Source organism: Carya illinoinensis, chromosome 3 (assembly GCF_018687715.1).
Source record: "Carya illinoinensis cultivar Pawnee chromosome 3, C.illinoinensisPawnee_v1, whole genome shotgun sequence".
NCBI lineage: Eukaryota > Viridiplantae > Streptophyta > Magnoliopsida > Fagales > Juglandaceae > Carya > Carya illinoinensis.
This window is the reverse complement of record NC_056754.1, coordinates 50204684-50276772: the sequence shown is the minus strand read 5'-3', so window position 1 is coordinate 50276772 and position 72089 is coordinate 50204684. Positions and strand designations below refer to the sequence as shown.

Below are 72089 nucleotides of genomic sequence, written 5' to 3'. Positions count from 1 at the left end.
CATTTTAGCTGTTGCAATCCAAATCAAGCCATGTAGAGAGATAACTTTAGCACATGGACCAACAACTATTCAAGAAATATATGTTATCGATCAAGGGTAAAAATATTTTTTAAATAGTTCACTCTTTTTGAATTATGTTCCAATTTTTATTTCTTGCATATTTTGCTAATTCTTTTTTTTTTTATTCCAATTTTGTAGCTTAACCTCGTATGTTTAACTATGTGGGGTCGATTCGTGCAAGATAAATGCAAAAAAATTTCAGAAATGATTGAGACAAAGCCAATTATACTTGGAATCAAAATAAGAGTTGGTTCTTATAATGATATTTTTAATAATTAACAATCTTATATTTTCTTTTACATTGTATATGCTTGCATTAATTATGATGCCTATTTCTAATGAAGGATTATCTCTATTATCACGTCCGAAAAGTAAATTTATGATCAATCCTGTTATTCCTGAGGCAACTTCATTGCAAGAGTGGTAATCATTACAAATAAGTCATTATTTGTTTCATACAATTTGAATATTGAAATTTTCATATTTTTATTTCTTATTTTATATTTGTTTTTATGAATTTTAAGGGCAGCGATTAATGATTTATTACTCAAGAGTATTATTGCAAAAAACTTTACACACCCATCTGCATCTCTATCTTTTGTTGACATTCGAGAAATAATCAAGAATTGTGATGTTGCTGAATTCATCAAAAGTTTGCAACCCATGGCAGTAAAATCATATTCTTAGTAACAGATTCAAATATTTATACAATCAATTCTTCTAAAAAATTGTCTCTAATGTGATGCAGAAAACAAAATTTTGGATAAAGGCGAAGATAATTGTGGTTGATTTGCGCAAGATATTTTTTTACATGTCATGTATTGGCTGTAATAAAGGAACTGGATATGATTACAATGATGCATTCCTTTGTTACCATTGCAAACACGAAAGCATTTCCCAACCATGGTATGTATCTTTCAAATCTTTTGTTTGATAATTTATGTATTAGATTTAATGTATAGTTTTTATTGATTCTAACTTAAAATGATATTTCCAACAAATTTATAGCTGCCGAGCATATGTTGAACTCGACGATAGTACAGGAAGACTATCTGCTGTTATGTTTGGTGAAGTTGTAGAAGAAGTATTCGGTTGTTCAGCAGTTGAGCTTATGAATCATACTGGAGATGTACATCTTCTTATTTTCCATTTGCTTTATTGTTGCGAGTAAAAAAATCTATCTCAAAATTTTTAACATATTTAATACATTATCTATAAATACATTGAGGTTTATATTAAAAAAACTTTTAAAAGTAAATTATAACAAAAATCGTTAAAATTGATTTTTATATACTTGTCTATTATGTCAATTTTATTTTTATTTATAACATGCATAGTAATTTAATTAAAAACATTGCATTCAAAAATTTGTGTTAATTTAGAAGACATAAATTTTCAGCATATAAGTTATTTAAATTTTTATTAATTATGCAATTATAATTAAAAATTCCCTTTGCAGGAAAATTTGTCATATATAGAAAATCTTGTGGCACAAGTTTCACAGAAAAAGTGGAAGATTGAACTTTTTGTATACCTTGATCGACTCAACTAAAAGCAGTTCAAGAATTTCAATGTCGTCTCTATTGATGCTGTACAGGATGACACAAAATGATGGATCAGAATAAAAACATCAAATTACTCATATATATATATATTTTTTTATCATTTTGTGTTGATTTAGTAGTGAAGGTTGTACATCAGGCTTTCGACCATGGTCCATGTCTTTGGGTGCCACAATCTATTATTGTTGTAGAAGACAACTTGTTATGTTCCAATTTCTTAGACATACAGTTATTTTAATACAATTGCTATATTTTTCTTTTATACTATTATTTACTTTTATGGAAAAGTTTTACATTTATAATTTGTCTCCACTGGGCAAACGTCCCTTGGACGTTTTAATTCTACTAGTATATATATATATATATATATATATATATATGTATGTATATAATCTTTTTTAGGCCGAACCATGCCAAGCCCCTGTGATTATATTTATTTATTTACGATTTTCATTTACTTATCCGTCATTATATATATATATATATATATAGTTCGACCATCATTAGTTCTCCTAGTTATCCAGGGAATCATTTGGTATGATTCACAACGTTGCCATGATCATCTCAGTCAATTGGAAAAGTTAAAATATAGGCTAGCAAGTATTATAATCACTATAAGAAAAATAAATTTTTACGTCATTTAAATTTGTCGCAAAAAATATAAAATATGTTGATAACAAATAATAATTTCAATTATGCAAAAAACATTTTTTCTCGTAGTGATCATGTGTTTAAAAATGGACTCATGCACTGAAAGTTCCTTGTTTTTTCCTAGTTAATTGAGAACCCCGGTTGTTTCCGTCTGCTTTTCAACGTTGGAACTTGTTCATACGGTCAAATGATGGATTAGCATTAAAACTCCAATAATGGAACTCAAAATTCCTGTATCCCTACTTTCCTTGCACCTGGCCGGGGTAACAACAGTACTGAAGCCCACTCAACGTTTTAAGGTAATCAGAACCAAAGATTTCTTCCTTCGCATCTCTCTCTCTCTCTCTCTCTCTCTCTCTCTCTCTCTCCCCCACAAGTGGTTACAAGATACTTTTCCTCCATATTCCCTCTCCACGTTTCCCTTACATGTCCATATACCCTCGTTTTATATTTATTTTCCCACCATCCACTTCCATACATCTTCCACCAATCTCCCCTATCTACCCACTACTTCCATTACCAGTACCATTATCACTATCAATCTCCAGATATGTTGATCTATGACTCCTGATCAATAGATATTATCCGGAGAGGTCCTTCATATCCAAGCTTTATACTCTTTTAGATTTAGATCTGACCGAATCCGTGCACACTATTGATGGCAGTCCTAAAACTATAGGAAGGTCAAATCTCCTTTTGATATGTACTATGATGAAGTGGAGACTTTCTCAAGTAGTTCAATGAGATCGAAAATTGACTCTATCACATTCTCATGACTCATGAGATCTTAACTAGATAGAGATAGGAAACCCTTCATTTCATTGTCAAATAATAATTCCAGCTGCTTCAAAACTCTTTAAATATAAATAAAACATAGAAGTTCAGTGTCTCCCTGACTCTTGACTCATTTTAAAAATTATTTTAAGAGTCACTCTCAAATATAAAAGTTGTCAAATAATAATAGAGAAGTCTCTAAGTCGTTTCTTCAAGTAATGACTAGTTTAAAATGCAAATTTATTCACTATCGAAAATAAAATAAAATGATTAACTAAAGCTATCTACAATAATATTCATAATGAGAATTGATTTTTGGATATTATCAAAAATACCCTCATTTCCTTTTGCATAAGATGGTGAATGAGTGCTAAAAATATGCAAGAAAAGTGAATAAAATATTGTGTTAAACACGAGTGGGGAATAAGAAATATTTAGCTAACATGCAAGAAATTTCCGCTCTAATGCACCTTGACACTATTTTAATCGCTTCCATATATTAAGTGGATTCGTGAACGTGCGTTGATTAAATTATGATTATCCTCACTTAAAAAGCTAAACCACATTCATCAATGTCATCTAATCCAATATTTTCAAACAATAAAAGGAAGTTCATGAAACTTACATTCTAAGGGACATTTCATCAAACACCATGTGTGCTAATCAAAAAGTCACCATTTTCCATTCAATAAAGTTTAATCTAACCCTAAAAAAATTACACTGCTCAGATTAATCATCACCAATGGAAATAATCCAATGTAAAGGTCCAAACAATCCCAAGCAATCAATGTAAATCAACCAAGAGTGGGCGTGAAGATGACTGAAAATTACTAGAAAAAAAATCACATACTATCAAAAATAAATGCAAATGTAATAACTACTGAAAGTATTCGGCTGAACTGAAAACAAATTGAATGAGAATAATTTAATGTAGGTGAAATGTAAATAAAAGCTTGAATCAAACACAAAGCAAAGGAACTGTAAAAACTAAAAACATAGAAAAGAAAAAATGGGTTTTTGGAGTCTGATTAATTCTCTAGCAAAAACCACTAAATGAAGACTCTCTCCTTCCATTTTCTCTCACTTTTCTGGTAACCAAAATATTGCATTTCTATGACTTGGATCAACAAAGTTTAAAAATGGAGCTGGCGTGAAGTGTGTTGGCAAGCTGAAGCCAATGCAGCGTGATTCCAAATAAAATTTCTCATGACTCTCATGCCCCGTCTTGTCAATCCCAATAGAGCAAAACTGCTCTTTGCCTTTCATTTTTTCAAGACCCAAAGAGACCTAATACAAGTATGAAATTTGCAACACTTCTGTGTTCTACAGGCTGGAGCTGGCGTGCTTTCCGTTTGACACAGGGGGCTTGCATGAAGTGCTTCCCTTTTGACGCAAGAGTTGAATGTGAAGGAGCTACTATTCTGCAATTTGCTTTTGACATAGGCTACTTTGAATTGAAAGTGATGCAACTTCCGTTTAGGTTGAAGAGAGGCCGTGGGGTCCACTTGAAGAAAATTTCGTGATTTACATGTTATATTTTTAGGAGAAGAAGAGTCAAGCGGGTCCCCACTTTGAAGATAAGCATGCATGTAGTCAACTGCTCTTTGCCTTTTTGTGTGATTTATTACATATAGTGCTTTAGTTGAGGAAGAGTCAAATGGCAGGTCCCCACTTTGAAGATAAGCATGCATCCATTTTCACACAAAAAGCTGTGCTGCGTGCCAATAAAACTGTCCACATTGAGGGCTGCTTGACTGCATGTATGAGAGAATTGTTGTTTTTGTTTAGTGCTTCGGTGTGGTGAGTTGCAGGGGCTGAAGCATGAGATAGTGCAACGTACTTGAAGTCTTGAAAATTTCTGCATGGCTCACCTGCATATTTGCACCATAATTAACATCCTCAATTTTACGTAATAAATTAAAAATTAAGATCATAAAATTAGACTATTATAAATTGAATTAGAATTGATTTATTGAAACTTAACCCATTTAATTATTAAAAAAATAATTAACTCAAATTTAAATATAAAATAACCACAATATTATAATTTCTTGTCAGTTTTGGTAAAAATGAAAGCACATGGTCCAAAGGCAAATGTCAAATATAGGTGCCTATATAGCTAGCTAGCTTCTAGGAGTGCAGTTAGACTTGGAGGCCTACTCATGTTTGGGACTTGAGAGGTTGACTGAAATCGCTATAATTTGGAGAGTTGACAAAAGTCACCGACATTGGCCCATCTGCTCTGGACGTGCCTTCATTGGTTCTTGTACTTCTCACGTGTGTAGACAAATTATGCATTACCATGCAATGCACCAGCAAGCATACCAACTGACAGCACTAATCTCTGTCACTTCCCACACCTCCCACCTCCACCGGCCATTAGGCATCAAAGCAACATCTAACATGGAAAAGCTAACCCACTCAACAGCAGAAAAAGGGCCAAACAACACACCCATAACCAGACATTCCCTTTGTGGGTCCAACTCTTTCCCCTTCCTTCCACTCATGACCCCAGTATCTGCAATCAAGGATTTGTCTAATTCCTTTGACTCTTCCTCAATCATCACACGAATCTCAACCACTGCTGGGGCCTATCTACAGGAGCATTTTGGCCTACCCTTCTCTCTTTGAGTGTAAATATCTGTGTGTTGTACATGAATGTTATGCTCCAAGTGCATGTGAAGGAGCTCCAAGTGTAAAGAAGGGGATGGCATTTATTTTATTTTATCATGCTAACTAATTGGTATTCTTCTTGTTTTTCCTTTTCATCTAGCACCACATGACATGCATATCTCCCTTAGGATTTGTAGAGGAAATCTCTTCATTACAATCAGATAATTGGCACGACTTGGTTGGATACTTTCTGCCGATTCAGACATTCTGCATGATATCCATTAATGTTAGTTTTATCTGGGCCAGGTGATAGAACCACTATTTGAATATCTTTTTCGGGATATTACCAAAATATATAACCACATACCATCTTTCCTCGTTTGTGTGCACTCCCTTTTTCAGTCATCTCGACCACGTTCCATGCTTTTACATATCCTAACTTCCCAATATTAAATTTCTTATGGGGTTTTCGCAATATATGCAACTAAAAACCCGAGTGCGCACAAACAAGCTCTTGGGATTTGTGATAATCTATGAGGAGAAATGAAGATCAATATGCTTGGTTTAGAAGTCAAATCCAAGCTCAATGGCCAAAATTAATGGACAAAACTAACATTATAGTGGTTCTATAATGTTTGATTTTGGCAAAACTAACACTATAACATTATAGTGGATAAATCAATATGCTTGATTTATATGTACAATTTTGGCAAAACTAACATTATACTTGATATCCATTAATGTTGTTTTACCAAAATTGTACATATAAATCTCAAATAATTGGATCCATTTGCCAATTGTGGGTATAATCATGTTGATTCTGAATAAGGATATTATATTCATCCCCAGCTAGCTAGCTCGCTCTCTATATTAAAGATACAGACATTTTGCCACTGATGATGATTGCTTCGGCTGTGGCGTTTATCCCAAATTATGTGCATTTCCTTGCATCAAGACTAGTCATGTCATGTTTAATGAGACTTGCAAGTTTGTGCCATGCAGACCAAGAAAACAGTTCTTTAATGCTATCTACTTTATGTGCAATCAGAGGATCAGATCATGCCATAACGCGCAACTAGCTAGTCCGCTTACTCATTATTTGTTTGATAATTGTGACGTGTAAGAGAATTGAATTTTATTTCAAAAAATTTAAATTTCGTCTTTAGAAATTTTTAAAGATAAAAAATTTTTATCTCTATTTTATCTTAAAAAGACCATCTCAAAAAATATTTGGAGATAAAAATTGTTTCTAAAAAAATACTTTTAGGGATGAAATTAGACGAAACCAGTCGAAATTATTCGAATGGGTATTTTTTTTAGACAACAAAATGTCGTCTCAGAATCAAGTTCGAATGAAAATTTTTTACTCAAACTTACACTTTTATTCGAATAATATGAAATGTTTATTCGAACCAATAACGATATTTGATCATGTTCGTTTGAACCAACACATTTTTCAAGTGACTTTTGTTCGAAAATAAATATTAACCATTCGAACAGACAATCTATTTTCAGAAATCTTTTGTTTGAACAGAGTTTTGAAAAATAATATTATTCGAATAAATATTTAATTGTTCAAATGAACGTACGAAATGTATTTCTCAATATTGTTCAAATGGGTTTTTTTTGTTCGAATTTGTCTATTTTTGTTCAAATAGATGCATAAATGGTAATTCACCATTCGAATGAGTTATTTAACATTCGAACGCTATTGGTCAAACATATCAAAATTTAATTAAAAAAATACTAATATTACACAAATTGTAATCATATATATATCAATTGTTCAAATGTTTACGAATATCATAAATAAAGGCAATTAAAAAATTAAATGAATTATGATTGTGGTGGTGGTGGCGGCATAGAGTTTTGGGACATCAAACATTTTTTGGTTATTTAATTGTAACATATCTTCTAATTTTGCCTCTAAATCTCTGCTTGATCTAATCAGATCAGCGACTCTTTTTCCTTTGACCTCAATCGTTCTATCTCAAGTGTAGCTTCCACTAATTCCTCAGTCTTGTCGTCATTCGATCTGACTTTAGAAGAGGATGATGATGTTGATGATGACTTCATGCACCTTCTTAAGCCTCTCAAATATCCAGAATGTGATCAAGAACTTGAGAAAAAATTTGAGCATTGTTGACAGATGATTCATCAATAGATCCGCAACAGTTCCCTTAAGAGATATCATCTTGTCCTACAAAAAAAAAAAAAAAACATTGAAATTAGTATATGTAACAAAAATATCTTTAGACAACAGAATTAAAAAAACTTAAACTTACATAATTTGCCTATACCTCAAGATTACTCCAAATACCATCACGAGTTTTATGCACTTTAGCATACAATGAGGTCAGATCATAGTCAGCAGGACTTTCTTTTTTCTACAAAATAAAAATCTATATCAGAATTTAAATCAGAAAAGTGTATATATTAATAGTTAATGGGGACTAGAATAACTTAATATTTTTTTTGACAAGCGATGAAAAGATCGAGAACCAGTATTATGGTGTATCATTAAATTTGATCTATTTACTTTGTTCACAGTACTCTGTTGCTAAAAGAAAGTATTAGAAGTTTATGTTTAATACATCTATCATATATTAATAAAAAAATACAGAAGCGAAATTATCTGATAAGTAGGATCTTCAAATAGATCACAAACTTTTTCCCATTTATTTGGTGGCATTGCTTGGAATGGACTTTGACGCGCCTTTGTCGTATTACTGAACTTCTGATAGTGTGCATGGCATCGACCTTTGTATCTTTGGAATGCATTCGACATCAGTTCCTCAATCGTTAGTCGATTCTCTCACCGGCCAAAATTTAGTTCAAAATCATGCTTCAAAAAATTATAAACAATTAGTATAAATACAAAAAGTTATTTAAATTAACATGTTATACAAAGTAACTTATTACTAGACAACGATTTTTGATATGATCTTTCATATTTTGGAGAACTTTAACTCAAGAGGATGTAGCTATCGGTGCCTACGTGCGAGTAAGGGTACCAACATAAGAAGCAAGCCAAGCTGCCGAATCCCGGAGCCGCCGGTGTGATCATCAGGTATATCAACTTTAATTTTACCCACTTTCTTTACTTTCTCTATGCAGACACCCCTCGTAATGCCTCTAACTTGGCGCTAGTTTACAACAGCTATATATACAATAATTAAAACATATATTTTAATTAAATTATTTTATTTGAAAGATATACAGTGATTAAATACCTTATTCTGGTTCTGTTGATGTTGATCCACCATTGTTGGCAGGTGAACCACACGGAGAGTTAGTAAGGGGTGGGGATGGCTCACGTATTCTTTTGCATTTAGGAGGTATATCTGTTTGAAATTATAATAAACTATTATTCGAACAAGATATATTATGGATTTTTATAAGAATTATACCTACACAACAATCAGTTTGAAAATTATTCAGTATCAATTTTGTTGGATCAGTCACTCTCATCCTTAGTAGACACGTTAGTTGATTCATATTCTTCTAACATTTTACCTTCAATTACTTCAGGTTGAACATCTTCTTTGCACAATGGGACCATGTCATATTGGCTTAGATCAACAAATAGATTAATGTCTGATTCATTTTCTTGAAATGCTTCTTCATGGTCTGGACTATCAACTTCTTCATGTGGTTTGTCTGCCTCTGGAATATAATCATATACATTTCTTGGTGCAAACTTCTCGACTGCCCATCATGGATTTCCGTACTCCGGATCATCTAAATAAAAAATTTTATTTGTTTGGCAAGTGAGAACAAAAAGATCGTCCTCATACCATTTGCGAGATGTGTTGACACTTACAAAATATTCATCTTTACGCATTCTCAACCTAGGATTCAAGACATCCCACCAATTACATTTAAATAACCAGACTATATATCCCTCCACATACTTTAACACTATGATATCTTCTACAATTTCAAAAAAATCGATATTATCATCCACATGGCTTCCTTCGACTACGACCCCACAATTTTGAGGTTTCCTATATCATTCTCTGTCTGTTGTGTGAAATCTATATCTACACATCAAACATCATGAATATTGGATGGCCCGCTTAGACGGACCACATTCCAAAGCATACACTTCTGTCTGTTGTGTGAAATCTATATCTACACACCAAACATCATGAATATTGGATGGCCCGCTTAGACGGACCACATTCCAAAGCATACACTTCTGGTGAGATTTCATCTGAATTTTCACTATATTTCGATACAACCTACATCAATAAATATTATTCCACTTATATAAATATCATATATAAATATGGTGACATTCAAGGTATAAAGTTCAAAGAAATTTTGCATTTTTTTTAGTAATACCGTATGTTCAAACCATGAGGTAAATTCTTTTTCGTGCGTCTGTTCTACATCAATCACATCATTCGTGCGAAGTAGTTATATATGTTTGCTGCGTATGTTAATGTGAACTATTAATTTGTATCAATATATACTATATTATTATAAATGCACTTAAAAATACTATTGATTTAGATGATCATTACTAACCTCAAATAGTGATCAATCTCTTCACAGTTATTCAAGACATACCATCGAACTCTTTCAAACTCTCGTCCACATAGGTCATAGCCCCCTTATGCACCTATGGGACATACTTTATGGAAAAATACGGTAAATGCTAACAAAACTCTCATTCGTCCACCTTCATAATTTCAATCCGGTCTCGTAAATCTAGTATCAACCCCATGAAAATATATTGAACAAAATGTATACCACTCATGATTAATGTATGACTCTGCGATCGATCATTCTGAACAAGCCTTAGTCCCCACAGATCGTTTAAGTTTTTCTAAAAATCGTTCAATAGGATACATCCATCTATACTGAACGGGGCCAGCAACTAAAGCCTCATGAGGTAGATGCACAGCCAAATGAGCCATTACATCAAAGAATGAAGGCGGGTATAAACTCTCCAACTTGCACAATATCAATGCAATGTCAGCTTCCATTTTTAATAAGGCATCAACTTTCAGCGTTCTACTACAAATACTCATGAAAAATTGCCATAATTTTGTGAGAGCTGTACGAACATCTCGAGTAAGCTTTCCTCATGTACCAACTGGCAACAATCGTTGTAGAAATATATGGTAGTTGTGACTTTTGAGACCAGTTATCTTCCAATCATGAGTTCAGACACATCTTGACATGTTAGAAGCATAACCATCGGGTAATTTGATTGTCATGAACCAGTCACATAATTTCTTTCTCTTATCACTGGAAAGTGTATACCATCCAAGGGGCATATAGGCTGACGATCCAATATCTTGCAAATGCAACTCCAATCTCATCCCAAACTCTTTCAAATCTTTACGAGAGTTGATTGTATCTTTTGTCTTCCCTTGTATTGACACCCTGTTCCCACAACTCTTTCAACTCTACCATCATTGGCTGCAAATATATGTCTATTTCATTTTCTGGAGACCTTGGCCCTAGGATCAATAGAGTCATCATAAAATAAGCATCCTCCATACACTTCCATGGTGGTAAATTATAGGGCATTAATATATCAGGCCATGTGCTATGAGAAGTGCTCATGTTGCCAAATGGATTAAAGCCATCATATGCTAAACCAAGACGTACATTGTGAGGTTCTCCGGCAAACCATGGATACTCGTCATCAAATTTTTTCAATTGTAAGGAATCTGTAGGATGCGTGAGGAATTGATCATTTTGGACTCTTTCTATGTTATGCCAAGTCATATCTGTCATAGCCATTCGGAAAGTAAACAATCTCTGAAGTCGAGGAATCAACGGAAACTGTCTTAGCACTTTATGGGGTACATTACGCTTATCTGATGTCCATATTGACTCATGACACACTGGACATGAATCAAATTCTGCATATTGCATCCAGAAGAGATAACAATCGTAGTAAATATAACAATCATTATAATCACATTTCAAATCACAAATACATTACCAAATTACATTACAAATGGTTTTAATTAGAGTGCTTAAATATTTTTAATTATACATTATAGTTTTATAATTAAATATTTTATAAGTATATTTTAAGTATTAATCACTTTAATTAGAGTGCTTAAAGGTAGGGTTGTTCGCCGACCCAAACCGACCCGAAAATACCAATGTCCGGCCCTACCTGAATACGGTTCATACCGATTATTGGTTAACCGATTACCCGAATATGATTCAATGCACATTTCACAGAAAAACCTAGAAAGATCCAGAAACTAGAGTCTTATCCAAGGACATCGACATTTCACAGGACCCCCCAACCTCTACTCATCTCTACCTCCCAAATCTCGACCAAACCTATCACCAGAAGCTCCTCATCTTGGTCTACTTCCACGGCGGAGGCTTCTACACTAAATCTGCCTTCACCTCTGACCACCAGCAGTACCTCAATAGTTTGGTCGCACAAGCTCGAGTTGTGGCTATGTCTGTGGAGTACAGGCTCGGTCCTGAATCCCTCATCAGAAACTCCCACTCCTCAACCGCACTACTCTCTCTTTCCTTGTCTTCTTCAACGTCCCCATTTACTTTTTGTTGTACTACTTCTTCTAGATTCCTATTTCCTTTTCTTCATCTTTCTATTCTTCCTTTTCTACTAATACTGCTTTTTCCTTTTCTTATTCTTCTTTATCTTGTTATCCCTCTATTTCTTCATCTACTACATTCTCTTCCTCCTCCTCTTCTAACGAGTCTTGAATATCGTCATCTCTAATGAGGTGAATTCTCAAGCGTCCGTCTTCTCTTGAAGCCCAAAGAATCTCAGTTCTATCGATCCTCACCTCGGTGAGCTCAAGCCGTCCATCCTTCCTTACCGCACGGAGAAAGAAATTTCACTGGTTGTTCGGGCTCAACGATAAAGAGGCGGTGGAAACTTCTTCACTTCCCCACCATCTTTCTTCTATTTCATTTTCTTCCTTGTACTCCTTTGAAATTGGGTAACGGGTAATACCCATTCTTGATTTTAACCGAAAACGGGCCGGGTTTTCGTGTTGGGTTAATTTGGGTTTTCGGGTCGGGTTTTCGACCTTTTTGTTCAGCCCTACTTAAAGGGTTTGATTATGTTCGAACAGAATTTTGTTGGAGTAAGATTTCGTTCGAACTGGGTAAATTCAATTAGAACAGGATTCAAAGTATTCGAATGGGACCAACCCAAAAACCAGTCATAAAACAAAACAAAAAGCTAAACCACAAAACCCAATTTTCAAATACATAATGAAATATTTCAATACAATACATTGAAAACTATATGATTATACCTAAATATGATTATTAAATAATTTAGAAAACTATAAAAACTTACCTCTAATTTTTGCAATCCAATAAAAATATCAATCTACAATACTTATATATGCATAAAACACATTAAACATCTGGTCTATCTCAATAGGAGTTGCAACAAATATCAATAAATGTGTAAACAAAAATCAGAATGAAAAATAACAAATAAAAACATATTACCTCTTGGTGGACCTCTTTTCTCTCTCACTTCTTTCAAGCTCTCTTTCTCCCTACAACACTCTCTCAAAGTCATTTGCCACACACACACACACACACACACACACACTCTCTCTCTCTCTCTCTCTCTCTCTCTCTCTCTCTCTCTGTGTGACAAACTTTAATCTGAGTAAAAATGAAATAAAAAGACTAGGTTAATAATATGTGAATTTCCGTTCGAACGAATTTTTTAGAAGTTCAAACGCGAAAATAAAAAAACTGTGAATTTTTTCCACAATATTTTCCCGTTTGAATGGATAATATTAGCATTCAAACAAAATAAAATAAAATATTCTCCAGAATATACCGATAATTTGGCACGAAATTTCCCTCCAAACAAAAAATAAAATGCATTCGAACAGACTTTATCTCTATTTGAACTTATTTGAAATTAGTTCGAACAGATAATTATAGAAATATATAAGTATACATAATATACCCAATATTATTATTAGTATATATTAAAACTATATACACTATATAATACTAAGTATCACTAATAGTATAATACTAAGTTGCTTATAAATCTATAATATTATATATCACTAATAGTGTTATACTTATTAGTATCACTATAAGTATAATACTAAGTGATATTATAGTACAAATAGCATAAATATATGAAAACTAATAGTACTATAATACTTTATAATATATTCTAAGTGCTTAGTATATAACTAATATACAATATAAGTATATTAAATATAAGTATACTAAGTATCACTATAGAATACACTTCTAAGTATATTATATATATACTAGTTAAGTATAATATATATATATAAGTATATTATATATATACTAGTTAAGTATAAAATATATATATAAGTATATTATACTAGTTAAGTATAATATACTTATATATATATATATATATATATTATACTCATCTAATGCATAATATATATACTCTATTATATATATACTAGTTACTTATAATATATATATCGGATATATATAATACTCTATACTCTATACTATATATAGTTATCTAATATGTATTATATATCCTATATTATATATACTAGTCCAGAAATTTTTTATTAATACTAATATTAGTATTATATACTAGTATTAGTAATATAAAACGTATTTTTTTTACTTGTTATGCATGTACTTATATATATTTTTTTAATTCTCATTATTATATATTTCATTCGAATGCATACCCTTACCGTTTGAACTGATACCCTTTCCATTCAAACGAAATAACATTATATAAGTTGCGATACAGTTTCTTCTCCGTTCATTTTGTGCTCTCTCATTCAAATCAAATGATCGTCTCCTCCACCATTCGCAGCCACAACGCCGCCACCAACTCCGACCAAGTCCTCAAATCTCCAAGAACAAGAAGTATGGGTCCTCATCTTATCCATTGTTTTGTTATTTTTTGAAAATAAACAAAGGTTTTGAGAGGGTCAGATTTTGAATCAATCCGACTCCATTTTGTTGTTGTGGGGCCAAATGACCCAAAAGTAATTGATAGAAATGATGGGGTTTCACTCCTAAATCATTTCTACCGATTAAAACCAAAGATTATCAAGAATCATTGATTTTTAAATTTGGGATTGAGTAGACTCAGCCACGTCTATTTGGCTCAGTTTCGTTCGAATGGAATTTTATAAGGTCATTCGAATGGAATTTAAGGTCATTCGAACTAAAAATAATGTATGTCAGCGTTTATTCAAACGGATTGGAATCCAATCAAATAAGCAGTTGCCAAACACTTGACAAACAGCATCAAACTTCTTCACTTTAATTATATTACATAATTATTTTGTAGATCAACAATATACTAATGGAAAGCAACAGCGGAAGAAAACGTTCCCGACCCCAGACAGGCCAAAGTAGCGGAGTAGCTCATTCTCAGCAGGCCATAAGGCCTATACTAGTTGAGCGGGAAATCATTCTGGATGACTTCTGCGATCTTACTTGAGATGGAGGAGCATACATGACATCATCACCGATCGTGGATGGACACTGATCTGTCAATAGAGGGGCACAGTATATCCTGAGATGGTCGATGAGTTTTACCGTGCCATGGGAGAGCAGTCTGGTGAGGTTCTGTGCTACAACTTAATAGTCTGGGCGGTGAGTATTATCTTCTCTCCCCGCGTTATTGCTAAGTTTCTTGATCTACGGTGGTAGCCCAGTGCATATCCCGCAGCAGCAGCAACTGCACTATCTAATGAGGACACACTAGCCGTATCCTCATCACCAGCACTGGGTGTAGAGACCGCTGAGCTGGATGCTGGCTCCAATGATAGTGAGAGCGGCAACGAGGTACCTGATGATAGTCTCACAGATGATCAGGTTCGTGAGCTGGTGCGAGACCCTTCGGTGCCTCCATATGATGGCAGTAAAGTGATCCGACAGGCCGACTATATACCATTTTTCAGAATGCTTAATCTGATTTTCGGGTATAACATTGATCCGAAAAAATACAAGATTGATTTCTGGGTCGAGCGAGCCTGATTTTTGTTACATATAGCACAAGGGTAGCTGATTGATCTGGCATTGTATTTATTCATCTACATTCGAATCATAGTCATGCTATTTAGGTGGAGGTAGTCTACCATTCATCCCTAACAAATTTTGTCCCTAAAAATCAAATTTGTTGTAGTGATGCATTATGTATTTCTCACTTATATATAAAAGAAAGGATTAGTGTAGATGTGGTCAAAACAATCTGAATAAAATAAGCAGCTACCATCCAATATTAAATGTAGGGTTTGAAAATGGGACATGAGAGAGACACCCACCAATGGTCCCTACGTCCCAAACCTATAACCTTCCTTGATGTTTTTGGCATATAGGTCCACTTTTCCACCTCCGTAAAATAATTACATTACTTAACCTAAGTATGAATTAAGAAACAGGTGCATCAACTCAGTCTCATCTCACCCCAATAATATTAAAAGCTAAATCTCATCGATCAAATAAAAAATAAAAAATAAAAAAATTTAAAAAAAAAAACTACAAATTTATACATTAAAAAAACTTAATTTTATCGATAAGAATAGTGGCTCAATGGTCTTTGGGTCACACCCAAATGGCAAATAGGTTGTATGTACTAAGTCTTGGTATGGATTCAAATCCAAATATGGATTCACCTTACATTATCGATATTAGCTGCCTAGTAGGGTTCGGGTCTAAGTTATGATTCAAACCTAACTTGTGGGAACGTTTACAGCCTCTTTCCGTTTAGGCTCTTCCTATATGATCAAATTGCCAACGGATATGGTGTTACTATGGTTACATCTAAGTAGAGAAGTCACATCCAATTTGCTTCCTCTTACTTTTTTTCTACAGCAAAAAAGAAAAAAAAAACATAATTTAATAATAACAAATTTCCTCCAACAATGAAACCAAGATTGATGAAAGTGTAATGTTTAGGACGTGTTCCACATACCCCCAACCACAAGCATCACTTGCAACAAAGAAGATGGCGGCATGGCGTGCCTAGTGGACCTCTAATGCCTAAGTTAGGAAAGTGATAATAAATTGTGTATCTGAAGCCATCCTATACATTACCTTTGGGTGTTATTTATAAGCACATGAATTCAATGAAGAGTACATGGAATAAACTAACCACCAAGTTGATCATTTACTATCTCAAATGAACCGATAAGATAACCTTCCTAAAAAGGTGAAGGTATTTTCTACTTATCACATCATCTATGCATCTATTGCTTGGATACTTGACTTTGCATCCCTACTAGATGATTAGGCTTCATTTGTGAGGCCTCAGGCTTGGCCCTTCTAACATACGAGCTTACTTCCTTTATGACATGAATTACCCTTCCAGTTACCCTATTAAATTGTTAATTTCTTTTGTGCCAGCACATGGAAAATTTATTGATTCATTTTCTCTTCACCCCTGCAGTTTGGAAGCATGTGAAGGACTCTTGGGATCATTCTTCTCTTTACTCTGCTGGGTATTTATACTGACCAAGGTGTAGGATTTTAAAAATGTCCAATCATGTGGCCCATGTTGCCTGTAACTGTTCCCGCCTTCTTCACTCTTTTGTTTTGAAAACGGATGCTGACGGCGCTGTTACATTTTTCATCTCCCCAAGAAACCTTTCATCATTACTTTCCTTTTCCCCCTACATATTTTTTTTTTCTTGCATCATTTTTCATTTGCCTTCCATTTCTACCAAGCTTGCTCTCTCCAAATTCCTTTCCAGCGACCATTCTCAATTTCCAAACTTGCTGCTTTCAAGTTCGACTACCATGGCTCAATGTGGTTCTTCTCATATTTCCAACCATGTTTCTTCCCAAACCCCTCCTCAGGTTTCCTCCTCATCCGTGCTGGAATCTTTTGCTAGAAAAATCTCTTCTTTCTTTGAGGGCGTCAACTGGCATTCCACCCTCAGTGCTGGGGATTTGATGAAGCTGAGGGCCACCTATTGCAGCCTTGATTATGTGGTCCTTGACCTCATTTTTAAGAGTGTTGTTGATGAAGAAGGCTTTGTTGGAAGAGTCACCTTGCCTATTTATGCCCTAACGCATGGTTTATGTCTCTCATTATGTCGCCTTGTACGTGATGTCCTCGATCTTTTGGGATTTGCCCCAGCTCAGCTCCATTCACATGCTTGGTAGGTGTTCTTGTGTGCTTGTATAGTGTACTGCATGGTTCTTGAACCTCTTTGGGAGGAGTATATCGACTTGACCGCTCATGAGTTCTTGTCCTTTTATTCTGTCAAAGGCTTGACATGTAACATCTGTAGTTTTTGTCTTATTTCCCAATGCTTGGTGTGATTTGAAGATCGCCATTTGAATGCCAAACAAGGGCAAAAGAAATCTTTTCTTATTTTTGGTCGAGGCTGGGGATTCCTAGCCTTTGAGATGGACAGATGGGACTTCCCTATTCGAGCTAATTGGGGAAGGGCTCCTGATGATAAGAAAATTATCATCGATTTAATTGATCGAGAACGTTCTCTTGTCGACATAGTCCTCAATTGGACCCAAGAAAATAAGGATGCTTTGTGGATCGAGGCCCTCTAGACCCCCCACCAATATTGATCATTTCCTTATCCTGCCTGATTGTTCTCATGTCAAGGGTCACAGATTAAAAGTCGTGGCACCTTCCTCCAAGAAACGACCTGCTTCCTTGTCTTCTAAAACCCTTAAGAAACATCCCCGCCGCACTGAGGGCGAGATGCCCGTTGCTTCCCCTCTTCAAGATGTTGTTGGGCCAAATCTTGTTGTGGATTCTAGCATTGATTTGGCTATAGGGCGTGTGCTGCCCCCTGTGTCCCCTACTCATGTGCCGCCGCATGTGTCTCCAGGGCTTAGCTATCTTGATGGGCTCATGGGTTAAGCACTTGCTAACCTAGCCACAACATTTTACTTCAATTTTCCCTCCAAGGAATCAGACTCGGTTGACACCCATTCTTTTGAATTCCCCTATATCCTTCTCCAAGTTTGGCGCTAAATGGCAGCGATGGTCGGGTGAATATATATGACGCATTCTCTTTGGACATTGCTAGGGTCGTGGCACCTGAAATTGTGCCTCCTGCTGATGGCGACCCCTAAAGCAGCGTGGTGGAGCCTCTGATTGTTAAGAGCAATGCTGAGGATCGTAGGGACGAAGACTCCACTCGAAGCTCACTTCCAACCACTGTCTTGGGGGTTCAGTTGGACTATTTAATTCATTAAAAGGACTTATATTATTAGCTATAGGAATTAGTCTAGGTTATTTAGACTTGAGGATGTTCAACCCACATATGTCTTATTTTGATGAATTAAGGTTTTGGGTTATTATTACATGTATTATATGGGGCCGGCCAAGGGCTTTTTAGAAGGCCTTATTTTCAGCCCAGGGTTTTTGGGGAAGGGTTTAAATACCCTTTGGTAGCCGCACATCGTACTTTGGGTCATAGAATGAATATTTTTTCATAGTGAGTTGAGTTTACTCCTCTTGTTCTTAAATGAACTTTTAAACCTATCAAAGGAAAAAAATTCTGTGGTCTTCTCCTTGCAATTTAGGTTCTTGAAACAAGTTTTCAACGGGTCTAAATTTATTTGACTTGATTATTGGCTTTCTTGGACTGGTTCTGAATTTTATTGTAAGTTCAAGGGATTTCAATCCTACAGGTTCATATCAACTTACCTTTTCAGTAGCCCCGATACATTTTTTTGGTAAGGCCCCATGTGGAGGGGTCATAGTCCATGGGAGGGAGCGTGCAGGGTCTTCCTGTTCGGTGTGTCCACCACCCATTCTCAGGGTGAAGCAGTTGTGGAGATGATCCATTGACTGAGGAGCTACCTATCTTTGATATGATTTTTTGGAGTTTGTTTCTTTTCATTTTCTTTTACTTGTTGGCTGCTTTGATTGTGACTGACCATGCCAAGTTGGAGGTAGAGGTGTGCACCAGGTGCATGTTTGGTTTTTGGGCTAAGAGAGAGGTTTCTAGGCTAGAGACTGAAAAGGCTTAGGTGGCATCTTTCCTTGATCAGCTAATGGATATATTCGCTCTCTAGAGAACAACCTTAAGTTTCTTCGCGACAAGGCGTCTGAGCTTCGCAGTGAGTTAATTCATGCCATATCCACCAATGCTCGTAATAACTTTGTAATATAAGTGGTGGAGTCTTAGCGGGATTCTAACCACACCCAACTGTCCCATGTGAGTGAAGAGTTAAACTTTTCCAGCCAGGGGGTTGGCTGGCACCAAGCAACGATGCTCAGAGCTCTCTTAGGGGTTGACCTCTTCAGAGGAAACTCACCGACAGCTTGTCCTTGAGCTTTCACTTTTCAAAGGTGAAGGGATCCTACGAGGAACTACACAGCAGGCACACTTCCTACAAAATACCTGAAAATAGGTAGACGCCAACTAGGACAGACCAAACAACTCTTTACTACACCTGGATGCGAAAATGAAAGAGCAGGGGAAGTGGTTGTCAGATTTGGAATTAGAGTTGAGTTCCTCAAGGAATGAATTGGTTCGCTTGTCTCTATAGCTGATGGTGGCTAGGGCCAATCGAGATCGGGCCTTTGGATATGGATATGGGGCTAGCATAGCTCACTTACGATCTCACATGTTGGCGCACCCTCAGACAAACTTAAGGCAATTGGATCTCAAATCCTTCAAAGCTTATGAGATTTCTTGCTAATTCGTGGATGCTTTGGGTTGCAATACCATGCCCGACGCCTTCTTGTCCATGCCCTCACCATCAAAGCCTCCAACGGCTCCTCCTTCATGAAAGACTCTATTGTTCCCTGTTTCGACGTATTTGGATAGTGTGTTGGACAAATTGATTTTCATGTGATAGATAATTATTCATTTGTGGTTTGGCTACGCTTTCCTTTTGTTACTTTGGCTCTTAATTTAGCCTCTTTTTTGAGTTATTGGGAAATGATTGATGGTTGTAGGGTCTTTTGACCTCCACACTCATTCCACCGTGAGTCTTGGACTCGACTTTGGTGGGTAAGAGGGGGGTCGTGGAGTCTTTTGATCTCCACGCCCATTCCACCACAAGTCTTTGGACTCGACTTTGGAGGGCTAAAGGGGGTTGTGGGGTCTTTTGACCTCCATACACATTCCACTACGAGTTTTTGGACTTGATTTTGGCGGGAAAGAGGGGGTGTCATTTGACCTCAACTCATATTCCACCATGAGTCTTTGGACTTGACTTTGGTGAGCTAAGGGGGCACCATGGGGTCATTTGACCTCCAAGCCCATTCCACCGCGAGTTTTTAGACTCGACTTTGGTAATCTACTTTTAACCTCCACGCCCATTCCATCGCAAGTCTTTGGACTCGACTTTGGTGGGCTAAGGGCGATCGTGTGGTCTTTTGACCTCCGTGCCCATTCCGCCAAGATGATGTGCACAAAGTAAAAAAAATGACGCTAAGATGACCCGCACAAATTAAGCAAATGGCCGCCTTTATTGATCATACTTTTATTGAGTATATCCAAGAAGTCAAGAATAAAACTTCTTAAAATGTTAAGCATTACAGGGATGTTGCAACTCCTTTCCCTGACTATCCTTGAGGCTGCATGATCCTGGTCGATGGTTGGCGATTAATACATACAGTCCCTCCCATTGTGGACCAAGCTTCCCTTCGTCCTGTGTTGTCACCCCTGCTTCTCTTAATACCAAATCATCTACTTCAAAGGTCATGGGCTTGGCTCATTTCTTGAAGTAATGCTCTGTCTTTCTCTTGTTGAGGATGTTTTGAACCTCAACTTCTTCCCTATCTTCTCCCAATATGTTGAGGTGTTCCTCTAGTGCCCTATTGTTTTGGGACTGGTTGAAGTGGCAGGAGCGGTGTGTAGGCAAGCCAACTTCTACAGCGCCACTATTTGGGATGTGTTACACACACCTCCAACCACACATGTCACCTGCAACAAAGAAGATGGCGACATGGTGTGCCCAATAGACCTCTGATGTTTAAGTTAGGAAAGTAATTGTATATCTAAATCCATTCTATACATTACATTTGGGTGTTATATGTAAGCACAGGAATTCGGTGATGAGTACAAAGAACAAACTAATCACCGAGTTGATCCTTTACTATTTCAAACAAACCAATAAGATAACCTTCTTAAAAAGGTGAAGGTATTATCTACTTATCATATCATTTATGCACCTATTTGACTTTGCATCCCTATTAGATGATTAGGCTTCATTTGTGAGGCCTCAAGCTTGGGTCTTCCAATGTATGGGCTTACTTCCTTTATACCTAAATTACCTTTCCAAGTAATATCATCGTTCATTTTAAATTTTGTCATTCTTAATTGTATTTATTGATTTATATATTAATTTACTTAAAATGCGTATCGTAATTCCTTTGAATGAATAAATTATTAAACATAATTCCATTGAATATCTTTGTTAAACGAACAACTTGATTGCGTTAAGAGAAGCCAATCAATGGAAGCTTTTGCCTCCGCCTCCGCAAATTATAATTGAGTGTAATGATTTAAGAAAGAAAATGAAGCTTTTTTAAGATCCATGAGTATGATTGTAGAAGGGTGTTGGTTTTTTTTTTTTTAATAAATATTTTAATCGTTGCTTTCTTACCGTTGGTACGTGTTAAACAATATTTAATTGGCCTGCTTTACTTACCGTTGGCATGTGTTAATGGAGTAATTACAATATTTAATTGGCCAACATCATTTTAAGTATCATGGATGATGGCCCACATCCTTTTATCTTCTTTATTGCCCAAATGTCGTATGTACAAACGGCTACCTTCTTTTCTTGATGCTGGTTGGCTTTCTATATATTAAGGGGGCGTCCATCTAGTATAGAGAGATTTTTTAAAGTAGAGTTATCTTGATATACAATAAAATCAAAATAGAGGGTTGTATGTAAATATTTTTTAGAGTATTTCCAGATAAAAGAAAGGTGTTCTTCTGGTGGAGTTTTGAGCTCAACCACTTGTGCAGAGTTGGTTCGGGCTATACGATGATCAGTTGGGCTGTTGTATCCTGGAGGAGTCAAGTCAAGAGAAATTCTGTTGCACCAGTTAATTTAAGACTTTGTACACCGCAGAGGGTTTGAATCTCCTTAAAGAGATCGATATTTTCGTGCCTCAGTCCAAACTGATTTCAGTTGAATATTAATTTTTCTTGTAATTTTTATTATATAATTGTGTATTTCACTAACAATTTTAAGGAGAATTCAGATGGAGTCTACAATCGAAAAATGTACGAAAAGCAGTAGACATCTCAATAAACCCTTTCAATTTGTTGAAGGGTGGTGGGCAGATTCCAGTGCTAATAGGCATATCTGCTATGATAAAAGTTTGTTAAAAAATTATACTCCTTTTGAAGTAGAGAAAGAAATTACACTTAGTGATTCTAGTAAAACCAAGGTTGTTGGTAGTGGTGAAGTTGAATTGAAATTCACATCTAGATATATATTGACGTTGAAAGATGTTCTTTATACACCATATATGAAAAAGAATTTGTTGTCAAGTTTTTTACTCAACAAAGCGGGTTTTAAACAAATTATTGAATCCGATAAATTTGTTATAACAAAAAATGAAGTTTTGTGGGCAATGGCTATATTTGTGATGATATGTTTAAAGTAAATGTTAAGCATAAAGTATCGAATATTTCTGTTTATATGCTTTCTTCTTTAAATTTTTGACATGCACGTTTATGTCACATCAATAGTAGATTGTTGCTGTCATGAGTAGTTTAGGATTAATTCCCAAGTTGACAAAAGATTTTTAAAAATGTGAAATTTGTAGTCAAGCAAAAATTACAAAACGGTCTCATACAAGTGTTGAAAAAAATACCAAATTGTTAGATTTAATTCACACTGATCTTTGTGAATTTGAAGGAATTTTAACTTGTGGAGGAAATAGATATTTTATCTCTTTTATTGATGATTTCTCAAAATATACATATGTTTATTTATTAATACATAAAAGTGATGCTTTTGAAAAGTTTAAAGAATTCCTCCATGAAGTTGAAAATCAATTTGGTAGAAAGATTAAAAGATTTAGAAGTGATAGAGGTCGAGAGTATGTTTCAAATGAGTTTAATATTTTTGTTCAGTCAGAATTATTCATGAAACTACTACACCATACTCACCTGCTTCTAACGGTGTGGCTGAGAGAAAAAAATAGAACTTTGATTGAATTGACAAATGCTATGCTTATTGATTCAGGTGCTCCCTCAAGTTTTTGAGGTGAAGCAATTTTGACTGTTTGTCATATTTTAAATAGGGTGCCTTACAAAAATTCAAAAACTACACCTTTTGAATTATGGAAAGGGTATAAGTCAAAATGGGGATATTTTAAAGTTTGGGGTTGTTTGGCTTTTGTAAGGCTAGCAGATCCTAAAAAGCCCAAATTGGGTGTTAGAACTACCACTTGTGTCTTTCTTAGATATGCAAAAAATAATACAACCTATAGATTTTATGATATTGAAAATAAAGTTATTTTTGAATCGGGCGATGCAATTTTTCATGAAGAAAAATTTTCTTTTAAATCAAAAAATAGTGGGGATCAAGAATTTAGAAAAAATTCTTTCTGAAACAAGTTCTTCTACTCCTTTAGAAAATGAAGGATCTTTTGAATTAAGAATGAGTAAGAGAGCTAGAATTGAAAAAAAATTTGGTTCCGACTATTATAGTTACAATATTGAGGAAAATCCAAAAGATTTACAAGAAGTTTTCGCATCACTTGATTCTGTGTTTTGGAAAGAGGCTGTGGATGATGAGATGGATTCACTAATTTCTAATAAAACTTATAAATTAGTTGAATTACCACCGGGTTGCAAATCCATAGGGTGTAAATGGGTCCTTAGAAAAAAATTTAGACCAGATGGAACAGCTGAAAAATTTAAAGCTAGGCTTATTGCAAAAGGTTTTAAACAAAAAGCTGACCTTGATTTTTTTCGACACTGTTTTTCCAGTTACAAGAATAATATACATTAGATTATTGATTGCAATTACAGCAATTTATAATTTAAAAATTCATCAAATGGATGTTAAAACAACATTTTTAAATGGGGACCTAAATAAAGAAATTTATATGGATCAATCCAAAGGTTTTGTAGAGCCTGGCCAAGAAAGGAAAGTGTGTAAGTTGATTAAATCTCTATATGGCTTAAAACAGGCCCCTAAACAATGGCATGAAAAATTTGACTCTTGCATGATTGAGAATGACTTTAAGTTAAATGAAAGTGATAAATGTATTTATCATAAATCTTGGAAAAATTCACATGTTATTATTAGCCTATATGTTGATGACTTATTGATATTTGGTTCTAATTTGCATTTCATAGATGAAACAAAAAACATGCTTGGTAACCATTTTGATATGAAAGATTTTGGTGAGGCTAATTTTATTTTGGGTATGAAAATTACCAAAACATGTGATGGTATTTTTCTTGATCAATCGCATTTCGTAGAAAAATTATTAAAGAAATATAATTATGTTGGATGCAAGCATGTTGTTACTCCTTTTGATTCTAGTGTTCATTTATTTTCTATTGAAAATAATGATGATGTGATTAATCAAGAGGAATATGCTAGCATGATTGGGAGTTTACATTATGCGACTGATTGTACTAGACCTGACATTGGTTATGTAGTACGAGTACTTAGTAGATTTACTATTAAGCTTGGAAAAGACCATTGGTATGCAATGGATTTGATAATGAAATATTTATTTGGTACAAAAAAATTATGGCTTATTTTATAAAAGGTATCATGATGTACTTGAAGGTTTTAGTGATGCTGATTGGAATACCTTGTTAGGTGATTCTCTTTCAACTACTGGCTATATTTTTACATTGGATAGTGGTGCTATATGTTGGAAGTCTAAAAAACAAACGATTATTGCTAACTCAACCATGGAAGCTGAGTTTATAGCTTTAGCTTCAGCAAGTGAGGAAGTAAACTGGTTGGGAGATTTATTACATGAGATTCCCTTATGGGAAAAATCAGTTCCACCCATTTTAATTTATTGTGATAGTACTGCTACTATTGGTAGAGTACAAAACCGTTATTATAACGGTAAATCCAGATCTATAAGGAGAAAATACAGTACTGTGAGATCTTATTTGATTGATGGTGTTATTGGATTATATTAAATCTTGTGATAATCTTGCAGATCCACTAACCAAGGCCTTGGTCTGGAATACATCATGAGGAATGGGATTAAAATCCATAAATTCATGAGCCATGTATGAGGATACCCAACCTAGAAACCAGAGATCCTAAGAACTGGGTTCAATGGGAAGAACGAATCATATGATGGTCGTAAGAAATGCACTATTTATTTATTTCTCATTCCTATGATGTGAATGCATTTATCATGTAATGTTGTGGAGGATGAGTTTTTTGATAAACTCTTAATGAAATCCTATGGCTCTTATGAGTAATGTGTAAGAATTACAGGAGCCCCCTTGACAAATTTCACCTATGTGAGTGTGAGAGTGGGGCCGCTCTCTATGAGATTTGGGTTTATTCTCAAATACACTCATGCAATCGGGATTAACACAAGGCCGTAATGTGTTGGCTAATAAAGCTCATGTCAACACCTAGATTGCTATGTGTGAGTAATAATTCTTTGTCTCCCTTAAGTAGCCATAGTTCAAGTTTGAAACCACTACTGACTTTGGAGTAAAGGTTGTTATTTTACTAAGTGAAGGTTCAATGCAGAGTTTACTTTCATGATGCATAATAAGCCTTCTTTGTCTGGAAATCTTTCTCTTTTTTTTTATTACAAAAATAGCGGGCGAATGTTGGTTTTTTTTTTTTAAATATTTTAATCGTTGCTTTTCTTACCGTTGGTATGTGTTAAACAATATTTAATTGGCTTGCTTTACTTACCGTTGGTATGTGTTAATGGACTAATTACAATATTTAATTGGCCAACATCATTTTAAGTATCATTAATGATGGCCAACGTCCTTTTATCTTCTTTATTGCCCAGATACCGTTTGTACAAACGGCTACCTTCTTTTCTTGATGCTGGTTGGCTTTCTATATATTAAGGGGCGTCCATCTAATGTACAGAGAGATTTTTTAGGGTAGAGTTATCTTGATATACAATAAAATAAAATAGAGGGTTGTGCGTAAATATTTTTTAGAGTATTTTCAGATAAAAAAAATGTATTCTTCTGGTGGAGCTTTGAACTCAACCACTTGTGCAGAGTTGGTTCGGGTTATACAATGATCAATTGGGCTATTATATCTTAAAGGAGTCAAGTCAAGAGAAGTTCTGCTGTACCGATTAATTCGAGACTTTGTACACTGTAGAAGGCTTGAATTTCCTTAAAGAGAGTGATATTTTCGTGCCTCAATCTAAATTCATTTCAGTTGAATATTAATTTTTTTTATAATTTTTATTATATTATTGTGTATTTCGCTAACAAAGGATTTAAAGCTGTCAGAGAGGGAAAAAAAAAAACGGTTTAAAGCTACTCTCCCCCTTTAACTCGAGGGTTTAGAAGTAGCAAAAAGAGAAGAAGTGTTGGTTTTATAAGGGTTTTAAGGCTCTCTTCTGATCCCAACAGTGGACCGTTAGATTCTCATGATTGCTCGTCGACTTGATTTCAAAACCCTCTGTGGAATAATACCCAGGCAACGGTCAAATAGCTTGATAAGCTTTCACTCACTCGAAAATGGACGCCACCACCTGTTTGACCAAATTCTTAAGCCAAATACCGTCTTCATTAACCGTTCAATGCTCAACTATTTGCACAGAAACTTTCCATTTCAAGCTCTTGATATCTTCAAGAAGCAGTGTCAACTGGGTTTTGTCGGCAATGTTGATGAAGTTACTGTGGCGCTTGCTGTCAAGGCTTGTCGCGGAGACCCAAAACTCGGTGTCCAAATCCACGGGTTTGCTCTTTCTTCTGGGTTTATTTGGTTCATTACCGTCTCGAATTCTTTGATGAATATGTATTGTAAATCTGGACAGTTTGGAAAGGCTTTATGTATCTTTGAGAAGCTGATCGAACCAGATATTGTTTCTTGGAATACCATGCTCTCGGGGTTCCCAAAGAGTGAGGATGCGTTGGCTTTTGCTCTTCGGATGAACTTAAATGGGATTGTGTTTGATCCCGTGACTTATTCTACAGTTCTTGCATTTTGTTCAGGCGACGAAGGTTTTCTCTTCGGGTTGCAATTGCATTCGCTTGCAATCAAATTTGGATTTCATTGTGAAGTTTTTGTTGCAAATGCACTTATATCAATGTATTCAAGATGCGGGCAATTAATGGAAGCTAGGACAGTGTTTGATGAAATGCCAGAAAGGGATTTGGTCTCATGGAATGCAATCTTATCAGGGTATGTTCAGGAGGGAAATCACAGCTTAGAAGCGATTTTGGCTTTCATTAAAATGGTGAGAGAAGGGATAACGCTTGACCATGTATCATTTACTAGTGCAGTTTCGGCTTGTGGTCATGAAGTAACATTAGAGCTTGGGAGACAGATACATGGTTCGATTATAAAAAAAGGATATGGGAAACATGTTTCAGTTTGTAATGTTTTGATCTCAATGTATTCAAAATGCGAGGTTGTTGAAGATGCAAAATTGGTCTTTCAGATCATGAATGAACGCAATGTAGTCTCTTGGACTACGATGATTTCTGTAAATGACGAGGATGCTGTAACTCTCTTCAATGAGATGAGATTGGATGATGTATATCCAAATGAGGTTACATTTATCGGATTAATCCATGCTATATCAATCAGGAACATGGTGGAAGAAGGCCAAATGGTTCATGGGTATTGTATAAAGACTAGCTTTTTTCCAGAACCAAATGTTTGCAATAGCCTCATTACCATGTATGCTAAGTTTGCAAACATGCAGGACTCACTGAGGGTGTTTGAGGAGCTTGGCTACAGGGAAACCATATCATGGAATGCTTTAATCTCTGGGTATGCTCAGAATGGGTTTTATCCAGAAGCTCTGTGCACGTTTCTTTCAGCAATCACCGAGGCCAAGCCAAACCAATATACATTTGGTAGTGTCTTGAGTGCAATCGGTGCTGCTGAGGATATTTCTTTAAAATACGGCCAGCGATGCCACTCTTATTTAATAAAACAAGGATTTGACTCTGACCCAATTGTGTCAGGAGCTCTTCTTGACATGTATGCAAAGCGTGGTAGCATTTGCGAGTCTGAAAAAGTCTTCACTGACGCGCCCCAGAAAACTCAATTTGCTTGGACAGCAATAATTTCCGCCTATGCTAGACATGGATACTATGAATCAGTGTTAAGATTCTTCAAGGAGATGGAGTGGGAAGGGGTAAGACCTGACTCAATCACTTTCCTTTCTGTACTTACCGCTTGTGGTAGGAAGGGGATGGTTGATGTAGGCCAGCAGCTCTTCAAGTCTATGGTTGAAGAATATCAAATTGAACCATCCCCAGAGCATTATTCTTGTATGGTGGATATGTTTGGCCGAGCAGGAAGATTGGAGGATGCGGAGGACTTGGTCCGCCAGATTCCGGGACAGCCAGGATTGTCTGTGCTTCAGAGCTTGCTTGGCGCTTGCAGGATGCATGGGAATGTGAAGATGGGGGAGAGGATAGCTGATGCTTTAATGGAGATGGAGCCAATGGGATCAGGTTCATATGTATTGATGTCCAACTTGTACGCGGAGAAGGGGCAATGGGAAAAAGTGGCAAAAGTAAGGAAAGGGATGAGAGAAAGAGGGGTGAAGAAGGTAATAGGGTTCAGTTGGGTGGATGCTAGTGATGCTGGTAGTTCCTTGTATTTGCACAGGTTCTCATCAGGTGACATGTCCCACCCACAATCTGAGGACATATGTAGGATGGCTGAATGCATAGGATTAGAAATGAAGGCTTTGAGAGACAGCAAGAGAATGGGAGGAAGGGAGAGAGAGCATGCATACCTTGGACTTGGAACCCTTGAACATGGAGGGTCAGGTTTTTACATATAATTATTTACTTGAGTTGATGCATACATTTGATTGAAATGAAGAAAGTGGTTAATCGAAATCAGTGCACGATGGCTATCTTGAATTATGAAAAACTAATATCAAATCGGAGGGGGAAGCTTATGGGGACAAATAAATAACAGGGGAATAAAAGAAAACGTGAGCGGCAGGATTCGAACCTGCGCGGGCAGAGCCCACATGATTTCTAGTCATGCCCGATAACCACTCCGGCACGCCCACTTTGTTGTCAAAGGTCCTAGCCCCTACTATATATTTACTGTAGAAAAATAAGTAGGTTTATATTTTTTTAATAAGAAATATGATTTTATTATAGTCTTATTAATTATGATTTCAGAAACACAAAAATGAAAGCATACGTGGAAATTTGTTAAGTTGAAACGTGTTATCAACTAAAGTATATGGAAAAATTAATATAGTTGATTCTATACCGCCTAAGTTTGTTCCATTAATTTGACTGTTTATGTATTTTATTTTATTTTTATTTTTACTTAATACTTAAGGAGTTACTTAAGGAGTGACTATTAATATATTGATATTTTTTTATTTTTTAAAAATATTTTAAGATGTTTAAAAAATATTTGAAAGAAAAAGAAAAAAAATACAAATTACACTAGAGACATTAGTGAGCAAACTTGGGTGGCATAGTAACATTACCCAAAAATTAATAGATCAAATTAACTCGCATTCCAATGGTTTGTTTTTTAGGGAAAAATATATATCGGAAATTGATAAAATCACAACTAAAAAGAGAGTTTGTAAATTGTAAACTTCGAACCATTGCCAGGTCAGCCAATTAAGAGACATGTCCAACAATACATACGGCAGTAGCATTGTCCCATCTTAAAAGGGCATATCCAAACTAATTTTCCATAATTATAATTATCAGGCAGCATCAAAAGACGGTCTCCAACACCGTCAAAGGGCTTCATTTCTACTCGAAGACAAGTGAAAACTCGAACTCGGCACCACCAAGTCCAAAAATATTAACACCTAGTTGACAAAACTCAAACCAATATCCAGTGCGGTAGATCATTATAAAAGCTTAGTTCAAGATCAGTGGAATAATACCATAGTACATAAAAGAAACCAAAAAGAAAAAGTACGGAGAAAAAAAAAAAAAAAAGAACAAGTTGGGCAATTTCAAACGCAGGCAACAATCAAATAAAATTACATCAAACTAGTTGTAACATTAGTTTAAATATCATTCCCGCAAATTGCTCACGAATATAATTTTAAGAGTATTTGCTCACATCGCATAGAAGTAAAAATCTTAATTAAGACACTCATGGCACAACTTCATCAGTCAAAGCCTCTAAAGGAGCGACCAATGTGATCCAAGAAGCCCATCATACCGAACACGCACTCCATTGCACTTCATATCAAAAGCTTCTCAATGGCATCCTGCATTTCACAACCAAAATCTCAGAATCCATTGCCAAATTCAACAAAGAAAAGCACACAACATTTATTGGATATAACACAATATCAGAAGGCAATCAAGTACAATAAGTACCTTGAGTTGTTGTATTTGGGATTTCAATTGGCTTCCCTCATTAGTTGTTACAGAACAGGCAATAACAGGCCTGGTCACTCCACAAGCCCGGCCAAGTGCTTGCTTTGAAGGGACAAACACGTAGGGCACATTCTGCCAAATTGAAGAAAAGAAAGTTACATGGATCCGAATGGAAAGAAAACGGGGAAACAGTACTTATATGGTAGCTATAAAATCCTAAAACTCACTTCTTGCTTTTCATCTTTTATTTTAAGGAAACAAAAATAGTACATGAAGGTCAAGTTCAATGTTCTTGGAAGAGGGATGCATAAGGGCAAGTGTTTCATAGCTCGAACAGAGGTAACAGCCTCAGCTCAAGTTGAACAAGAAAGGGATCCAAACTTCTCCCTTAGTCGCATGACCAGGATGGAAGTGCTATTAATATATTATTGATCAATACTACAACAGTTCACTTATGGTAGGTGCCAGACAATTCATCAATTATTTGACTTCGTAAAGATTCCAGTGCCAACCTTTCTAGAATCAACAGAATATATCAAAATGTATAGCATCTAAATATCATAAAAAAATCAAACTTCCCTACCAATGCATGGCATTAGTCACAGAAAACATCCATCTATATAAAAATCAAACCACCCAGGGGCAAACAATATATTAGTTTTGTTATTTATACAGCAAATGAAGCATCAAAATAAGAAAAATTAATAGTGTGGTTACTTATAAAGCTAATCAAAGCATCCAAAATATGAGACAAGTTAGCTGCTATGAATACAAAACAAAGGCTATAGATGCAGACCAGACAACCCAAACATGCAAGAGTCACAAATATGGCAGCCAAAAAACATGCAAACCAGACAACCCAGCATTGACAATTTTTCTTTTATCAGTAAGTCCAGCATTGACAAAAATTGCTTTCAAAAACAGCAATTTCCAGCACACAATAGAAAAGATTGGCTTCAAAATGGATATATTGCCAAAGCCCCCACCATTCGCCTTGTATCAATAATAGTCTATCTTAATGGACATACTAACCATTGTCTGCCTCAATTTACAAGCAAGAAACTTGGAGACTTATTGAGAAATGAGATGAGCTGAAATATAGCTTGTCACAATTCCAATGACCTTGCAACCTAGTCGTACTAACCAAAGTTTTAAATTCCGTTCCGGTTGAAGTATTGGAATGGAGTAATTCGGTACCGGTACGTTTCAGTGTACTGTTTCTGGATAGTCGATATATAGATAAATTATATATATAGAAAATTTATGTTCTAAAATCATATCAATACAAGTCTTAAAAATATACATATTTGAAAAACTCAAAAATATTTCTAAGTTGTAATTAGTTCTCGATCACACTACTAAAAAAATTTCTGTAAAAAAAACTGCTAAAAAAATCTAATATCTTGATAAAAAAACATGTGCATATATGTTGCCATGGGCCCCTTTTGGCAATCTGTTGTTTCTGATTACCTTGAAAAGATCATCAGGTCTAATTGCCTCGCCCATTTACTTCAATTCATTTATTAACACATTTCACGAGTATTTATTTCTTTTCTGTAGGGTTTTAAGGGCTTTATTAACTTGCTTGTACGGGAAAGGGTGCATATATCTATGATGAAAAGGGTTGAGGCTTTTACAAGTTTGCCCTGTTCTTTTCAGAATATTTTCCAAATTGCCATTTAGCCCAATTCCAGACCGGAATATGCGTTCCGGATGAAACACCAGAATTCAGCAGGAATGGACCGGAATAGGCCGGAATGGCTGAAATTTGAGCCGAAACTGAACAACCCATCACACCTTGCCAGTTACTGTTCTGGCACGGAAAATTCCGGCCATTCCGGTTGGAACGGAATGGTTTTTAAAGCCTTGGACTGCTAACCCTACAAAGGTTGAGTTTTGGGGTTCAAGCTGTCATAGCTGTGAGGTCATGGTGCAACTGCAATTTGTACTCTATTGTTAGACCAAGCTATAAAAAAGAAGAAAATATAGCATATATAAAATATTAAGGACTTTCATTTGCCCCGTGGTTTAAAAGCATCCAAAACAACACCCACTCATGGGAGAAAAGCTGAAGAGAAGAGAGAATGAGGGGGAGGGAAGGGAAGCAGGTAAAGGCAGAATAAATTTAAAGATTGAAAACATCCATAAGTTTACAACTACTTTCCCTCCAAATTTACCCAAACAATCAAAAACATAAAACATGACAAACAAAATCAATTAAGTATCTCATTACAGGCATTTGACCAAATGAAATCCACCAACTGATCCGATTTTCCAAGTAAACAATAATTACTATGTGAAGTAAAATTCACCATGAAACAAAATTATATTAACAAGCAAAACACGAAGAGTATAAACAGGTGAAATTTAATAGACGCGTAACAAACCAATTGCACAAAGCTAAATCTACCTAAAACCAAGATATATCAAACATTAAAATCTTATATGAGTATGCTTATTCAAGGCAGTGGTTAAGGGAATGAAAAATACCTTATCTTCAGCAAGCAGTGGAAGATGGAGAAGGATCTCAAGAGGCTCGGTGTCAGCAGCCATCACTATGAACTCAGAAATACCCCTGTTCAGTGTTTTGGTGGCTGAAATCCCATTAAGAAAACATAATCAATGTCAATAAAATAAAATAAAATAAAAATTGATCCAAGAACTGAATAGAAAACTCATCGTTTGTTTAGAACCTTATTGTTTCATTCGAATAATCAAAAATCATATACAAGTTTATGTTTTTCTAAAAAGGCGATAAACCACGTTCCTAGAAGTGCAAAGCAAACCACTATCGATCTGTAATTGGGGTTGGAAAGCAGTGACCTTCATTGGCGCCCTTCTTGAGCTGCTTATAGTTGGCAGCTTGTTGAACAAGATCCATTATTGTGATTGTGAGCTGCGCATCGGCCAAGGGATACGCTTTTGGATTTACTGCCTCCCCTGTCTGCAAAGAACATACAACCAGCAACACGAATAATGAACGAACAATAAAAATGATCAAACCCAGAGAGAGAGAGAGAGAGAGTACCATTTTTAGTGCGGATGATTCGAGGGAGAAGAGGGGGGCTAGGGTTTTTGCTTACACGGTAAAGAGAACGCAGAGATTAGGGTTTAAGGGAAGTGATGGCAGCTCAACAACGCTCGTAAAGATGATATATATACACGCCGAGATAAATCACCTTACAATACGACGTCGTTTTTAAATCCTATAGCTAGTAGGCCGTGGGAATAAGCCTTTTGGGTTGAGACTTGAAAGATTTTTGAGCTTTGGGCCTAAGCCAGCCCGCCATATGAGATTTAGGCTGCGTTTAAAATTTAAATCAATCCTTCTTTTTTAATCATTATAATTTTTTCAATTTTTAATATAAAATATAATAAAAATTTTAACTTTTTTAAATTTTAAAATAATAAGAATATTAAAAAATAATATTTTAATAATATTTTATTTTATTTTTAATTTTTATCTTAACTTAGCTCAATTCAACTCAACAACCAAACTAACCCTTATCGAACAGAATTGTACACATAAGACCTAAAGCGCTCCCAACCCAAACATAGTTTAAGAGCATTTTTAATTTTATAATTTACAAACGAACCGATTTGTTTAACAAAAACTCTACATAAAGTTATTTTTATATATTTTTTATGTATTTTATTAATATTGTTAGTTGCATATTGTTTTAATATAAAATAATTATTTTAATCAATTATGTTAATAAAATATATAAAAAATATGTAAAAGTAACTATATCTAACAGAATTCTTTGTTTATAAATAACTCCTTTTCTCATCTATTCTTTTAATAAATTAATATTATTTCATAAAATTCATATTTATTATTTTCAGAAGACTAAACTCGTGAAATTCACAGTGTTGAAATTACGAGGACAATATTGTCCAGATTATAGGTCTTGAGGCTGAAACGCACAACCATTCACAATATGGAAAAAGTTAAATATATATATTTCAATACATTTTTAAATATCTAATGTGCAAGAGTTGACGTGGCATTGCCATGTCGATTACTATGATTGTTGACTAATCAATGATTGCGTGGCCTGCTATATCATAGGTATAAAATTTAGATTTTTTTAATTTATAGGAAATTGAATAGAAATGCTCTTAAAAGATCTCAATCTTTGAGATTTTGGGTAGATATTTTCTATTCAAAATATCTTAATACTACGTATAAGTTAAAATATTTTATTAAATTTTAAAAATTAAGAGGAAAAAAATGTTGAATAAATATATTATAAAATGAAAAAATTATTTGAATATAATTTTTATTTTAAAATTTAAAAAATTGGTATTTTTTTTTTGTATTTTAATAATTAGATGAAGAGATTAAAAATTTAAAAATAAAAAATATTCTATATTTAAATAATAATTGAAATAAATATTTTAAAAAGAAATATTTAAAAATAGTTATATGACAAAACAGATCTCGATCATGCGGTGGCACTTAAAATTTCAACTTCCAAGGCCTCAAGAGTCATGAGTCGTATATGGCATCTTCTTAATTCCCATGGAAGGCAAAGGCAATCACATATTCACGTGTGTGATCGGAGTACACCCAACACAGCTGCTCTATCCCATTCTACGTGTGGCACACAACATGTTTGAAACATTCCACAAATATATCATTTCCACGTTACTTTCCGAGTCAGTACACTGTACAGAACAGAAATATCAATTTTATCCCAATCTTATGGCACCGACAGTGGCGGATCTAGGTATACCTTGGGAGGGGCATGGCCCCCCAAAATTTTTTCAAAATTTAAAATATCTCCTAATTTTTATTTATACTTTTATAAATATAAAAAATAAAAAATAATCTAAAAAAATTTTTATAATCTTTAACATTTCAATATACTTAGAAATGCTCCTTTCCAATTTTTTTTCTATAGTCTTAAAATTTTGTATAATTTCTATACACTATCTATTTTTAGGAATGTGTCCACATCAAAATTAAATTTAAGAGAAATAATAAACTTATTAATATTGATATCAAATTTTTTTGTTAAACAATATTAGACTTTTTAATATGAAAATACAAGAAAAATAATTTAAAATCAATGATTTATATGAAAAATAGAAAAGAAGTTGTATCCTCTAAATTTCATTGAGTAAGAATAAAATTTATTAAGGTCTCAATTATAACATTATATGCTTAAATGTGACATGAAAATATCTAAATTTTATATGACAATTGATAAATTAGTTTATATACTAGAATGAAAGATAACATTCGGAAATTTCATTTGATAATATTTACAAAAATAAATACTAAATATTTCATTACAAAAATAATAATGGATTGATATTATTCTATAAAAATTATTATCAAAAAGCTAAAATATATATTATGTTGTGTTTTTATTATTTTATTTCTATATATATGTAGCAAATACTGAGATAAATTTATATATAATTATATTTTTATAATTTTTAATCTATTTTTATTTTATATAAATGTGTCATACGGTAAAAAAGTCAACCCCTCCTAAAGAAATTTTCTGGGTTCTGCCACTGGGCAACAAAGTCTCTTCAAAATACAAACTCACTACTACTTTCATGCCTTGCCAGTTATGGATAATCGACAATATGTAAAGGAAAATACTATATATGACTCGGATTAGTTTAAGTGTATGTGTACGAAGATTGCTGCATGTTTAAAAGAAGAAAAATTATATTTGTAGTTATAGAGTACTTAACTACCATACACTTATTTTTTTTAAAATGAATAATTATGTAATCTACATGAAAATTTTAATTTTTTAATAATAAACTCTATCTAAAAAAAAATACACGACACTTACATAGCCTATTACTATATCTAACATTATTTTAAAAAAATAAATAAATCTATGAGAAAAAGGCTAAAAGGCTCTCTAGAGACCTCAATTTGGGTGAGGAAAGCATCGAAAGAAGACCCCCAGGTGGGTTGCTCCTGAATAATCTCTAGTCCTTGCAAACAAGGCACCAAGGTGAAGGTGGTAAATTTGCTAGCAGAAACGTCTTTTACCTCATAAATTAGTCGAGAACTAGAGTCTTATTTAGGGTAATGAAATTTTTCGGATACCTCGTCATTAAAAAAACCATTACTAAAAATACGAACATGATATGGATGATGATTATGTTTGCTAAAATAATATTTTAGCATTTCAAATGCTTTTCTTATAAATGTTATTATTAATTGTTTAATAGGACTTACACAAAATTTCTTTTACAAATTAATTACCACATTTAATATTAAGCTTCACAGTATAAAATGTGAGAGATAAACATAAAAAACAAAGTCCACAATATTTAGTTAAGTCGACATCATGTGTACTTATGTTAAATGTGCAAAGCATTTTTTTTTTTTTTAGCAATGCTACATACTGCAATGTAAATATAGGTAATTTTATCTTTAAAAGTTTTTAAAATTATTAAAATATCCTTCATAAAATGATATTTTTTCTCTTTGAGCTCCGCTACAGGTACCTGCCCTTGGGTACCCTTTGGGCACTCGCTGACATAGGTCAGCAAATATATTATGAAAAAATTAAATTAAAAAAAAAAAAACGATTTAGAAACAGATTTCAAACCAAAAGAGAAATCAAAAGAACCCAAGCATTGCCAAATGGCCCGATTTCAACCTTTCATTATTCAACTTCTCAAAAGCACTGTAGCCCAAAATCCATTTTCATGGTAGCCTCCCCGACAATTCCTAATAGAATCTTCACAAAAAGCTTGCAAAACGTTTTACCGTCGAATTCCTTTATATTTAAGTTTGCACAGTAATTTCTAAACTAAATAACCTTGGGGAAAAAGGAGGAGATGGGGTTTCCATGAAAGACGAAAATGAAGAGGTTCTGAACTCAGCTTCCGATCCCAGCAATTCCAGTGAGAAGTACACGGTGAACCAAAAAGAAGAAGAGTTCGAAGATGCTAACAAAGAAGATGAATCATCTGTGGGTCATTCTACTCCCTTGAGGTACCGTCTGATTTGTTTTTAATGGTGGGGCAACTTGTTTGGAAAGCTTGCTGTGGGGGTGTTCTGTGAGGTTCACTTCTATCACATTTCAAAAACCAAAAATCAAACGCACCTTTTCACTGTTATATACGTTGACGCTCGGGTACGTGGGGGGTTCCCAACCCCGGGTGTAAATAAATTTTCTCTCTCTTTTAATAAAATACATGCACATACAATCCTTACTTAAAAACTGTAAATAGAATTTTTTTTTAAAAATATATATATATATATATATATATTATCCCAGAATGATTGAATTTTATATAAATCTGCGTGAATGTACTTAAAAATAAAAAAAAATAATCATTATATTTCATAATTTGGACAGATTTCATCCTAACCTGAAAGTTAAAGGTAAAATCTCTCTCTCTCTCTCTCTCTCTGTCTCTCTCTCTCTTTCTCATTTTGTGAGCTCACTAAAGTCAAATTCTTATGATAAACACGCCATCAAAATTGTTTCTTGCAGCACTATGATGAGGCTGATTTTAATGCCAACAAAGGGACAGCTTTTGAACAAACAAACAACGAAGCGATACTATTATAAGAACCTAGTACTGAAAATTTCGCCGCTAGGTCTCTTAATTCTCTGCATTGTGTATTGGGGCAGGGAGGGAGAGACAGAGTCGCACTTTGGCTTTTCTTGGACAGAACCATAATATATTCCCTTTAACTCTGTTTTCAGCCACCTTACTCTACACAGTTTCGATTCTTTGTATCATATTCTCCTAAATATTCCTTGCCTCAAAAGGTGCGGCTTTTTAATGTTAATTTGCTCTAAAAGGATCGTTCTCTTTTCCTTCTCAGAATTCTGACTTCTGTAATTCCATAGGTAAAAGTGGTCTTCTGGCCTTCTGGGTATATTGAAAACGCGAGAAAAATAACTCTGTTTTGGTATTCATGGGTAGAAGACGATGGCAAAGTGTTGCACAGAATAACAAAGATGTGGTTGTTGTCAGTTCTGGGATTAAGATTCAATGGAATTCTCAAGAGAGTAGTTCTTGTTCTGGTGGCTTATTTGCCAGCGTTGGTCAAGCAGGTATGGGGCTTGGAATTCCATCGAATCCTCAGAGTCCTGAAGACAAAGACATTAAATCCCTGTGTGGTACTTCACACATGATATATCTGTCAATGTCCGAATCAAGGTTTGGGTTTCTATGGCTTCCGGAATCGGTGACTGGTGAGGCATTGGAGGTTGGAGAGGACGAGCTGGTGATGAATAAGAAGAATAAGAGGAATGGTCTTAAACTGAAAATTAAGATTGGTAATCCTTCAATGAGAAGGGTGGCTAGTGGGGCAATCGCAGGTGCGGTATCAAGGACTGTGGTAGCACCACTGGAGACAATAAGGACGCATTTGATGATTGGGAGCTTGGGACACTCGACGACTGAGGTGTTTCAAAATATCATGGAAACTGATGGATGGAAGGGCTTGTTCAAGGGTAACTTGGTTAATATAATCCGGGTTGCTCCAAGCAAGGCTATTGAGGTGTGCAATTAGTAGTTTTGAGTTTTTATGTTTTGATTTTGATGCATGACATGATATTTTTTAATGTCATATGATAGATTATTATGGTGTTTGATTACTAAATTGGAGCATCGCTTTGCCGGCTAAGTGGTTAGACCACTACCTCTGTTGCATTGAAATAGGTGTGATTTTTCACGAATATTGAGTCCAATTTTAGGTCTTCTGTGTTGACTGTCATAACACAGTTTGTCTTGGGAAACGTTTAGCTTCTTTCTATCATTGATTTTGAATGGATTCCATTTTTGTGGACCAACAATATCTTAACTACAGACATCTAATTGCATATCTCATCACTTCTATTTGAAGACACCATTATTTTGTCACTGTTAATTTCCACAACCTACTGCAGTCCAACAGGATTAAGGTTTTCATACTGAGATCCTGATATAGTACTAGAACCTTGCATATGGTGTTGCGTTTAGTCCATTTTATTGACAGACTTTGGTATGTTTTGATGGAAAATTCTGCAGTTGTTTGCTTTTGACACAGTTAAGAAGCACTTGACTCCTAAGCCTGGGATAGAGCCCAAAAGCCCAATTCCTGCTTCATTAATTGCAGGTGCTTTTGCTGGAGTTAGCTCTACTTTGGCTACATACCCTCTCGAGTTACTCAAAACCCGAATAACTGTCCAGGTAACTCAAGTCTTGAGAAGAATTTGGGAATTTGCTAAATTGTCATCTTCTTCAGTATGAACTCATTTTAATTTTATCCAATTGTAGGGAGGAGTATATAAGAATCTCTTGGATGCGTTATTTAAAATAGTAAAGGAGGAGGGACCTGCAGAATTATATAGAGGCCTCACCCCAAGTGTAATCGGAGTAATTCCATATGCTGCCACTAATTATTTTGCTTACGATACATTACGAAAAGCTTACAAGAAAGCTTTCAAGAAGGAGGAAATCGGAAGTATCATGACTCTCTTGATTGGATCAGCCGCCGGAGCATTTTCCAGTACTGCAACTTTCCCACTTGAGGTGGCTCGAAAGCATATGCAGGCCGCTGGAGCCATCAGTGGGAGGCAGTACCAAAGCATGCTTCATGCTCTTCTGAGCATACTTGAACATGAAGGTCTCCCAGGTCTATACAGAGGGTTGGGCCCAAGCTGCATGAAATTGGTCCCAGCTTCTGGGATATCTTTCATGTGCTACGAGGCATGCAAGAGGGTGCTGATCGAGAAAGAAGAAGACAATTAACCTTGGAAGGGCAGAATTTGTTGTTTGCATTTTGAAGGAATAATATACAGTTTTGAGTTCTTCCAGTTTCTAGATAAAGGAAAACGAAGATTCACGTCGGCGAAATTGACTTGCTACTACCTTTTGCATTACCTTTTTTATGGTAATTAAACTGGGTATATAGCATTAAAGTGATTTTAGAAGGATCTCTCTGATATTTACCAGAAGAGGAATCGTTTCTATGTTTCAGATCAGATGCTGCTTAGTTTATTTACTTCGATGTAATGCTGCTTAACACAGTTTGGAAGGTTTTGAGATTGGAAATTCTGTATGTCCAAGTAAGGTTTGGTATTTCATATCATCATGGCAAGACGACAGAAGAGTGGTAGTTTGCAACCCATGGGCCATGTTTGACTGTCTTTCGCTACATTGACATGGACTAGGATTCAAATGACAATTTCATCTTTGATAACAGATCATTCAAAAACACACTAATGTTTCTAGTAGAAAGAAACATTCATCGTGTATTGAGATCAGGGCCGGCTGAAGGCCTAGGAAGTTTAGGCGACTGCCAAAGGCCCCGCCAGCTGCTGAAATAAGACCTCAAAATTGTGCAAGTTAAAACTAAAAAATAAGAGCGAGTTAAAAGAAAGAATGGTGCAATGGGAGAAATGTTGTAGCAATAGTTGCCGTGAGTGCTTGACAAGAAAAAAAGATTTGTTTAACACTGGCTTAAAAAAATAGTAAAAGAAAGTTGAAATGATAACATAAGAAAATAGTTTAAGAAATATATATATATATTTCAAAAAAAAGTCTGACTTGACATTGACTTTAGATCTATGATCTTAAAACTTCTATTTACTTAACATCATTGATTTTACTTGGGCTATTGTCATGAATTTTGTCTCTTGATATTGTTAAAGATGATGTTTATTTGAGTTTTGATGCCGTTATAACGGTAATTGTATCATTTTTAATATGCTATTTGGATTGTAAGTTAAGATGAGATGAGTTGAAATAAAAGTTAAATAAAATATTGTTAGAATGTTATTTTTTAATATTATTATTATTTTAGATTTAAAAAAATTGAATTAGTTATTATATTTTGTATAAAAATTTAAAAAAATTGTATCAATAAGATGAAATAAAACACTTTCACTATCTAAATGGGACTAGGACTTTAAATAAATTTTAAATGCTCATATATTTAATATAATTATTTAATTATTAAACATAAAATGCCTCATCTTGTTGGGCCTTATTTTATACCGGGCCGCCCCTGATTGAGATTGTCGTCTTTTTGCGGATGATTAAGATCTAATCCAAGCAAGTCAATTCACACATCGATCTTTGTAATGTTTGTGATAGCATGCAACCCTAATATGTGCATCATAAGTTTCAACAGCATCAAAACTTAAGGCAAAAATAAAACAAAAAAAGACAAAAGGCAAGTTAAGAAAACTCTGTCAAAGAATGTGTACATATTAGTGCTGAAATTGAACGCCCAGTATAGTTCGGGATGTAGATACACAGCTTTGGAAACCCAGATCAAATTCATGGATACATGTCATAGAATCACATAGATAAACCAAAAGAAAGCTTGAAATGCGGCAGTGCATTAGTTTTTTTAACTTTCAATGCTTATCTCATGTAGTTCAGAACCTACAATAATAATTCAACAATAAACTTTAAACTATGATGCCTATCCAAAAAAGAGCAAACACATCATGTATGCTAACCAAAATCTATGCCAAAAATCCCAATAGGAAAACAAATTTTTAAATAACAAACACATTTGATTTCTACACTAACACAATTCGGTGGTTACAAAATCATTAGGACCACAAATAGATTCCTACAAATCTCTTGTAAATAAAATTGACTCAAGTGCATTTGCCAGAACTAGAACAACAAAAGCAAAGCAAACCAGACACTAGGAAACAACCCGCTTCAACCTTGCTCATCAACATCAACAACACCATCCCTCTCCTCAGCAGCAGCTGCCATCAATTCATCGAAGTTTTCAGTCTTCCCTAGCATTATTTCAATCTGAGGGCAGGAAAAGAAAAACATAAACCATCTGTCATCAAAGGGTTAGTTGGACAAAAAAAAAAAAAATCAGTTTTACAATGACAACACATGGTGGGAAATTCACCATGAGGACATATCAATATGGAAAATGCAGGATCTAGATACTAAAAAGTTCCTGCACGAACTCTACAGCCTAGAGTGGGACAGAAATGGACACATAAAATGGGTCGTCAGCATTTATGGCTGCTCAAGTAAATTTCTCAGGCAATATTAAATGATTGATAAATGTTATGGAACCCACTTTATGTGTCTATCTCTTTCCCACTCTAAGCCCTAGAAACTCTAGGGGGTCCAACTCCAAGAATACATGTTGAATGTGTTTGTGGGTGAGTGATTAAAAACTCCATCCTGTTCATCAGTTTAATATAAACTGCCACTTGACATGCATGTCGGGTAAGGTAAAGCAAAAAGGATACATGAAAACATATTAGCATTAACTTTACCTTTGCCTTTTGGATCGGTCGCCCCCTTGAGTCATCTTTAATATCAACAGTCGAGGTCATGATCCCTGCAGAAAGCGAATGTCATTTTTAATGACAATCAAACTGAATGCTTATCACCAGTACAGGTTAGACAAAAAAATCTTACTCTTCTCAACAGCCAGTCCATTATTTTTCAGAATTTCTGCTATAGTAACAACTGTGGCAATAGCTGAAAATATAACAAAATGAACACATTAATAAGGGAAATGTCAGAATGAAACACTAAAACTAGTAAGTTAAAAGCAGGGGAAGCAACAAATCCTATCAAATGCCCACCAAAGCCAGTTACATGCAAATTATCCATATGGGAAGAAACTCAACAAATCAACCATATCCCCATAGGTTTGCTTTAACTCGTATTAAAATTACAAGTATAATACATCTACGATATTCAGAAATGTAATATAGTTACGAATATAATACATTGGATGATGCTCAGATAATACAAAAGCCAAATGAAATGTACAAAGGAGTAATAGAGAAGTCCCTTGAACATATATCCGGTAACTTTTACCAACTCAGGAGCAACAGGATTTCTTTTTCTTTATGGCATGGAACCTCACCAAGGCAGGGCCCTCTGGACTTACCTGTGGGGAGTATACTCCAGATACATGACCCCACCAAAACCGCATATTGGTTAATTCTGGGGACAGCAGCAAGAGAAGATTACAAGAACACAGCAGAAAATCCTAGGCTTCCAGGAATCTAAGGCAGAGAAGCTTAGGGGATTCAGGTCTCCTAGAGTTTTTTATCGAACTCTAGGGCTTAGAGTAGGGGAGAGAGAGAGAGAGAGAGAGAGAGAGAGAGCCACAAAAGTGGACTCCCCACAGCATTTATAGTTGTCCGAGTAAATTTCTTGGGCAGCATTAAATGCCTAATGAATGCGATAGGGCAAACTTGATGTGTTTATATCTCTCCGACTCTAGGCCCTACAGTTCAGTCAAGACTCTTGGGGATATCTCTATCCAAACTCGGAAGCACCTCTAAAGCAAACCAGAAGTTTTCTCCAATTTATGGCAACTAAATTACATTACTACTTCATGCTGAAATGAAACCCCAAAAACAACAGATAAATCAGGACGAATGTACCATAGTAGTATTCAATCCCGGTTCTATACAAATCCCTGTGCAAATCTCTGGAAAGAAAATTTAACTTAATAATCGATTGAGCATTAAAATAAGCAACTATTTCTAGGCCGTAAAACACACATAAATACACATAAATAAGCAGCTATTTCTTAAATTAGCTCAGTAATGTCAGTCTGCAGATAGACATTTACGATTTATGACCATAAACTACCATAAATAAAATTACATAGTTAGGCCATTGAATTCATACGGGAACTAAAAACATGTAAAGCGAATTTACGAAATGGAGATTGAAGAGAACTGCCTTTCGTGTTTTCTATAATAAAACGAATATTTCTTTCAGAAAAAAAAAAAATTATGAGAAGATAAATACATGGACTAATTTTTACAAAAATGAATATAACAGAATGAAACATTACCCATTCCAAGGGCGGAGAGCTCGACCTCGTTATGCTGTTGCATATACCTCTGCATGAAAGATAAATCGTGCCCATCATTAATCAACAACAAAAATCAAATATTTACCAACAATACAATAATTACTAGAAAAGATTTGAAAGCCCCTAGTTATGCAGCTTTAGTAACCGCATCAAATACCTAAAACACAGATATAAAATTACATATTCTCAGGATGGAGGGAGAGAGAGAGAGAGAGAGAGAGGAGGGAACCTTAGCGAGATTGACGTAGAAGAATAAAGGTTTCTTGGTGTTGGAGACTTGGATCCGGTTCTTCTTGTGGGAGTCTCCGGCCAGGTTTATGGCGTTCACTCCTTCTGTAATCTCTTCCATTGAGCTCGACCGACCTAAACCCTAACTCTCTCTGCGTCTGTCCGATGAGATTTGAGAATGGTAACACGGAGGGAAAGGAATACCGCAGAGACAAAGCTGTGGAAACTGGATATAACCTAACGCTGAGTGTGTCTTTTTTTTAGTTGTTTTTTTTTTTTTTTTTTCCCTTCTTAAATTAGTTTTCTTAATTTTTAATTTTTAATTTTTTAGTATTATTATTTTACATTTTAGAATTGAGTCGAGTTTTGCTACATATCGTTTTCATGCGCTATATATCATATTTATTTTATTTTATTAATTTTATTATTCTTAAACTAATTAAATTTTTCTACTTATTATCTATATATCACACATTTAATAAAATAAAAAAAATTATTTATAGTGTATAGTGTGAAAATAATAAATATAATTTTTCTATGAGAAATAATCAAAATTTTTTTAAAATAATTAAGTCGTGGGAAATATATTTAAAGATTTTGCACTTAGGACTAGTTTCTCTGGAAGTAAAACCGACCAAAAATTTGAAAACTCCACACTATGATAGTTTCTTTTTATTTTTATTTTTAAGTATAAGAGGTATTGTTTGACCGATTCCAACTTCGTTCTAATTCGACTTCGACTTTATCTTCTCACTCTAACTCTATCTTTGATATTGTATATGTATTATAAAAATATATATTATTTATATATTAATCATATATACTACTATTTTTTTTATGGAAATATGTTTCATTGTATTCATTCATAAACAAAGTGACAACTGTGACTTATCAATACAGGATATCAAACTATAAGTCAACTAACGTATCTACTCAGGAACTTTTCTGTACACAAGTGACGGATATTGTCTTCACTTCTAAGACTCTCGAAAGAGAGAGTAAACGCTCTATAACAACCAGAGACGGGATGACCCCTCTAACCTCCAGGAGGCGAAATACGGGAGACAACTACTATGAACAAACAATCCAATAGCATATACCTACACTAAAACTAAATAAACAGATAAACCCACAAAACAACAAAAAATCAACAAAAACAACCAAACCACAAGCACGGCATGAACTCCGACAACATACCCTCCACAGGCAATTGGCATTATGAGCACAAATAGCACGAGTACCCAGCTTGCATACGGACCACAGCAACTTTCACAGCGAATGCCAGCCGTACGATTACCGGCCATAACATCACCCGCCGCTCTCAGCTCTTGCCTCAGATATTGACTGCTCTCAGATCATATATACTACTAACTACTATAGTTATATAACAATAACTTATATAGTTTAATTAAATATCATACTAATATGAGCTAATTATTATAAAATAATATACTTATACTATAATATAAATAAATAATAATTTAGTATATATAAACATTATAGTATTACAACCATAAATCATAAATATAGAAATAAGTATGATGTAATAAGTTAATAATACGTAATACTATAATATAATAACATGTAATTAAACGTTAGAAATAAGTATAGTATAGAAATAAATTAGACGTAAGTCTAGAAATAAGAAACAAATATAGTATAATAAGTTAATAATATATGATACTATAGTATAATAACATATAGTTAGACACTAGAAATAATATGTAATATTATAGTATAATAACATGTAATTAAACACTGTACTATAATTCTAGTATAAAAATAAGTTAGATAGTAGTATAGAAATAAGTCTAATGCAATAAATTAATAACACATATACTATAGTATAATAATATGTAATTAGATACTATTGAATTAACATTAATTAATAAGAAATTATGAATGATAAGATATCAATAATAACCTAGAAGGCTTATTGTATATTTTTTATTTCTTTAATTTTCTTATAAAAAATTTTAGGTTTGCATGGCATATGAAATGTTTGTAGCTACACTTTTTGTTTTTTCATATCTAAAATATGTTTCTTTTTTCTTATTGTTGAATTCAAGGTTTTAAGTTTCGTGCAATTATATATCTATACATTGATTTTGATGATAACAAATGAATTCAAAGAATAAAGGAGTCTCAAACTTAAGTTACATACACAATAGAGTTAAGTACATTAAGAAACTAAGCATAAGCAAGAAAGAAACAAATTCACATTAAAACTCATAGAATAATTTTGTTAATCTCTTAAAAATTCGAAATTAGGATTAAGAGTCAAAATTAATATTTTATCATAAAGCATTAAAATACATTTTTCACATGTGCATGAATATTTTGAAAATTAAATTTGAAAATTTTGAAAGATGATTGATTGTCATTTTTCACATGTACATGACATGATTAAATATTTGAATTTTAAAAATATTAAAGATGATTGATTGTCATCTTTTACATGTGCATGCTTTATTTGAATATTTTCAAAAATAATTTATGCTCTTTTTGGCTTATGTAAAAGGTAGATGATTTTGTTTGAAATTTTTGAAATTATTAAAGATGATTAATAGTCATATTTTACATGTGCATGCTTTATTTGAATATTTTCAAAAGTGATTGATGCTCCTTTTGACTTATGCAAAAAGTAGATGATTTTATTTGAAAATTTTGAAAAGTAAAATGTATTCCTTTTATCATATGCGAAAAGTTAAAAAATTAACTTTGAAATTTTTGAAAAGTGAATGATGTTGTCTTTGACATGTGAATCTTTTTAAATTTGAATATAAAGTCTCATATGCCTATAAATAGATCATTTGAGAGTTTCAAATTTATAACAGTAAGAGCATACAACATTCATTCAAAACTTTCATTCTCTCTTCTCTAAGTATTGAGCCTTAACCCTTATTCATTTTGAGAGATATATAGTTTGCACTTTATTGTTCTTATTTCACTCATTGAGGAATATTTTTTTATAACATACCCACTATCAGCTATTGTATCAGTATAAGAGTGTGTATAACTCTTGTGTGTGCAGAAAGTATTCTACATAGAGAATAGTTGAATCACCACGTGTAAGGTGATTGAAAGTGTAGAGGGTGTTCTACACAGATCCTTTATAGCAGTATTGTTCAAAAGTGTAATATGTTTCTATCTATACCTGAAAGAGGTTGAATAGTGAATTTAAGAATTCTCAAAAACTAGTTTGAGGCGATGACGTAGGCAATGGAGTCAAATATCGTTAACATACTGACTTTACTTTTCTCTTACTCTTACTCTTTATATTTATTGTTGTTTCATATTTTGTTTATATTTTATATTGTGTATTTGATTTATAATTATTAATTTTTAAATACAACTCAATTCATCCACTTCTTATATTAGTCATCTGGGCAACACTTATAATATTTTTAATAAACTTGAAACTTAAAAACTCACAAAAAAAGGAAGCCCAAAAAAATCTCAAACCCAATTCTGCTCCGAAAAGTCAAAGTCAAATTTTTATTGGAGCCTATGTAAGTCGAAGTCGGATTCAAACTCTGACATAATCATAGTTGGAGTCGAATTTGGATTTAGAGGATACCAACTCCAATTCAGCTAATGCTCACCCCTATGTTGAAAGACAAAAAAAAAAAAAAAAAAAAAAAAGATGATTGTAATAATTTTTTCTTTTAATAACTAGTGGGTTAATGTTATTATCATTATTAAGTATTAATGGTATTGAGGATTGAATTAGAACAATTAATAACAATAATAATAGAAAAGTATTCTGCATTCAAAGTTGACCAATACTACTTAAAAGAATTCTATTTATCCCTTTTTTTTATCCCCTTGTCATCTTTTAACATGACATTAAGGTCTCGTTTGTTTTTGCGATTAAAAACCAAAATTTTGAAAACTTCTTAAAGTTTTCATACTGCCAGAAATTTTATAAAAATAAACACACATTTTGATCTATCAGTTTTTATCTAAAAAGATCTCAAGTTTATTCTCAGGTTTTCATCTCAAAAGATCTCAAATTCCTTCTCAAGTTTTCATCTAAAAAAATTACACCATTGGTAAATAAATAAATAAAGGAAGTAGCCAAAAAAAAAAAAAAAAGACAAAATGGTTAAAAAAAAGGAAGCAGAAAAAAAAATCACAATTGGTAAATAAATAAACAAAGGAAGCAGCAGAAAAAAAAAAAAACCAAATGGTTAAAAAAAATGAAACAGAAAAAAAAAATACCATTTGTAAATAAATAAACAAAATAAGCAGAAAAAAAAAACAAAAAAAAAATTGACCAAATGGTTAATAGAAAAGGAAGCAGCAAAAAAAAAAAAAAAATCCATCATTGGTAAATAAATAAGCAAATGAAGCAACAAAAAAAAAAAAAAGACCAAATGGTTTCTCTCAGTTAAAAAAAAAGGAATCAGCGAAAAAAATTACACCATTAGTAAATAAATAAACAAAGGAAGCAGCAAAAAAAAAAGAAGTAGAAAAAAAATTGCAATATTGGTAAATAAATAAAATATTATAAAAAGTACTACAAATACTTGTGGGTCTCATCATATTACTAACTATAACAAAGTCAAACTAATCTCATCTCATCTCTAAAAACAAACACATATTTCATCTAATCTCATCTTATTTCATCTCATCTCAACATATCTCAAAAAATTTTATCTCATCTCATCTCTAAAAACAAATACATATTTCATCTAATCTCATCTTATCTCATCTCATCTCAACATATCTCAAAAAATTTTATCTTATCTCATCTCATCTTTTCTCATCTCTGAAAACAAACGAGGCCGGCTTGATGGTGAAATTATTTTATCTTATATCATTTTATCATTAAAAAATTTTTAAATTTTGACATCAAATATAATAAATAATTCAATTTTTTCAAATTTCAAAACATCAATAATATTAAAAAATAATATTCTAACAATATTTTATTTATCTTTTATCTAAAATTATCTCATATCATCTTATTATCCAAACTGCACCTAAATGATTGGTCCATAAATAGAACATAACAGATATCTTGCAATCATTAAATGTCACGTTATGAGATGGTAGGAGTAAAATGAATTATGTGTAACATTACTTTTAAGAAAATATAACAATGCTTTCAAACAGTAGTAAAATATTTCTTATCAAAATTCTCAACTTATAAACAAAATCCATTCACAGGGCAAACAAATCACACAAAAACATCAAGATTCAGATGGCATGCACTTTTTACTTAAAAGAGATCAACCATACAACATATTTTGATCAAGTTCCCCATAGTAAATCAGCTTTACATCCGCAAGGCTTTTGCATCTTTTTTCTCAAAGCTCTCCCAAGGATTCCACTTTCTTGGTTACCCAGTTGAACCAGTCGTTGTGTGAATTAGCATACCATATATAATATACACGTACATGTATGCATGCATGCTTGCATACTTCTTATCTTGTCACGTTCAACTGAATTCCAACTGCTGTCCATTTTTCTTCGATTTCCTTTTACATGGATCTAAACCACTTTTCTGTAATCCCGATTGAAGCTTTCAGTTGAATAATCAAAACCAACAAATGTTCAGATCCACACAAGAATCAACCATTCAACAATAATAAATGTATGTTACCAACCAATATGGGGGGTAAAAATAGAGAGGAAAATTAGGCCGAAATCCAACATGGGTCGCAGGGCCAATGCTTTGATATTAAAGTCAATACGAACAGCTTCTTCGTTACAAATAGCTACATAGAGAAGTGACATACTCAATTGATGAGAGATACATTTCAATAAAGAAAAATGAAAAGAAACTCGAAATAGCCTATTAATTTTTTAGAGGCTCAAAAAGTGGTAATCAAGAGCTATCCATAGTTCCCTCAACAAAACAAAACAAAAGTACGTCAGTAGAACTTGAATTTCCTGTGTAGAAGACTACGGACTACAGTAGGATTATACTCGATCTGTTTCCAACCGGTTAACGTCTGCAGCTGCTATTTATATGTAAATCCTACAGATGTGTGCTTACTATATACCATGCGTAACCATGCTGGTTCTAGTCAAAAGGATGTCGACAGAGAGGGGGATGAGGCCCTTTCGGTCTAGTGCCAACCACTGGCGCCACCAGATGAAAAATTATGTCCGTATCCATACGAACCCGAAGTATAAGAATCAACACCGGTGTTGGCATAGGAATTAGCAGCAGCATAATCATTACTGGTTGCAACAGCATGAGAAAGAGCATAAGAGGAAGCTGCAGCATTGCCACAAGTGCTTGAATGGTAATCATTCTCACTCTCAGATTGAGCATCTCTTCGGAAGTCATAGCCACCAAACTTGTTGCCCCCAAATCGGTTGATTCGACCGCTACCACCAACATTAGATGCTCTCTTAGCATAATCACTAAGCCAAAGAGGAACTTCCTGCTTTGCTTCCTGCATGAGTTCAACAAGTGCCTTTGCAAGAGGCAGGTTCTTCTCAGTGAAAAATGCAGTTGCCAGACCGGAATTACCAGCACGACCTGTTCTCCCAATCCTGTGGACATAGTCATCTATGTCTTTTGGCAAGTCAAAATTGATGACATGTGCGACATGTGGGACGTCCAAACCTCGTGAAGCAACATCTGTTGCCACCAAAATTGGAGTGGAACCACTTCTGAAAGATTTCAAAGCTCGTTCTCTCTCCTTCACAATTAATAAGTAAACATGAAGATACCTACCAATATATAAATAAAAGATAGCGTATGCACTAAGTAATATATCTCAAACCCATTCTTGGCGAGAATCATAATTTTTATTCTAATCCTCTCTGTTATAATGGAAGAAATACAATAGAGTAACGCCTCTGCTGCAAAAAGATAAATGAATAATTTATAATTGATTTATATAAAAAAATGAAACCTTGACTTTTCTCGTTTCCATCAACTATAGTTCTAAGAGAGCAACTGCATCCTAAAGACAATTGTATTGGAACTTGACACTTGAACATAACAACAACAGAACCTCTCCCTGAATACTCGTAACTTCAGCTATTCACATTGAATGCGAAGGAAACCATAATAGAACCTCTCCCTTAATCACTCACATGGCACTCAACATAATAGAGCACCCCCTTGCATTAATATGAAGGAGTGCCTATGTCTGCTGAACATCAATATAAAAGCTTTCAGAAAAGCTGAAAGCTGCACCAAATTCGTGCAGCATAGCAAGCAGAATACAGAAACTGATTGTAGCTCATATAGAGAAACAGTGCGAGCAAGAGAGAATGTGATCTAACCATTTGCACTTTGTCACCATGAATTGCGATTGCTGGAAAACCTTTCATGGACAACCAGTTTTCTAATGCATCTGCTCCTCTCTTTGTCTCCACAAATACTAAGGTCAAAGCATTCTGTGGCAAAACAAAGTACACTTTATGATCATTAGCTCATGAAAACAATACAAGTTCAAATGTGCAAAATAAATAATACAACTACTTTAGACAAATGTGTATGAAAGTAATGCCAGAACTGTGCAAGTACGAACAGAAGGGTTGTTTAATTTGAAAAGAAACAAAGGGTTAGTCTACCTTGCTATGGGTTCCATTCGCCCTCTGGCCTTGTAGAAGGTTGATAAGATGGTTTCTTTTATCCACGTCATGAACAAATTCGACTCTTTGAGAAATAAGATCAGTGCTAGAACCAACTCTTCCAACTGCCACAAATATGTAGTTTGAAAGAAAATCCGATGCAAGTCTCTGCAAGATGCAACAAAAGTGATGATCCAAGGATAATGAAAAGTGCCAAATTTTATACAGTTTGTAGCATTACAACAAAATTATATCAAGTATAATTCATCTAATTTCCCACATGGAAAGTCGCAAAAAGGGCAGCAGTTAAAAGAAGGAAAACGTCAACCAACCTGTATCTCACTTGGGAATGTAGCACTGAAAAACATTGTCTGTCTTTCGCTGCATGGAGGCATGTCCATTTCCTTGACAATCTTCCGGATTTGGGGCTCAAAGCCCATGTCCAGCATTCGATCAGCCTCATCTAATGCCAAGTATTTTATTGCCCTAAGTGAAACTCTTGATCTTTCAATCATATCCACTAATCGCCCTGGTGTAGCCACCAAGATGTCGACGCCTCTTTCCAAGTTTCGGAACTGCAGAGTCAACAGTTAGAAGTAGAAATAACAAACAAAAGGAATTGAATCTCATTTTTACCGAGGATTGGAGGGAAACCTACTACGGTTGATTCCCATGGGGGCTTCTCCAATTAAGTAATCAAAATGAAAAATAGGGTAAATGATTGCAAGCTCAGAAATCTTTTGATAAGATAAAATAATTTACTAGCATAAACAAAGCAGTACATTTTCCAGATGCAAGGAATGAACCGAACACGTGTTTATAAAAACATATGGATTTGGTCCAACTTACAATTTGACAAGATGAAAATATAATTTGTTGCAAACTACAAAAATAGGAATATGTAGGACAGTTGACATATCTTTTCTTGTTATTGGTACATACAAATTTTATTGAAAAGGCAAAGCCAAATACACGAAACATATACAAGAGCAACACCCATACATGGGTGTCTAAAGATTCAAGAAAATAATGTACATTCATGTCATTAAAATCTATTACAATCGACCAATAGAATAAAGTTTGGAAGGACAATTGAGATATCAACACCATAGTGAGATTAAATGGCAATCACACCAGTAGGATCATGAAGGAAAAAAAAAAAAAAAAAGGCTCCTCACAACAAGGTATGAGAGGGCAGACGAACAAACATGTACTTTAGGAAGTTACGGGAAGGGCAGCTGCGCTCACTAATCTATATAATCTTTTCTTACTGCATGCCCGTGTAGCAGTCATAGCTAGGTCACCGAACAAAGAATTAAAAAAAAAAAAATTTTGATATTACTGTGAGAATGCGAGCCGTTAACCAATTGAGGTTCATTAATGAGGGTAATTCAAAGATGATAGAAGATGCAGAACTTGGCTTGGCACAAGATAATTTCAATTTGCTGATGCCATCTCCAACATCCACCGTTAACCATGATATAAGATACTCACACATACATTGCTGCTTGCCTACTTTAGTACTAACAAAAACGGGATAATCTCAACACTTAGTGAAAAACATGGGTAATATTACTTTTATTTATTGGCACCGAATGTCTAAAACAAAATGTCGACTAATCTCGAGATGCAAACAGGCGCTCAGCAAGAAATTTTCCACAACTACATATTGGGTAATTGAAGGAAAAAATTCTCCAATCCAATAGCTACTAGGAATCATTTGCACCCAATGGCTCAAACCTTAACCCTGGAGGGAGCCCACTAAGACCAAGGCTCTTACCACTTGAACCAACCCCTAAGGTTAGGTAATGGTACTTTTTAACGCAGCATCATAAAAACAAATATTCAGGATTTAACACTTAAGGCCCCATTTGGATAGTGAAAGTGTTTTATCTTATCGTTACAATTTTCCTAAATTCTCATACAAAATATGATAAACAATTCAATATTTTCAAATACTAAAAAAAATAATAATATTACAAAATAATATTCTAATAATATTTTATTAAACTTTCAACTTTCATCTCAACTCATATCATCTCAACTTAGTATCCAAACTGCACCTAAGTGTATTAGTCGCACCACCAAGTAGTGACTTCTAAATGGAAATCCGCACTTACCAATAAAAGATGAGAAAACCAGAACACGTATGTTTTTTTTCCGGTAACCACGAACATGGATGTAGATCGAAACTTATCCCTGAGGTTATCGCCAAGTAATTGACAGAAGAAAGTAATACATAACATTCGAATTTATAATTCCTTTTCCCTCCCTAAGTTTTCCTACCAATCAAACAAAGGACCACACAATTTTATTACAATCAACGAAGTATTCCAATTAAAAAAAAAGAAAAAAGCAATAAATGAGCATGTACATCATCTTTATATGAAGAATAATATTTATACTTCAACAAAATATTACGCGAGCAAGAAATACAAAAAATCCAAATATTAGACCAGCAAGACCATGAGAATCCACAAACCTGTTGAGAAATTGGAGCCCCACCATACGTAACAGAGATCTTGACCCCAGTCTGATACGCAAACTTCTTAGCCTCATCATGTATCTATAAGAAAAGTACCACAAAAAATATACGGAACTGAATCCCGCTATCCAAACCAAAACCGACACCCACTTGGCATTAAATACGATAAACAAAGCAAATGAATAACCTGACAAGACAACTCCCTAGTCGGGGACAGGATAAGCGCAACCGGACACGCGACTCGATTCGGCCTCGTAAAATGGTTTTGATTCAGAATCCCAGAGATGATTGGGAAGCAAAACGCAGCGGTTTTGCCAGACCCAGTTTGGGCACAGGCCATTAGGTCGCGCCCGGCCATGACAATGGGAATGGCGTGGCGCTGAATCGGAGTGGGCTTCACGTAGTTACACCGCTTGATATTCTGGTTTAGACCCTCACCCAAGTCAATTTCCGCGAATGTGTTGACCGGTGCAGGAATATCAGAGCCACTGGCCTCCACCGGAATGTCCTCGTACGCCTCCAAATTCATCGACTCTGACTCAGTGTTGGCCTCGTCGTCATTGACATCCAGCTCGTTGAATTTGAAAGAGATATCAAAAGGGGCTTGTGTTTGGTTCTGGTTCCAGCGCTCGGTCTGGTATAAGCGACCACGACCACGACCACGGCCACGGCCTCGGCCGCGACCCCGACCGTTTCGAAACTCGAGGTGAGTTGACTCCGTGGGTAAGCTGTACGCGTTGTAGTTGGGTACGGGGACACATTTTTTCCTCAGGTGCGGAGGGATGTAGGTGAGTCGAGCCGGGCGAGTTGGCTTCGGAGTTGAATCGTTTCTAGCGTCAGACCATGTCATTGTCACTGCTATCAGTAGCACAAGGCGAAGCCAGGCTCACTCAAAATAGTGAAAACCAAACCACCCTGAAGGCCTAAAAGATGAAAATGCTCTCTCTGTACGGGCGAACAAACGAATGGAATCAGTTTCTCGTAAGAAAATGAATGGCGTCGTGGTCCGTGGGTGTCTGAGTTAGCATAAAGAAAACCCCATTAGAACATTAACGAAAGATAGAAGATGCGTCGGTTCAAAAGGGATCACTATCTCCATCTCTGTGACTGCATCTACATCATGTACGCAGGGTTGGGGAAAGGAAAGCTCCAAAACCCTAATAACTGTAGAATAGTAGAAAGAGGAGAGGAAGAGAAGAGATTTCCGAGGGAGAAGGAGAGTCAGGCCAACTCCACGTTAGTTAAATGAAGGCCTGGACATTCCCGTTGGACGAAATTGACCTCGGAATTGAGTTTATATTTCGGAATGTCCCTGAATGATGTGACGTGTGAGGAGTTAGGAACTTAGGAGTGAGCGACAGAGAGGAGAATCGAAAATATCTTTAAGAGGTGGGGGCCGTAGATAAGACGTGGTGAATTCTGATTCGTTGGAAAGCTGGTAGCCAGTGTGCCCAAAGACTGCTGGAGCCAGGGTATATTGGGGGCAGTGGTGCAGCTCAGATACGCGCAATTAATGAGCGTGGAGTGGTACATTTGAGAAGCTCAACGGTCACAAGGGTAGAATCGGAGTTTTGAAATTTTCGAAAGGTGCTATTGCCACCCCGTGACATGCCATGCACCTGCTCACCCAAATGCGGACAAATGGTGAGAGTCTGTTGGCAACCAAGAAGGACGATTATGGCCCGGTTTGGGTGAGATTGTTTCCTCTATTTCATTTTTTTCATTATAATTTTTTAAAATTTACATATAAAATATAATAAATAATTTAATTTATTTAATTTTAAAATAATAATAATATTAAATAATAATATTTTATATAATTTTTAATTTTCATCCAAACCACCACGTCTTATCTCACTATCCCGTATTAATTATTATTATCCCCGCCTACAGGTCATGTCCTTACCCACGCTGCCACCTCAACTTCTATTGTCATTAGCCTTCCTTACGTTGAGCATGAGTCTCAACCCGCACAATCACAGCAACCAACCCAACACTCATCCTCACCATCAAAGCTTCCCTCCCATCCCCGCCGTCTGTTAATCCTCAACCCACGCACCCTTGAATTATTTATTATATTTTATATAAAAAATTTTAAAAAATTATAATAATAAGATAGATAAAAATTTTATATTTTATCTTAATAACCAAACTTAACCTAAAGCTGATATTGATTCACAGTGGAGAGATGTTATATTTCAAGAATTTTATGCTCATTTGTCTAATGGAACCTAGTCCTTTAACCTCGTCCATTGCATCAAAGTATTATTCATAACAAATAAGTATTTAAGATTAAACAGAGGGTTGAAGGTACAATAGAAAAGTTTAAAACTCATCTTGTTGCAAAAGGCTTTGAGCAACATGTGGAGTTTATTAAACTAAAACATTTAGCACCGTTATTAAGCCCTCCACCATATGGGTACTACTTGCATTGGTAGTCCACTTTAACTACTCCATTATGTAATTAGATATCTCTAATGCCTTCCTTTATTGCTATCTAATTGAAGAGCTTTTCAAGAAACAATCTAAGGGATTTGTTGATGAAACTCATCCAGATTATGTGTGCAAGTTACATAAGTCTTTATATGACTTAAAACATGCACCTAGAGCTTGGTTTACACATTTATTTTCTTTGCTCACATATCTCGGGCTCATTACCTCCCTAGTGGACACCTCACTGTTTTTGTATTACAATGGTAGTATTAATCTCTTTATTTTAATTTATATTGATGACAGTGTTATTATATGGACCAATACCTCGATAATTTCATCAATGATTCAGCAAATGTAGCATGAATTTCCTATGAAGGATCTTAGCTCCCTCTCCTTCTTCTTAGATGTTCAAGCTACCCGAACATTTGCTGGTTTGTATCTTTGTTAGGAAAAATACATAACTAATCTACTTTCTCAAACTGACATGCTTAGTGCCAAACCTTTCAAGGCATCTTGTATCTTCCAAGCTCTGCAAGTATAATGGCTTTTCTTTAACTGACTCTGCTGCCTATAAACATGTGGTTGAGGCCTTACAATATTGTTTTCTCACTAGCCTTGAGATTTCCTTCTTGGTCAATCAATTATGTCAGCAACTACACAACTCCACTTCAACTCACTGATTTGCAGCCAATTGTGTTCTTAGATACTTAAAAGGGTCTGTTGATCATAGGTTATTCTACTCAAAATGATCTCTTCACTTACATTTAGTGATTTTAATTGGGTTGGAAATCCCAATGACAGGCGCTCTACCACTGACTTTGTTGTTTTTCTCGGTCTATGAAGTGTTAAGAAGTAGATTGTTGTTTCTCGTTCAAGCATGGAGGCTAAATATATATCCTTGGCCAGTACGATCGCTAAACTTTGTTGGTTACAAATATCATTCAATTAAATTGCAATCCCACTCAAATATGTTATAGTGTTCTTGTGTGACAATATTAGTGTATTAGCTATAGCTTCTAATCTCGTTTATCATGCTTGGACCAAGCATATTGAAGTTGACTATCATTTTGTTTGCGAGAAAATCCTTAATTAAGATGTTATGGTTAAGTTCAAGATCAAGTCGTAGATGTATTTACAAAGAGTCTTCCTTCCACACAATTTTCTCATCTCACATCCAAGTTGATGGTTTTGATAGTTGTTTCGGGCCCACAAGTTACCCATCAACTTGTGGGGAATGTTAACGTATCTCGCACAAAATCAAGCACTGTAGGGAGGAAAAAAAAAGGGTCCAAAGTTATGAAATATTCAAGAACAAAGAGATAAAGATTTTGCACTCCCTGCTATTGTTAGAACTCAAGCTTAAAATAACAATTTACATTTAAATTCAGATTTGCATTATATATTTGCTTGGTTGTGATCAAATTGTAGTGTATATCTACTTATGTTTGTACTGATGCATATTGGCTAATTAAGGGCGAAAGGTATTAGATTGGATTTTTCTCTTTACAAATAACTTGGAAAAAATAAGGTTTATTGGAACAAAAACATGTAGTTATATATAAAATTGACCATCTAGAGTACTATTAATCCCATGTGGTCATCTTTTTCGTTTTCTTTTTCTTTCTGTACAGTCGCCGAAACTCAACCGTTTCTAGGATATTTCACCCATAACAGGGCGGAGGGGGTTCGGAACTTTGGCTCCGACCACCTCCATCCCTAACCAGTCCTAGTGGCTCTTTTGTTCATATGTTCTTCCGTTTGTTTTCATTCCGTTGTTTTTTCTTTTGTTTTCTCTCCGTAGCGCTGACTCTCACCGACCTGCTGCTTCTCCACATCCTCCTTTCTGCACGTGCCGACTATACAACCTCTACAGTCGCCGATCTTCATGCTCGCAGCAGAAAACTGCGTTTCCACTCTACGCATTTTATGCACGCGCGGCCCTGCCGTGTGCATTTTCTACGCGCAGCCACATCCTGAAGAGGCTTTTGTGGCCACGTGCTGCCTCTTCGGCTTCACCGGCCCTTAATCCTTTGGATCAGCTCGTCTACTTTCCTCCTAAGGTGGCACATGTATTGCATGCGCCACCATCGATGGTGTTGTCCAATTTCCGGTGACTCGACTTAGATTCCGGTTGCTCCCTATGTTACTGTTTTCCCTAAACTATGATCTTGCAAGAGGGATCGAGGACCTCTTCAAAAATCACTTCAAGACAACAAGTGACAGTGCATACGCTATCTCCACCGCCTCAGGCGGTGGTTCCATCGTTCTCTTTTATGCGAACATCTTTTATTCGTCTTGCTATAAGACGGCATCCTCTTGTAGGACATGGGTAGGGACCAAGAAATTAGTCCCAAATAAACCTTTTTTTTGCCACTATGCACTGTTATTTATTTCTTTGGGGTGTTTGTTGGGAACCCCACCCCCTCCTCATGTATCATCTTTTTAATGTAATGATATTAAACTTGCTTAAAAAAAAAAAAAAAGTTTGACCATCTAGATGTCTAGTCTGTTGTAGGTTTGAAAAGGCAGAAAAAGAAGTGCTCTCCCCAAGCAGCTCTTAGGTTAGGGTCCGGCTTGGATTTTTTTCATTGAGAAACACTACTTTGTCTCCTAAAGTGTATTGCTCAAGTGTCCACTCGTCATTTTTATTTATTTTTACTTAATAATTAAGATAGTGATTTTAAGTGTATTAATGTATTTTTTTTTAAGAAAAATGTTTAAATATATTAAAAAATGTGAAAAGAAAAATTAAAAAAAAAGTTCAAAATGACAAGCGATAATAATGAGCGGTGCTATATAGACGGCATAGTAGTATTGCTCTTTTTCATTAATGGCTTGTTTGATAATTTTTTTTTTTTCCCAAGATCTGTATATTATCTCTAATAGCTAATTGTATTTTTCTTTCTTTTATTTTAATGCATTTTGTTTAGAAAAATTTATTAAACAAAAACTAGTCCAAATGGTGTCTCAAAATCAAATTACTCCTTTTTATAATTAGGCTTCTTACTACTTGTGGTTTTAGGAACAACCACATTGGTCCTGTACAATAAAAAAAAAAAAAAAATTTATATTATTAAAAAAACTCGTGCCATGCGAGAAGTAGTGGTTTTGCATGAATTTTTGTTTAATCTCTCCAAAAATGTCTTTCTTGTTCCTAGGGTTTCCTACTTTTTGGCTCATCCTTGACTTTTGCCAAACCCTTTTCACTCTTCCGAAAAATCATGTTTGCCTTGGCATTGTAAATTGATACACAACCAAACTTATCACATGTGGTTGGAAAACTACTAAAATTAGAAAAAGTGTAGTATTGATCTACATGAATAAGTATCCAAAAATGCCAAGATCAAACAAGTACACAACTCCAAAAAGTGTAGATGGAGATAAAAATGTAAATGAAAACCTACTATTTGAAGTTTTGTAAGGTACTGTTTGGCCATTGAAATTTTTTATCTCAAATACAAAATTCTCATCTCATCATTACAACTTTCTCAAATCCTCATACAAAATATAATAAACAATTCAACTTTTTCTTAATTTTTTCAAATTTCAAAATAATAATAATATTAAAATATAATATTTTAACATTTAATTTTAAAACTCAAAATTCTCATCTGAGAATTCCCAGTGGCCAAGTAGAACCAAATTTCCTTCTGAAAATTTTGAAAATAGTCTTGCTACATTGCATTCAATATTTATGCCGACAATATCTAATTTTATGATCTTCATATTGACCTTCTTCCTCTTCTTAAGTGCAAGTTACTTAATTTTATCACTTTTCGCCTTGGTAACTATTCTCTTCTCTCTACCAAGCAAGTGTTTCTATCATCGGTCATGTAAATTGAGGCGTAATTAAATTTAGCCTTTGAACCTTTTCTAGACTTCTTCTTTCTCGCCCTTACTTTCTCACCTGGAGGTCTCTCACCAATGACCTCGACGTTATCATCCAGAGTGTCATCTCTTATTGGACATTGAAAGCTGGACATTTGCCAGTGGTTTCCTTCTCGTTGATAAGGTTGAAATATGTTGCTGCTAGGGGTAAAAAAAAAAGGACTAGACTGATGGGTTGGTCCAGTACCGGGTTTGATTCGATCCAATACCAGTTCATGTTTCTCAAAATTGGTCCGATTCCCGTTTTCCTATTTTTAACACTGGACCGGTTCATATATATTTTTTAATTTTTTATATTGTATAAAATATTTTTTATATGATTCTTTATATTACATATTATTTATATATAATATATATAATTATTAATAAAATAATTTTTTATTATATAATAAATTACTAATTAATAGAATATTAAATATTAAAATCCTATATCACTATAGTCTATTGTATTAGTTATAATAATACTATATCACTATTTAATAATATATACTATAATATATCACTAGAGTATATAGTACAATTATAATATATTACAATATATTATCACTATATTATTATATACTATAATATACTATATTATATTTACTATATAATATACTAGAAAAACCGGACCAAACCGGATGAGAACCAGTAAAATCGAAAATTCCGATTTAGGGGTGTAACCGGTGCTATATCGGTTTTTCAAATTTCAAAACTAGTAAATATCAATTCGATTCTAAAATATGTCCAAAATAAACTGAACCGGACCAATTACACCCCTAGTTGCTGCCCTTTTAGTTGGTGTCTCAATAGATACAAAAAATATTCCATGGTGTAATTGGCGTTCTTAATCTTTTTGTACATTAGTTTGACCTTCTAAATTTGAAAAATCCAAGAAAGAATGTAAGTATGTAAATCAATCCAAACAAATGCAAAACTAAATGACAAACAGAATTAATACATTGTCTTGTTTCGTGTCATCACTTGGTTGCAATGATTCTTTTTTTTTTTTTTTTTATACTCAAACTTCCAACTTCATTAAATCAAAGAGAAGATTATAGACATAAATCAAACCATAAGGTTTGAGATAAAAAGTCTGGAATACAATCCCACCAAGTTGTAATACTATCAAGATGTCTACCATGTTGAGCTAAAGAATGAGCAGCCTTGTTAGCTTCCCTATAAACATGTGTAAACAAGCAATTTTGGAACAAAGAAGACAACTTTTTAATTTCCAAATACATCCCTCCATACTGTGAATTGGACATACTATCATTGTTTAAAGCTTCAATTACCATAAGTCAATCACTTTCCACTTAGATATTAGAAATACCCATACCTGCACAAAGTTGTAACCCACGGAAGATAGCTAAAAGTTCAATATGCTCCACTTCATCAACACATACTTCCGGTAGTGCTGCTGTCAACAGAATGCTACCCATATTATCTCGTAATATAGCTCCAGTTCCAGCTTTTCCAGCTTCTATATGCAAAGAACCATCAACATTAAGCTTGAGAAAATCTGCTTGAGGCACCTTCCAGTGATAAAGAGCTGGCACCTGCCGTCGGTTATGCTTTTGTACAGATTTATAACTTTTCAACACAGATAAAGCATGATATGGAGAAACAACAATTTGATCATGATAAAACTTATTGCGTCTATACCAAAAACCCCAAGCCACTGTGAAGAATATAGATAAGCTCTCCCAACGCTTGTCCAAACAAAACTGGAAAGCAAGATCAAAAAAATTTGAATGAGATGTTGCATGCATAGAAGGTAGAACTTTTAGCCAAGTTCCTTCCAAAAATTTACAGCCCACCAATGCGTGATAAACTCCCTCTTCCTGCTCCTTACAGAAACTGCAAATCCCATTAATAGGAACATGTTTTAGCAAAAAATTAGTCTTTGTTGGTAATCCATCTTTGCAAGCACGCCACGCAAAATTTTTTATCTTGTTTGGAACCGGCAACTTCCATAAATGTTTCCACAGCACTCTTTGAGATGTAGCATTAGAAGATTCAGCTACTTGAAAGCCTTGTTTATCCATAATGAACTGGTAGCAACTTCTGACACTTAAAACACCATTTCTTTCAAACTCCCACATCCTTTTATCTCCTTGATTCACAGCACCACACGGCATTTTCAGAATTTCCATAACTAAACTTGGATTAAAGAGAGCTCTAAGTTTGTTTATATCCCAAGAAACAAAATTTTTAGAGAATAGACTATTAAAACTATCTTGTTCAGTTCCCCTTCTTATCTCAATACCCTCATTCTCCAAAGAGGTATGACCTGGAATCCACTTATCATTCCAAATATTAACACTAGTGTCATCACCTATCCTCCATCTGCACCCATCCACAGCCCACTTTCTAGCCTCCCAAATCCCTCTCCAAGAATAAGAAGGACATCGACCTAACCCGGCTGTCGAAAAATTTGAAGATGGAAAATATTTAGCCTTTAGAAGTCTATGGAGTAAAGAACCCTCATCTTGGAGCAAACGCCACCCTTGTTTAGCCAACATAGCTAAATTATGAATTTTCAGCTTTTTAAAACCCAATCCGCCCCAGGCTTTCGAAGAACACATTTTATTTCAGCTTAACCAATGTATTTTCCTTTCATTATCTTTATAACCCCACCAAAAAGGGGCCATCATAGCCTCCAAATCATCACATAAAGTAGAAGGAAGAAGGAAACAACTCATAGAATAGGATGGAATTGAAAGTGCTACTGCTTTTATCAAGATTTCCTTACCCCCTTTGAGAAAGCAATTTTTCTTTCCAAATTTGCAGCTTCTGCCACACCCTCTGTTTAATGGACTGAAATGCTCGGCCTCTAGATCTTCCTACTAAAGGTGGCAACCTGAGATACCTCTCGTACTGCTGAATGTCAGAATTACCCCATAAATTTTTTATATCTTCTTGGGTTCTCCTGGACACATTTGTACTGAAAACCATTGCTGTTTTTTCCCTGTTTATCCGCTGACCAGAGACTTCCTCATACTTTGCCAAAGTAGCTTGAATCCGTCTATTTTCTTCTAAATCAGCCTTGCAAAAGATCAAGCTATCATTAGCAAATAACAAATGAGTAATGTTCGGGGCCCCTCTACATATTTTAATACCTGAAAGTTGTCTCCTCAAGCCCGCTTCTTTTAATAAAGATATTAACCCTTCAGAACATAAGAGAAAAAGATAGGGAGACAAAGGGTCCCCTTGTTGGAGCCCTCTAGAAGGAAAAATAGGCCCCTTAGGTTCCCCATTAATAAGCACTGAGAAAGAAACTGAGCTAACACACTGCATAATCAACCTCACAAACTCCTCACTAAAACCCAATACCTCCATGATAGATTTTAAAAAGCCCTACTCCACCTGATCATATGCTTTGCTCATATCTAATTTCAAAGACATAAAACCCTTACTCCCTGTTCGCTTAAGCCTCAAATAATGAATCACTTCATAAGCTATAAGGACATTATCAGTAATGAGACGCCTGGGCACAAATGCACTTTGACATTCCCCAATGATATGAGATAAAACGAGTTTCAGCCTATTTGCAATGACCTTTGCAATCAGTTTATAAACCACATTGCATAGGCTAATAGGTCTATAATTTGTAACTCTTATTGGAGATTTCTTCTTGGGAATCAAAGAAATAAAGGTGTGATTAATAGAAGAAGGAAAAGAACTTGTATTAAGGGCATGCAGCACTGCTGCAGTCACTGAACTTCCAACCACTTGCCAATATTTTTGAAAAAATATTGGCGACATGCCATTCGGGCCCGGAGCCTTAGAAGGATTCATTTGTTGCAAAGCTATCTTAACCTCATCATAAGAATATACACGGGTCAGCTCTTCATTCATACTTGGAGTGACTCTTCCCCTTAAATCATGCAGGAAATCTAGTGAAGCAGTCAGATTTGAAGAAGAGAACAGCTCACTAAAATAACCTAGAATAACATTGTCCATATGAGCCCTCTCATGCCACTGCCCTTGTTCATCCTGAATTCTTTGCAAAAAATTCTTTTTTCTTCGTTGAGATGCTTTCATATGAAAGTATCGGGAATTATGATCACCTTCTTTTAACCATAGAGCCTTAGAACGTTGTCTCCACATCACTTCATCCCTCTCTAACCAGATAGCAACCTCTTTTCTAGCAACATTTAAGGTTGAAACATCCAACCCCCAATGATCCTCATATACCTGCTGCAATTTCAAATTAGCTTGTTGAAGCTTTTTCCGAACATTCCCAAAGCAATTTCTGTTCCAATGCTGCAGCTTGACCCCACTCTTCCTAATCATATCCGCCACATCCTCCAATCGTGAATGAACATTACCCATTCTCCATGTATCCTTGATGATAGCTTCACAATCTAGATTTCCAACCCACATTTCCTCAAACCGAAATAGTTTTTTCTTTTTATAAGGAAAATTTGTATCACCCTTCAATTCCAAGCAAATCGAAAGATGGTCAAAATAAGCCGCAAAGCCATGAACCACCTTCGCATTCGGATAAGAATTCCACCAAGTGGAATTGGCAAGAAACCTATCCAAACGTTCATTGATACAAGCAGAACCTTCCCTCATATTTGACCACGTAAATTTATACCCAGTGAACCCCAAGTCACGCAACTCACACTCCTCAACAACATCTCGGAAAGCAGATAACTGAATTTCCAGTTTAGGATTCTCCCCCTGTTTCTCATGATGAAACATCGTTTCATTCAAATCACCCATGACTAACCATGCCTCTCCACGTGAGCGTCTAATACTCCTAAGAAGAGACCAGGTTCTATGCCGTAAATGGGTTTCTGGAACCCCATACAAAGCTGTTAAAAACCAACGCCCTCCAACTACATTATCATCACTAATTTCAGCATCTATGTGAATTGAAGAAAAATTAACAATAAAAAGTGCAACTTCTTTCCTCCAATATAGAGCAAGACCCCATTTTCTACCATTTGAACATATTACTAAACAATTAGAAAAACCAAGTTTGAACTTACAATTTTCAGCATCTCGAACACTAAGCCGGGTCTCTTGAAGGAAAAGAACATCGGGCGCTTCCCTCTTCGTTAGAGCGCAGAGGTGACGAATGCCTCGTGGGTTCCCAAGCCCGCGGGCATTCCATGCAAGGACTTTCATGGCTGCCGGCGGTGCTGTTCAACAGCCATCGCCGATAGCTCAATACATCCCTCCAGCGCCGCATTCGTGTGAATCGATATTTCAGAAAATCTCCTAGCCTCATATCTTGTTCGGATCTGCCTAACAGATTCCATATGGGTGCTGCTCTGTTTTCTCTTTCTGCCGCTATCTTGAGTTGCAACATCAAAAGAAGATTTAGGTTTTGACGTTTTGGACTTAAACGATAGCCTTCCATTTCTTTTACTTCCGTATACCGAAGCTGGCTTCTTTAATGGGTTGGACAGCTCCACAACAGATGGTCCTACCTCCATCGGAACCTCAACAAGCCCAATATAAAAAGACCCACCAGAAAGTCCTTCTTCAAAAGCCCCATCCGAAGGCCCATCCACCTCCTCCAGAGTCCCGTTAACACCTTCTTCACTGATCCCATTACCACCAACTGCTTTCAACGAGTCGTTTGAAATCGTGTGAAATACGTTACTCGGTAATGGACCTTCCTGAAAATCAGCCATCTTCTCCGTGGTCGTTGTAACCGTTACAGTTTGACCAACGCCAGAATGGCTGGCTAAACTATTCCCGGCAGCAAGACCTGGTTCCGTCGCTGACGAAGGGGCAGGGTTTTTCAACGAACTAGTCGGACCAGAATTCTCTTTAACAGAATCAATCTTTGCTTCCCCTGAAAATTGACTTCGTACGGAATTCTTCTTCTCACTGAAACTGCCGGATTGTAACCACACACCATATGGTTAAAAAACCGTTGCACCGTCCAGACCAGAAAGACCCTCCCTTTCACTGCAGTCTTTATCAACATGACCCAATCGCCCACACCAGTAGCAGAAATTAGGCAATCGCTCGTAAGAAAATTGAATCCAAACTGACTGACCACCTCCAACAGAAAACTTAGACCCCCGTAGGAGAGGTTCATTCACATTAAGCTTGACCCTCACTCTCAAATACTCGCGCCATTCCACTTCACCGTTCTCCAGATCAACGTCTTCAACTAGGCCAATCTTCTCCCCAAGCTTTCGACCCACATGGACATTACGAGCCATGATGGGAAGATCATGTAATCTGACCCAAAAGGATGCAGTCTCCATCTTAATCTGCTGAACTTGAAGACGACCATCCGCTTCAGCAAACAGAACCAAATGTTTATCGAAAGTCCATGGCCCCTCTCTTAGAACCTTCTCTTTATCACTAACATCCTCAAACTCAACAAGAAACAATGTTGGTGAGAGATCTCGGAACCGAACTCCCACGACAGTCCTCCATATTTTCCACATCGTACCCTTAAATGCCTCTCGATTGAAATATTTTCCAGTAAAGAGTTGCATAAACAAAAACTTCCCTCCCCGAGGCAAAACGTCCTCCAAATTCTCCAGTCCGATGACCACATCTTCGCTTTCCTTCTCAATCAATGAAAGCTTTGTATAGAGCACAGGAAGATCATCTTCCGTAATCATACTTGCAGCAACGTAGAACAAAGCCAACTACACCAGGGCAGTACGAGGACCTCTACAAAGGAAACCCTAGGAGAGGAGTTCAAGAGGTCAATAATATCACAAAACTTATTTGTATATTTTTGGATGGATTGTCATCAATTAGTCAATGACGCAATAAAATGTTCAAGAGTGTTTGATTTTTTATACTTATTCTAATATTAAAATAATTATCTCTCACATTTATGTGGATTTTTTTATCAATCCCCCATATAGCAACAATGTTAATATTTAGTCAAGCCTGAACAAATAGATTGTCCTCATCTATAGTGAAAGACACAGCTTGTTGAAGTTTCTTAGTAGGGAACCTTTTTTCACCTTTGACTTGTAATACTTGGACAACAACATTAGAATGTATTATGTCCAACTGGGTGATGCCTTTTCCTTGTCCACCACTTTGTAAGAGAGTGGTAAAGAAGAGATTCTCATCAAAAGGTGTGTCCATCCTTATAGAGATTATAATTTTAATTTCATCAAACAACTTAAATACCAACTTAACATTATAGCAAAATTGTCTAGAAATGCATAAAACTTCAAAGATTCAAGGGAAAAAAATGTCCAACAAAGTATAAAACTTCAAACATTACAACAAAACTATCCAACAATGAGTTAATCAAACATGAAAGACATGATACAAATATACCAAATTAGTATCAAGTACCAACGAACGCATAAGAACCAAATTAATTGATCATTAAATAACTCATATATGTTAGTATACATAACTAAATATGTTAGTATATATAACTAAATACATTAGTATACAAAATATTGCAAAGAAATCAAAATTCATTGATGCTTGCATGAGATGATTATTTCAATATATACCACTTGTTAGGGGGAATTTTCGTCGAAGACCTAAAGCCCATGCGAACAGCTCCAAGCCCATCATATACCTTGGGTCCCATGAGTTAGTATGTTACTGGACTAAGCCCGCGAGGGATCCCCACCCCTAGTAGCTTGGGGCGAACCCCTGACCCTTACAAGTCAGAGGTAACCACCCGCGATGAGATGAGACGTTGCAAAAATGAAGCGAAAAATCTCAGTCGGAGGAAAGGGAGAGAAACATGCTAAGAAGAATGGACGAAACTGAGCAATAACACCATAAGACCATGCCGCATTTAATTTTAATGAGAACACTAGACAACCACGCCACGTTAAATGACTGATATCATGAGACCACGCCCCATTAAAGATAGCATGGCGATGGAGTCTTCGGTGAGGCCTCCCATTTCTCTATAACGCAAGGTATGGCCTCCTGATTGGAGGAGCCGAGTATAAAGAGATGCTCAGGATTACGAGGTAAAATGACCTCCTTAATAGTAAATTGCTACTAGATTTCTACATTTTCCCAGGCATTGGAGGCTCCCCAGGCTACTGAGAGCCACCCCTTTCTCTGTTGTAGGAGACCGATTGAGTGAAGAACCAAACTACTGAGCAGCCCGACCCAAAGGCGTACGAAACACGACGTTAACACTACTCATCTATGCAATAAATACTTAATCCACTTCTCTAGTTAATCTTAAGAAAATCACATATACACATCCTTCACACATCTATCAAATGTAGACCCTCAACTATGCATATGAAATTAAAATAAAAATGTCATTGGATTTGCTTGGCATATGCCGACTCACCAGCCCATTATATACCCTCCATCACTTCTATACATCACCTCTCAACAACAATAAAAAAGAAAGTCAAACTAGTACTTTCACACCATCACAAACTAAGAACCACTACAACCTAGTACAAGTTTAGAAAAATTGAATTGGATACCAACATATGACAAAAAATATAAGGCTATCATGGTAGTAAATCAGAGTACCGTAGATGTTGTGTTTGAGAATACATCTCCAACAAATATAAAACTGTTGATAATGGGTAAATCCCATGACCAAGTTGTGTCCACATGGATGGGAGAGTTATTTGTTAACTCACCACTATCATAACTCTAGGAAGGTTATTTAACTTCTACATATTTAGGGAAGTTAATTAATTTCCTTAAATATGTGAAAGTTATTTGTTAACTCCCCACCACTATCACAAATCTAGGGAGGTTATTTAATTTTCACATATTTAGAGAAATTAATTAACTTCAAAGTGTGAAAAATCTTTAAATAAGAGTACGTATATTAATTGTGGATGTGTGAAAAAATCTAGAAAAAGATAAGAACTCTCTCCTCTCTCTCTTCATTTTTCTAGAGAAATCATCTAGATCTCTTGATCTTGAAGCGTGGAATATTCTAGGAGACTATAGTAGCCTCCTAAGTGACGTAAAAGTGTAAATAATAAAGTGACATGGGCCGCAAGACTAGCAAAGATCCAACCTTGTGGAAATTCTGCTCATTGAGGTAATTTGATTTAAACTTATTTAACAAAAACAATAATATTTATGAGTTAATTCGATTTAAACTTATTTAACAAAAACAATAATATTTATGAGTTCAACTTAATCACATCATCTTACAAAGTGTACGCCAGTCTGTCTTGAGACCCATCCTAATAATTAAAATTAAATAAATTGATTAAAAAAAAGCAAAATCTAAAAAACTATTTGACATAAATATAAAACAATAATCTCTATCGGCTCAACTCAATCACATCAATTAACAAATTAACAACAAAGCGTAGGGAGTATATTTCCAACAAAATGGTGAAAAAAGTTGTGAAAAAAACTGTGGGTCTATTTGTCTGTAGATGCGGTTGTTATTTGCCTGTGGATGTGTTTGTCATTTATTGCCAAAAATGGTAAAAACAAAACAATATAAAATACTATGAAGGCTCTTATTTGCTTTCCCTTACTTGATTTTCTTATGTCTCAAATGTTGTAATAAATAGGATTTCATATAAACATGCACACATTAATCAAAAGACATATTTCTCTCTCAGATCAACCTTTGCTTTCAACGTTGTTCTATTAGTTTTACTTGTTGATTAACGTGAATGGAATTTAAAGTGTGATGTTTGATTCAATATATAAACCACATTCTCAAAACTTTGCACAAAACACAACCACAAGCACACTTTGAGTATAAAAAACAATTGATTACTGGGCAGCTACAAAGCAGGAACCAAAAACCACAAATCATTAGGCAACCAATTGTCTATTAAAATCACCACAAATAACGAGTAAAAACCAGCACACATTGAGTATGAAAAATAAGAAGCACGAAAATTTATTCGAGTGGTTTCAGATTGAAATAGATATGCAACAGGGAGGCACTCTAGAACAAAAACACAACATAAGTGGTGTTGCGTCATAGGGAACGGACGAGAACCACAAACAAAATCACACAAACCTGGGAAGACAGGAAAGACCCAAGAGAAAATTGCATTGTAGGAAAACCTAGAATGAATGTTTGGTGCTACGTCGTAGGCAAAAACCCAACAAAAAATTGTACAAATCTAGGACAGTGGAAACCCGTAAGGAAACAAAATAAAAAATTTCTAGACACTGGAACAATGAGAAAATGGTTCAAGGGAAAAGTACCATGATGGAGAGAAGAATGAGACAAATAGAAAAGCTCGAGCCAAGAAATAGAGAAATACAAGGGAAAAAGAGATAGAATAGTTGGACGAGACTTTTTGTTCAATAAAATATTGATTTAGTCTAGGTACAATAACAAGCGAAATATGACCGTTGGGTGCTTGTTATTGTAGCTCAAAGCCATATAATTCTTCCTTTGCCTAATCAAATGTAGGTATTTTTATGCCAATGAGGCAAATATTTGATTTTACTAGCATTTGGCTAATGTCAATGTTCTTAGGTTTCGTTTGGATGTTGATATGAGATGAGATGAAAAATTTATAAATAATGAAATAATGTGAGTTAACCTGTTTTATAGGGTTTTGATAAATGAAAGAGAAAATCTTAAATAAAAATATTATAAAATTAAAATATTATTAGGATATAATTTTTTAATATCGTTTTTGTTTTGAGATTTGAAGAATCTAATTATCTTATTTAAAAGTTTGAAAAAG

The 72089-nt window shown here is 35.0% G+C and overlaps 5 protein-coding genes and 1 non-coding gene across 8 annotated transcripts; 2 read left to right on the top strand and 4 right to left on the bottom strand.

Moving 5' to 3' along the window:
- The first annotated feature begins 27070 nt into the window (after nucleotides 1-27070).
- On the top strand, nucleotides 27071-29617 carry LOC122305125 (pentatricopeptide repeat-containing protein At4g32430, mitochondrial). Its single transcript, XM_043117456.1, has one exon. It carries the CDS (start codon nucleotides 27181-27183, stop codon nucleotides 29557-29559), a length of 2379 nt encoding a protein of 792 aa, XP_042973390.1. The 5' UTR covers nucleotides 27071-27180; the 3' UTR covers nucleotides 29560-29617.
- Nucleotides 29618-29714: 97 nt separating this feature from the next.
- TRNAS-AGA lies at nucleotides 29715-29796 on the bottom strand. The gene has a single exon. It is a non-coding gene; the product is annotated as a tRNA-Ser (tRNA).
- Nucleotides 29797-30707: 911 nt separating this feature from the next.
- On the bottom strand, nucleotides 30708-34257 carry LOC122305127 (NHP2-like protein 1). The gene is made up of 5 exons (XM_043117457.1): nucleotides 34119-34257; nucleotides 33914-34034; nucleotides 33581-33684; nucleotides 31091-31222; nucleotides 30708-30978 (listed from the first exon to the last, which is right to left on the bottom strand). The coding sequence occupies exons 1-5, from the start codon at nucleotides 34119-34121 to the stop codon at nucleotides 30952-30954; spliced, it is 387 nt and encodes a 128-aa protein (XP_042973391.1). The 5' UTR covers nucleotides 34122-34257; the 3' UTR covers nucleotides 30708-30951.
- Nucleotides 34258-38639: 4382 nt separating this feature from the next.
- LOC122305124 (adenine nucleotide transporter BT1, chloroplastic/mitochondrial-like) lies at nucleotides 38640-41160 on the top strand. 2 transcript variants are annotated; one of them, XM_043117455.1, is made up of 4 exons: nucleotides 38640-38856; nucleotides 38938-39593; nucleotides 40103-40264; nucleotides 40352-41160. In XM_043117455.1, exons 2-4 carry the CDS (start codon nucleotides 39006-39008, stop codon nucleotides 40823-40825), a joined length of 1224 nt encoding a protein of 407 aa, XP_042973389.1. In that variant the 5' UTR covers nucleotides 38640-38856; nucleotides 38938-39005; the 3' UTR covers nucleotides 40826-41160. The 2 variants fall into 2 exon arrangements, with proteins under 2 accessions (XP_042973389.1, XP_042973388.1); XM_043117454.1 differs by having other exon boundaries at nucleotides 38641-39593.
- A 1228-nt stretch (nucleotides 41161-42388) lies between these two features.
- On the bottom strand, nucleotides 42389-45393 carry LOC122305123 (uncharacterized protein At2g34160-like). Of its 2 annotated transcripts, none has more exons than XM_043117452.1 (5): nucleotides 45136-45388; nucleotides 44886-44934; nucleotides 43484-43546; nucleotides 43339-43403; nucleotides 42389-42853 (listed from the first exon to the last, which is right to left on the bottom strand). In XM_043117452.1, the coding sequence occupies exons 1-5, from the start codon at nucleotides 45253-45255 to the stop codon at nucleotides 42755-42757; spliced, it is 396 nt and encodes a 131-aa protein (XP_042973386.1). In that variant the 5' UTR covers nucleotides 45256-45388; the 3' UTR covers nucleotides 42389-42754. The 2 variants fall into 2 exon arrangements, with proteins under 2 accessions (XP_042973386.1, XP_042973387.1); XM_043117453.1 differs by having other exon boundaries at nucleotides 42749-42884; nucleotides 45136-45393.
- Nucleotides 45394-50779: 5386 nt separating this feature from the next.
- LOC122305122 (DEAD-box ATP-dependent RNA helicase 37-like) lies at nucleotides 50780-56396 on the bottom strand. Its single transcript, XM_043117451.1, has 6 exons — nucleotides 55352-56396; nucleotides 55162-55245; nucleotides 53012-53254; nucleotides 52680-52847; nucleotides 52389-52502; nucleotides 50780-51796 (listed from the first exon to the last, which is right to left on the bottom strand). Exons 1-6 carry the CDS (start codon nucleotides 56012-56014, stop codon nucleotides 51215-51217), a joined length of 1854 nt encoding a protein of 617 aa, XP_042973385.1. The 5' UTR covers nucleotides 56015-56396; the 3' UTR covers nucleotides 50780-51214.
- Nucleotides 56397-72089: the final 15693 nt, after the last annotated feature.

Excerpts from the sequence above, each read along its gene's own strand:
- LOC122305125 (XM_043117456.1), top strand. The coding sequence starts at position 27,181 with ATGATTGCTCGTCGACTTGATTTCAAAACCCTCTGTGGAATAATACCC.
- LOC122305127 (XM_043117457.1), bottom strand. Across the intron at positions 31,223-33,580 it reads CACTGCTTGCTGAAGATAAG|AATGTGCCCTACGTGTTTGT; the intron begins GTATTTTTCATT and ends TCAATTTGGCAG. Across the intron at positions 30,979-31,090 it reads CCCAAATACAACAACTCAAG|GATGCCATTGAGAAGCTTTT; the intron begins GTACTTATTGTA and ends TGTGAAATGCAG.
- LOC122305124 (XM_043117455.1), top strand. The coding sequence starts at position 39,006 with ATGGGTAGAAGACGATGGCAAAGTGTTGCACAGAATAACAAAGATGTG. Across the intron at positions 39,594-40,102 it reads CTCCAAGCAAGGCTATTGAG|TTGTTTGCTTTTGACACAGT; the intron begins GTGTGCAATTAG and ends AAAATTCTGCAG. Across the intron at positions 40,265-40,351 it reads AAACCCGAATAACTGTCCAG|GGAGGAGTATATAAGAATCT; the intron begins GTAACTCAAGTC and ends ATCCAATTGTAG.
- LOC122305123 (XM_043117452.1), bottom strand. The coding sequence starts at position 45,255 with ATGGAAGAGATTACAGAAGGAGTGAACGCCATAAACCTGGCCGGAGAC. Across the intron at positions 43,404-43,483 it reads TGGACTGGCTGTTGAGAAGA|GGATCATGACCTCGACTGTT; the intron begins GTAAGATTTTTT and ends CGCTTTCTGCAG. Across the intron at positions 42,854-43,338 it reads GACCGATCCAAAAGGCAAAG|ATTGAAATAATGCTAGGGAA; the intron begins GTAAAGTTAATG and ends TCCTGCCCTCAG.
- LOC122305122 (XM_043117451.1), bottom strand. The coding sequence starts at position 56,014 with ATGACATGGTCTGACGCTAGAAACGATTCAACTCCGAAGCCAACTCGC. Across the intron at positions 55,246-55,351 it reads CTAGGGAGTTGTCTTGTCAG|ATACATGATGAGGCTAAGAA; the intron begins GTTATTCATTTG and ends CTTTTCTTATAG. Across the intron at positions 51,797-52,388 it reads ATGGTGACAAAGTGCAAATG|GAGAGAGAACGAGCTTTGAA; the intron begins GTTAGATCACAT and ends TTAATTGTGAAG.